Source organism: Macaca nemestrina, chromosome X, assembly GCF_043159975.1.
Source record: "Macaca nemestrina isolate mMacNem1 chromosome X, mMacNem.hap1, whole genome shotgun sequence".
Taxonomy (NCBI): domain Eukaryota; kingdom Metazoa; phylum Chordata; class Mammalia; order Primates; family Cercopithecidae; genus Macaca; species Macaca nemestrina.
In genome coordinates, this window is record NC_092145.1 from 119,164,699 (window position 1) to 119,234,886 (window position 70,188).

General features: G+C 45.5%; 1 protein-coding gene and 1 pseudogene across 6 annotated transcripts; one reads left to right on the forward strand and one right to left on the reverse strand.

Annotated features, from left to right (window-relative positions):
* Positions 1-9,104: 9,104 nt before the first annotated feature.
* Positions 9,105-45,240, reverse strand: LOC105463148 (DEAD-box helicase 3 X-linked). Of its 6 annotated transcripts, none has more exons than XR_011618322.1 (20): positions 44,366-45,239; positions 41,265-41,322; positions 39,200-39,247; positions 36,631-36,763; positions 35,599-35,757; positions 35,421-35,520; positions 34,909-35,044; positions 34,441-34,526; positions 34,132-34,230; positions 33,863-34,023; positions 32,970-33,114; positions 32,434-32,578; positions 31,246-31,427; positions 31,037-31,154; positions 30,650-30,803; positions 30,210-30,346; positions 29,747-30,022; positions 19,579-19,746; positions 17,382-17,428; positions 9,105-9,303 (listed from the first exon to the last, which is right to left on the reverse strand). XR_011618322.1 is itself a non-coding variant. In XM_011710126.3 (17 exons), exons 1-17 carry the CDS (start codon positions 44,408-44,410, stop codon positions 29,943-29,945), a joined length of 1,986 nt encoding a protein of 661 aa, XP_011708428.1. In that variant the 5' UTR covers positions 44,411-45,239; the 3' UTR covers positions 27,444-29,942. The 6 variants fall into 6 exon arrangements, 2 of the variants coding, with proteins under 2 accessions (XP_011708428.1, XP_011708414.1); XR_976177.2 differs by having other exon boundaries at positions 30,210-30,349; positions 44,366-45,238; XR_976188.2 differs by lacking the exon at positions 29,747-30,022 and having other exon boundaries at positions 44,366-45,240.
* Positions 45,241-45,396: 156 nt separating this feature from the next.
* On the forward strand, positions 45,397-56,934 carry LOC112423498 (protein shisa-5 pseudogene; annotated as a pseudogene).
* The last annotated feature ends 13,254 nt before the right edge of the window (positions 56,935-70,188 follow it).

A 70,188-nucleotide genomic window follows, 5' to 3' on the forward strand; every position in this document is an offset into this window, starting at 1 on the left:
TTCAGTTCTCCTAAGTTTGTTAAGGTTTGTTTTATGACACAAGATATGGTCTACTTTGGTAAACGTTTCATGTGCACTTCAAAACAACGTATATTCCGCTGTCGTTGGATGGACTGTTCTACATTCATTGATTAAATCCAGTTGGTTGATGGTGTTGCTCAATTCTTTTTTTTTTTTTCTTTGAGACGGAGTCTTGCTCTGTCGCCCAGGCTAGAGTGCAATGGTGCAATCTTGGCTCACTGCACCCACTGCCTTCCAGTTTCAAGCGATTCTCCTGCCTCAGCCTCCGGAGTAGAGTAGCTGGGATTACAGGCACCCACCACCATGCCCAGTTAATTTTTGTATTTTTAGTTGAGACGGGGTTTCACCATGTTGGCCAGGCTGGTCTGAAACTCCTGACCTCGTGATCTGCCCACCTCGGCCTCCCAAAGTCCTGGGATTACAGGCGTGAGCCACTGCGCTCCGCCCCAGCTCCATTCTTTTATATCCTTGCTGATTCTCCCTCTACTTGTTCTATTAGTTAATGACAGAGGAGTGTTAAAGTCTCTATAATTGTAGGTTCGTCCATTTCTCTTTTCAATTATCTCAGTTTTTGCTCCCTATATTTTGAATTTAGATACTTGTACACATTTAGGATTGTTCTGTCTCCTTGGTGGATTAGCCCTTTTATCATTTTGTAATGTCTCTTTTTAACCCTGGTATTTTCTTGCTCTGAAGTCTACTTTGATTTTTTTTTTTTTTTTTTTTTTTTTTGGAGACAGAGTATCTCTCTGTCGCCCAGGTTGGAGTGCAGTGGCACAATCTCAGCTCACTGCAATCTCCGCCTCCTAGGTTTAAGCGATTCTCCTGCCTCAGCCTCCCAAGTTGCTGGGACTACAGGTGTGCGCCATGATGCCTGGCTAATTTTTGTATTTTTATGAGAGATGGGCCGGGCGCTGTGGCTCACACCTGTATGTGGGAGGCCGAGGCAGGCGGGTCACTTGAGGACAGGAGTTCTAGACCAGCCTGGCCAACATGGCGAAACCCTGTCTCTCCTAAAAATACAAAATTAGCCAGGCGCAGTGGTGGGCGCCTATAATCCCAGCTACTCAGGAGACTGAGGCAGGAGAATCGCTTGAACCCGGGAGGCAAAGGTTGCAGTGAGCTGAGATAATGCCACTGCACTCCAGCCTGGGCAACAGGAGTGAAACTCTGTCTCAAAAAGGAAGGAAGGAAGGAAGGAAGGAAGGAAGGAAGGAAGGAAGGAAGGAAGGAAGGAAGGAAGGAAGGAAGGAAGGAAGGAAGGAAGGAAGGGAGGGAGGGAGGGAGGGAGGGAGGGAGGGAGGGAGGGAGGGAGGGAGGGAGGGAGGGAGGGAGGGAGGGAGGGAGGGAGGGAAAGGAAAATCAATGAAACTGAAAGCTAGTTTTTTGAAAAAAAAAAAAAATCAGTAAAATTGATAAACCTCTAACCAGACTGACAAAGAAACAAAGGAAGACACAAATTACCAATGTCAGGAATAAAATAATGGGTATCACAATAAATACCATAGATATTAAAAAGGTAAAGGCATACCATAAATAACTCTATTTACATAAATTTGACAACTTAGATTAAATGAACCAATTTCTTGAAAGCCATAACTACCCAAGAGGAAATACATAGTGGAATAGTCCCATGTCTAATAAAGAAATTGAATTTGTAGTTAAAAACCTTCCAACTGGCCGGGCGTGGTGGCTCACACCTGTAATCCCAGCACTTAGGGAGGCTAAGGCAGGAGGATTGCTTGAGCCCAGGAGTTCAAGACCAGCCTGGGCAACATGGTGAAACCCCATCTACAAAAAATACAAAAATTAGCTGACTGTGGTGGCGCACATCTGTAGTCCTGGCTACCTAGGAGGCTGAGGTGGGAGGATCACTTCAGCTGGGAGATCAAGGCTGCAGTGAACCATGATCACACCACTGCACTCCAGCCTGGGTGACAGAGCAAGACTCCATCTCAAAAAAAAAAAAAAAAAAAAAAAAGAGTTCTTAGACATGAGTCCAAAAGTTGATCCACACAAGATAAAATCAGTAAACTGGGCATCACCAAACTTAAAAATATTTTGGTCCTCAAAAGAGACTATTAGGGTCAGACACCGTGGCTTATGCCTGTAATCCCAGCATTTTGGGAGGCGGAGGTGGGAGGATCACTTGAGCCCAGGAGGTCGAAACCAGTCTGGGCAACATAGCGAGGCCTGTCTCTACAAAAAACTTTAAAATTAGCCAGGTGTGGTGCCACATGCATGTAGTCCCAGCTACTCAAGAGGCTGAGGTATGAGGATTGCTGGAGCCAGGGAGGCTGAGGCTACAGTAAGCTAAGATTACACCACTGCACTCCAGCCTAGGCAACAGAGCGAGACCCTGTCTCAAAAAACAACAGGCCAGGTGTGATGGCTCACGCCTGTAACCCCAGCACTTTGGGAGGCCGAGGCAGGCAGATCATGAGGTCAGGAGATCGAGACCAGCCTGGCTAACACAGTGAAACCCCATCTCTACTAAAAATACAAAAAATTAGCCGGGCATGGTGGCGGGCGCCTGTAGTCCCAGCTACTCGGGAGGCTGAGGCAGGAGAATGGCGTGAACCCGGGAGGCGGAGCTTGCAGTGGGCCGAGATCGCCACTGCACTCCAGCCTGGGCGACAGAGCGAGACTCTGTCTCAAAACAACAACAACAACAACAACAAAGACACAGTTAGGAGAATGGAAAGAAAAGCTCCAGAAAGGAAATATTTGCAAGTCACGTATCTGGCAAGGGACCTATATCCAGAATATATGAAGAACTCTCAATACTCAACAATAAGAAAACAAGCCAATTTTTTAAATGGGCAAAAGATTTGAATGGATAGTCCACCAAAATAATATGGATGGCAAATAAGCACATGAATAGATGCTCAACATCGTTGGCTGTTAGGGAAATGCAAAACAAAATCACAATGAGATATTAACTTAAGTGTTAGAATGGCTGGAATAAAAAACACCCTGACAACACCAGCTGGTGAGACAGAAGAGTCCCTGGAACTCTCATACACTGCTGGTGGGAGTTCAAACAGTTTGGGGACGGGCACAGTGGCTCATGCCTGTAATCCCAGCACTTCGGGAGGCCAAGGCAGGCAGATCACCTGAGGTTGGAAGTTCGAGACCAGCCTGGCCAACATGGTGAAACCCTGCCTCTACTAAAAATACAAAAATTAGCCAGGCGTGGTGGCAGGTGCCTATAATCCCAGCTACTTGGGAGGCTGAGGCAGGAGAATCGCTTAAACCTGAGAGGTGGAGGTTGCAGTGAGCCGAGATCGTGCCACTGCACTCTAGCCTGGGTGACAGAGTGAAACTCTGTCACAATAAATAAAAAATAAATAAACAAATAAATAAATAAAAACCAGTTTGGCAGTTTATTATAAAGTTAAATATCCACTTACCATGTGATCCAATAATCCTATTTGTAGGTATTTATCCCTACAGAAATAAAAACTATTTTCACAGAAAAACTTGTACATGAATGCTTGTGGCATCATTATTCATAATCACCAAAAACTGGAAGTCATCAAACTGTCCTTTGACATGTCAATGGTTAAACTAATTGTGGTACGTCAATTCAATGAAATACTGTATTTACTCCAAGATAAAAGGAAAGGTGTACTAATGCTCACAACGACATGGTTGAATCTCTAAGAATGCTGAGTGGGCCGGGCGCGGTGGCTCAAGCCTGTAATCCCAGCACTTTTGGAGGCCAAGACGGGCAGATCACGAGGTCAGAAGATTGAGACCATCCTGGCGAACACAGTGAAACCCCGTCTCTACTAAAAAAAAAAAAATACAAAAAACCAGCCGGGTGAGGTGGCGGGCGCCTGTAGTCCCATCTACTCAGGAGGCTGAGGCAGGAGAATGGCGTAAACCCGGGAGGCGGAGCTTGCAGTGAGCTGAGATCCGGCCACTGCGCTCCAGCCTGGGCGACAGAGCAAGACTCCGTCTCAAAAAAAAAAAAAAAAAAAAGGAATGCAGAGTGAAAGAAGCCAGTCCAAAAGGTTACATGTGATATGATTCCATTTATATGATACTCTGGAAAAGGCAAAACCACAGTGATGGAGAACAGATCATTGGTTGTCAGGGGAGGGTGTGATGGAAACAGCAAGAGGGAGATTTTAGAGATGATGGAGATGGTCTGTGTCCTGACTGTGGTGGTGATTACACAGTCTGTGTATGTGTTAAAATCAGAACTGCACATCCTCAAAAATTCAGTTTTACTCTATGTAAACTTTAAAAAATACAAGTAAAAAAAAAATCTTGCCAGGTGTGCTTCTGCTTTCTCTCAGGCCCCTGACTGATCCAGTCACTACAAAGAGATTTAAAGGAGAAAATAGGCAGAAGAAGGGGAAAGGAAAGCATGTCTTTGACAGAAATTGCATGTGCAGGCCAGGCACGGTGGCTCACGCCTGTAATCCCAGCACTGTGGGAGGCCCAGGTGGGCGGATCACCTGAGATCAGGAGTTCAAGACCAGCCTGGCCAACATGGTGAAACCCCATCTCTACTAAAACTACAAAAATTAGCCAGGTGTGGTAGCTCATGCCTGTAATCCCAGCTATTCAGGAGGCTGAGGCACAAGAATCACTTGAACCTGGGAGGCGGAGGTTGTGAGATCCCACCACTGCACTCCAGCCTGGGTGACAGAGCAAGACTCTGCCTCCAAAAAAAAAAAAGAAAAGAAAAAGAAAGAAACTGCATGTGCAAGTCAGGAAGTGAGAAAAACATCAGAAGAATAAACGTGGCTTAGTGTGACTAGAGTGAGAGTGTAAAGGAGGGAGCAGTTTAAAAAAAGGTAGGGGCTGGGCACGATGGCTCACACCTATAATCCGACTTTAGGAATAAAGGCCAAGGTAAGATCATTGCTTGAGCCCAGGAGTTTGAGACCAGCCTGGGCAATATGGCAAGACCCTGCCTCTAATAAATAAATAAATAAATAGGCCAAGTGCAGTGGCTCATGCCTTTAATCCCAGCACTTTGGGAGGCCGAGGTAGGCGGATCACCTGAGGTTAGGAGTTCAAGACAAGCCTGGTCAACATAGCAAAACCCCATCTCTACTGAAAATACAAAAATTAGCTGGGCATGGTGGCACGCACCTGTAGTCTCAGCTACTCGGGAGGCTGAGGCAGGAGAATCGCTTGAACCCGGGAGGCAGAGGTTGCAGTGAGCTGAGATCGTGCCATTGCACTCCAGCCTGGGTGACAGAGCTAGACTCTTTCATAAATAAATAAATAAATAAAATTAAATAAATAAATAAATAAAAGGCAGGCAAAACCGTAGGAAAGCTAAAGCGGGAGCCAGGCCATATCAGTCACATTAAAGAATAAGGGCAACAGGGAGCCACTGAAACAGTGATTCCTACCCAGAGGTGTGCCCCAAAGTCACATGGGGAATGCTTGCAAACTACACATTCCCAACCCACACGCCAAGCCAACAACTCAGAATCTCCAGAGATTGAGCTGGAGCCTATGTGTTTGGCAAAGGCACCTCCAGAGATTCTGATGTGCATCCCTCATTACAAACAATTGCATTGCAGTGTTAATTGTTGAAGCTGCAGACAGCGCTATGGGGGTTAATTGTGCCATTCCTTCTCTACTTTCGTGTCGATTTGAAAATTCTGTAACCCCCAATCTTACTTTGCAATTGTTCTCAGTAGCAAAATACTGGAAACAACTCAAATGTCCAGCAATAATAAAATGGATTAAACATATTGTGGTTGGCTGGCCACGGTGGCTCATGCCTGTAATCCCCAGCACTTTGGCAGGCCGAGGCAGGCGGCTCTCCTGAGGTCAGGAGTTTGAGATCAGCATGGCCAACAGGGTGAAACCCTGTCTCTACTAAGAATACAAAAATTAGCTGGGCATGGTGGCAGCTACCCAGGAGGCTGAGGCAGGAGAATCGCTTGAACCCGATTCAAGGCGGAGGTTGCAGTGAGCCGAGACTGCACCACTGCACTCCAGCCTGGGTGACAGAGCAAGACTCTGTCTCAAAAACAAACAAACAAACAAATAAATTGTGGTGTTCATGAAATGGAATATTATACAACAAAGAAAGCTCAAAAACAGGCAAAGCAAAATTTAGGGCTGTGTATCTGGGTGATTAAACTATAAAGCAAGGAAGGAGTATGGCTGCCCCTAGGAAGAAGGGGTTAAGATTAGAAAAGTGTATCTTTTTTTTTTTTTTTTTTTTTTTTTTTTTTTTTTTGAGATAGAGTCCCTCTCTGCAGCCCAGGCTAGACTGCAGTGGCCCGATCTCGGCTCACTGCAACCTCTGTCTCCCAGGTTCAGGAGGTTCTCCTGCCTCAGCCTCCCAAGTAGCTGGGATTACAGGCATGCATCACAACACCCAGCTAATTTTTGTATTTTAAGCAGAGATTGGGTTTCACCATGTTGCCCATGCTGGTCTCGAACTCCTGACCTCAAATGATCCACCTGCCTCGGCCTCCCAAAGTGGTGGGATTACAGGTGTTAGCCACCGTGTCCAGCCAGGAAAGTCTCGCTGATGGGCCTCTGGGATGCTGGCAAAGCTCTGCTTCTTGGCCTGGGAGACAGTTATTAATAGGCTGGCATTTGTGTTATAAGTTATATGATCGGCTTGGCACCTTGGCTGATGCCTGTAATCCCAGCACTTTGGGAGGCTGAGGCGGGAGGATCACTTGAGCCCAGGAGTTCAAAACTAGCCTGAACAACACAGCAAGACCTAGCTTCTATTAATACTAAAAATAAAAATAAAAAAATTAGCAGAGTGTGGTGGTGCACACCTGTAGTCCCAGCTACTTGGAAAGCTGAGGTGGGAGGATCACTTGAGCCTGGGAGATCGAGGCTGCAGTGAGCTAAGATGGCACCACTGCACTCCAGCCTGGGCAACAGAGCCAGACTCTGTCTCAAAAATTTTTTTTTTTTTTTTTTTTTTTTTTTTTTTTTTTTTTTTTTAGGCCAGGCGTGGTGGCTCACTCCTGTAATCCCAGCACTTTGAGAGGCCGAGGCAGGCGGATTGCCTGAGCTCAGGAGTTCGAGACCAGCCTGGGCAACATGGTGAAACCCCGTCTCTACTAAAAATACAAAAATTAGCCTGACGTGTTGGCGCGCACCTGTAGTCCCAGCTACTCAGAAGGCTGAGGCAGGAGAATTGCTTGAACCCTGGAGGCAGAGGTTGCAGTGAGCTGAGATCACGCCACTGCACTCCAGCCTGGCAACAGAGGGAGACTCTGTCTCAAAAAAATAATAATAATAAAATAAATTAAATTATGTGATATGCCTTTTTTCTGCATTTTTTAAAAAAACTGACACTGCAGGGTTTATTTTAGCAGAAGAATAATAAATCTGATTTGCCCTTTGGGAAGGTGGTTCTGACTTCTGGGTAGAGAACGGATGGAATATGAGAGCCCTCAGGACAGCTGGACCAATTCTGAGGCTGCTGCAGCAGTTAAGGTGAGGGCATCGATGGGGGCCTCGATCAGGGTGGCGGCAGGCAGTTTAGGAGAAGCAGGCATCTGAGGGGAGCTTGGACAATGGAGCCCATTGGAGTTAGCATTTTGGGGTGTTGATGAGGGTACAGGGGCCATGCAGGAAGTCAAGGGAGCCTGGGCTCAGCTTTTTTGAGCTGCGTAATCCTTTTCTTACTAACATCATCCTTTTCCTTTTGTGTCCTTTTAGTCTATGCAGGGGGCTGGAACCAACATACCTTTTACCTTCTTTTCAAATCATTTACATTAGGAGAAGACAAATGTGTTTCAGGAACCACAAACCATGGGGTTTAAGCAGATAGCAATTATGCACCATTAGCAGTGTGGAGAAGAACTGATCCAGGTCGGGCCAGGTGGCTCAGGCCTGTAATCCCAACACTTTGGAAGGCAAAGGTGGGAGGATCCCTTGAGCCCAGAAGTTTGAGACCAGCCTGGTCAACATAGTGAGACCCTGCCTCCACAAAAAATACAAAAATTAGCCAGGCATGGTGGTGGGCGCTTGTAGTCCCAGCTACTGAGGAGGCTGAGGGGAAAGGATTGCTTGAACCCAGGAGGTAAAGGTTGCAGTGAGCCAAGATCATGCCAGTGCACTCCAGCTTGGGTGACAGAGCGAGACACTGTCTCAAAAAAAAAAAAAAAAAAAAAGGCCGGGCATGGTGGCTCACACCTGTAACCCCAGCACTTTGGGAGGCCGAAGCAGGTGGATCACCTGAGGTCAGGAGTTCGAGACCAGCCTGACCAACATACAGTGAAACCCTGTCTCTACTAAAAAATACAAAAATTAGCTGGGCATGTTGGCACACACCTGTAGTCACAGCTACTTGGGAAGGTGAGACAGGAGAATCGCTTGAACCCCAGAGGCGGAGGTTGTAGTGAGCCAAGATCGAGCCACTGCACTGCAGCCTGGGTGATAGAACAAGACTCTGTCTCTCAAAAAAAAAAAAAAAAAGGCCGGGCGCGGTGGCTCAAGCCTGTAATCCCAGCACTTTGGGAGGCCGAGACGGGCGGATCACGAGGTCGGGAGATCGAGACCATCCTGGCTAACACGGTGAAACCCCATCTCTACAAAAAAAATACAAAAAACTAGCTGGGCGAGGTGGTGGGCGCCTGTAGTCCCAGCTACTCGGGAGGCTGAGGCAGGAGAATGGCGTGAACCCGGGAGGCGGAGCTTGCAGTGAGCTGAGATCCGGCCACTGCACTCCAGCCTGGGCGACAGAGCGAGACTCCGTCTCAAAAAAAAAAAAAAAAAAAAAGAATCAATTCATAACACAATGCCAAGCTCACAAGTGTTCGCACAACATGCTTGAGAATTTATCCAAAGAGAATATTTTTTTAAAGACTTACCAATTACCCAACTCCAACAACTGTCAACCATGATCAATCCTGCTTCATCTATACCCTGACCCACTTCCCCTCTATTTGGAAGCAAATCTCAGACATCATTCCATTTCATTGGTAACTCCTGGGCTCAAGCGATCCACCTGCCTCGGCCTCCCAAAGTGCTGGGATTACAGGCATGAGCCACTGCACCTGGCCCCAATTTTTAATTTAGAAAAAAATTTAAACCTGCCCCAAAGTTGCAAGAATAGACAGCCCAGGGGATGAAGCCAAAGTGCGTAGGGGTTTATTTTTCTCATGTAATAAGAGAGCCAGAAGAAAACAGCTCAGGCTGGGCACTGGTGTCACCGTGTCATCTGCATGTAGATTCACTGAAGTCTCCATTCCACCAATCTCAGCGTGCGGTTCTCATCTTTGTGGTCACAGACTGGTTCACACACTTTTGGGCATCACACTCCAAGTTCTAGGAGAGAAAAAAGAACAGAGCCAAAAGCCTCTTTTTGTGGGACTTTGTTTGGGAAGGGGCACCTGCCCCATGGACTCCCACCTACTCCCATTATTACATTGACCGGAACTGGGAGGCAAGTCTCTCCTGGGGTGCGAGGCTGAGGAGCCAAGTATTCTTAGAGAGGCACATTGCCATCCCGAACCAAATTGGGGTTCTGTTAGGAAGGAAGGAGTGGAAGGGAATATCTGTTACAGAAGGGTGAGAGAATGAAGGCGGAGGGGCAGCTGTTTCTGGGGTCTAGGCTGAAGCAAGCACGGAAGAGCAGCTGACACGAGCAGTGCTCAGAAACAATGAGGCAGCCTTAGGTCACTGACTAATAGAAAGAGGTGGTGAAATGAAGAGCAGTCAGGGTGGCTCTAAGCTTCCTCCCATGGGAGAGTAGTGGAAGGATTGGGGCAGGGTTTGGGTTTTTTGTTTGTTTTGTTTTGAGACAGAGTTTCTCTCCTGTTGCCCAGGCTGGAGTGCAATGGTGCGATCTCGGCTTACTGCAACCTTTGCCTCCCGGGTTCAAGTGATTCTCCTGCCTCAGCCTTCCAAGTAGCTGGGATTACAGGCATGTGCCACCACGCCTGGCTAATTTTGTATTTTTAGTAGAGACGGGGTTTCTCCATGTTGGTCAGGCTGGTCTCAAACTCCTGACCTCAAGTGATCTGCCCGCCTTGGCCTCAAAGTGTTGGGATTACAGGCTTGAGCCACCGCACCAGGCCAGGGTTATATTTTTTGTGACAGTCAACTATTATATGTCCATAGGAACCATGAAATCATCAACTCTTCTATTTTTTGTGAGATGGAGTCTCTCTCTGTCACCCGGGCTAGAGTGCAGTGGTGCAATCTCGGCTCACTGCAACCTCCACCTCCTGGGTTCAAGTGATTCTCCTGCCTTGGCCTCCCATGTAGCTGGGACTACAGGCGCCTGCCACCATGCCTGGCTAATTTTTGTATTTTTAGTAGAGACAAGGTTTCACCATGCTGGCCAGGCTGGTCTCAAACTCCTGACCTCAAGTGATCCACCCGCCTCGGCCTCCCAAAGTGCTAGGATTACAAGTGTGAGCCACTGCACTCGGTCATCAAGTGACTCTTTGAATAGATCACTTCTTTTTTTTTTTTTTTTTTTTTTTTTAAGACGGAGTGCAGGCCGGGCGCGGTGGCTCAAGCCTGTAATCCCAGCACTTTGGGAGGCCGAGGCGGGTGGATCACGAGGTCAGGAGATCGAGACTATCCTGGCTAACATGGTGAAACCCCGTCTCTACTAAAAATACAAAAAACTAGCCGGGCGTGGTGGCGGGCGCCTGTAGTCTCAGCTACTTGGGAGGCTGAGGTGGGAGAATGGCGTGAACCCGGGAGGCGGAGCTTGCAATGAGCCAAAATCACGCCACTGCACTCCAGCCTGGGAGACACAGCGAGACTCCGTCTCAAAAAAAAAAAAAAAAAAAAAAGACGGAGTGCAGTGGCGTGATCTCGGCTCACTGAGAACTCCACCTCCAGGGTTCACGCCATTATCCTGCCTCAGCCTCCTGAGTAGCCAGGACTACAGGTCACCCGCCACCGTGCCCGGCTAATTTTTTTTGTATTTTCAGTAGAGACGGCGTTTCACCATGTTAGCCAGGATGGTCTCGATCTCCTGACCTCGTGATCCACCCGCCTCGGCTTCCCAAAGTGCTGGGATCACAGGCGTGAGCCACCACACCCGGCCTGAATAGATCACTTCTTAATTGTATACGGCAAGTATGGTTCTTCTTACTTCATAGCAAAGAAAGCAATGCCCAGACATAAAGGCATTAACTGAAGGTCCCAGTCAGTGAGGTGGTAATCTCTTGCACATGAATAGAGAGCATTTTACTTTTAGAAAGTAAAAGTGCTTTCATGTTAGATCCTTTCAAGGCAGGAAGACAGCAGAGGAGGCTGTCTGATGAGCTCATAATATGGGAGCCAGGAATAACATGTCTACCTGGAGTGCGCTACATGTAGTGACCACGAGCCAGTGGAAGCACAGGCTGTCCTTGACCTGTCCCTCATCAGCTGGGAGTGAGGTGGCCAAAGAAGAATCATGAGCCTCAGCAGCTCCTGCCCCATCTCCCATAGGGAAGAGACTAGCCCAGAGCCCTGTCAGGGGACGGATGTCTTTTCTGTAGCGCTTCCTTGGAACTCTATAATTAGAGTAGTTAGCTAGAGATGTCAGGGAGAGTCTCTCTGGAGAAGTGACGCTTGAGTTGAGTCCTGAATGAGGAGGAGACAGCCATGTGAAGAAAGGAGGTTCCAGCAGAAAGGATGAACTTGGCGTGGTTAAGGATTGAAAGGTGGCTGGTATGATAGGAGCACAGTGGATGAGGGAAGGTTGGCAGGAGTCTTGTATAGTAAGTCATGATGGAGGCAGGGAGACCAGGTAAGCAGGCTGTTCCAGTAGCTCAGATGAGGAAAGAAGTTAACTTGGCTCGGCCGGGCGTGTTGGCTCACACCTGTAATCCCAGCACTTTGGGGGACCAAGGCGGGCCGATCACCTGAGGTCAGGAGTTTGAGACCAGTATGGCCAACATGGCAAAACCCCATCTCTACTAACAATGCAAAAATTAGCTGGGCGTGGTGGCACGCGCCTGTAATCCCAGCTACTCAGGAGGCTGAGGCAGGAGAATTGCTTAAATCCAGGAGGCGGAGGTTGCAGTGAGCCGAGATTGCGCCATTGCACTCCAGTCTGGGCAACAAGAGCAAAACTCTGTCTCAAAAAAAAAAAAAAAAAAAGAAGAAGTTAACTTGGCTCAGGATTTTAGCAGTGGTGATGATGCAGTGGGCAGGTGTGGAGATAGAACCTAGGAGATTCAATGACAAGTGGTATGATAAAGAAAAAAGGAATGACTTATGTCAGCTTTGACCTGAGTGACTAGGTGAAAGAAGATGACATTTAATGAGATGTGGGGGGACCCTGGAGAAGGCAGGGAAAGGGAGGGAGGAAGTACAAGTATCTCTTGCTATCCATCATCCATTCCATGCTTTTGTTCAGATGCTGAGGAATATTGCATTATTTGAACATTAGATAATCTATGAAAATACTTAAGTAGGCCGGGCATGGTGGCTCATGCCTGTAATCCCAGCATGTTGGGAGGCCGAGGTGGGCAGATCACCTGAGGTCAGGAGTTCAACACCAGCCTGGCCAACATGGTGAAACCCCATCTCTACTAAAAATAAAAAATTAGCTGGGTGTGGTGGCACACACCTGTAGTCCCAGCTACTCGGGAGGCTTAGGCAGGAGAATCACTTGAACCTGGAAGGCGGAGGTTGCAGTGAGCCGAGATCGCGCCACTGCACTCCAGCCTGGGCGACAGAGTAAGACTCTGTCTGAAAAAAAAGAAAAAAGAAAAAGAAAATACTTAAGTATATTAATAAATCTAGAAAGGAAAAAAATAAAACTATCTCCATAAAGACTGAAAGACATGTGACAAATTAAATTCCTATTATTTGTTTGCTTGCTTTTGCTTTGTTTTGTCTTGTTTTGAGACAGAGTCTCACTCTGTCACCCAGGCTGGAGTGCAGTGTCTGGATCTTGGCTCATAGCAGCCTCCACCTCCCGGGTTCAAGAGATCCTCCCACCTCAGCCTCCCAAGTAGCTGGGATTACAAGTGTGCACCACCACACCCGGCTAATTTTTATATTTTTAGTAGAGATAGGGTTTCACCATGTTAGCCAGGATTGCCTCAAACTCCTGACCTCAAGTGTTCTGCCCACCTTGGCCTTGAAAAGTGTTGGAATTACAGGCATGAGCTACTGGCCTAAATTCCATTTTTTTTTTTTTTTTTTTTTTTTTGCAATGGAATTTTGCTCTTGTTGCCCAGGCTAGAGTGCAATGGTGTGATCTTGGCTCACTGCTATCTCCGCCTCCCGGGTTCAAGCGATTCTCCTGGCTCAGACTCCCAAATAGCTGGGATTACAGGCATGCGCCACCATGCCTAGCTAATTTTGTATTTTTAGTAGAGACCAGGTTTCTCCATGTTGATGAGGCTGGTCTCGACCTCCCGACCTCAGGTGATCTGCCTCCCTCAGCTTCCCAAAGTGCTGGGATTACAGTCATGAGCCACCAAGCCCAGCCCAATTCCTATTCTTAATAAAAACTAAAAACATGAAGAGATACTCATAAGATTTTTTTTTTTGAGATGGAGTCTCTCTCTGTTGTCCTGGCTGGAGTGCAGTGACACGATTTTAGCTCACTGCAGCCTCCACCTCCTGGGTTCAAGAGATCTTCCCACCTCAGCCTCCCGAGTAACTGGGATTACAGGCGCAAGCCGCCATACCTGGCTAATTTTTGTAATTTTAGTAGAGACAGGGTTTCACCATGTTGGCTAGGCCTTGAACTCCTGACCTCAAGTGATCTGCCCACCTTGGCCTCCCAAAGTGCTGGGATTACAGGCATGAGCTACCTTGCCTGGCCTCCTCTTAACATTTTTAACATTATTCCAGCATCATGCCTAAATGGGGAAACACCAGAAGAATTCACCATTATTATTTAACATTGTACTGGTGATACTAACCAAAACAATCAGGTGAGAGAAAATAAAGTAGCAGTCTAAGAATTGAAGAGGAGTAAGTAAAACTATCATTATTTGCAGGTGATATAATTGTGAACCTGGAAAAGCCAAGAGAAGTAACTGAGAAACTACTATAAACAATATGAAAATTATTTATCTATTTATTTATTTATTTTTGAGACGGTGTCTCGCTCTGTTGCCCAGGCTGGAGTGTAGTGGCACGATCTTGGCTCACTGCAACCTCTGCCTCTGGGTTCAAGCAATTCTTCTGCCTCAGCCTCCTGAGTAGCTGGGACTACAGGTGTGCACCACCACGCCTGGCTAATTTTTGTATTTATTTTATTTTATTTTTTAGTAGAGATGGGGTTTCTTTTTTTCTTTTTTTTTTTTTTTTTTTGAGGCGGAGTTTCACTCTTGTTGCCCAGGCTGGAGTGCAATGGCACGATCTCGGCTCACCACAACCTCCGCCTCCCAGGCTCAAGCAATTCTCCTGCCTCAGCCTCCCCAGTAGCTGGGATTATAGGCATGCGCCACCACGCCCAGCTAATTTTGTATTTTTAGTAGAGACGAGGTTTCTCCATGTTGGTCAGGCTGGTCTCGAACTCCTGACCTCAGGTGATCCACCCGCCTCGGCCTCCCAAAGTGCTGGGATTACAGGCGTGAGCCACTGCGCCCAGCCAGAGATGGGGTTTCGCCATATTGGCCAGGCTGGTCTCGATCTCCTGACCTCGTGATCCACCTGCCTCAGCCTCCCAAAGTGCTGGGATTACAGGCATGAGCTACTACACCCGGCCTAATATGAAAATTCTTACAGTAAGGTAGCAAAAAATAAAATACACCAGAAATCAATTATTTTCATATATACAATTACCAGTTAGAAAATACAATGGAATATACTTCATTTATAATCACAATGAATAAGATAAAATACCTAGGAAAGGCCAGGCGCAGTAGCTCACGCCTGTAATCCCAGCACTTTGGGAGGCCGATGCGAGTGGATCACCTGAGGTCAGGAGTTCAAGACCAGCCTGACCAACATGGTGAAACCCCATCTCTACTAAAAATATAAAAGACCTAGCTGGGCATGGTGATGTGTGCCTGTAGTCCCAGCTACTCGGGAGGCTGAGACAGGAGAATCGCTTGAACCTGGGAGGTGGAGGTCGCAGTGAGCCAAGATCATGCCACTGTACTCCAGCCTGACAACAGAGCGAGACTCTGTCTCAAAAATAAAAATAAAAAATAAAATACCTAGGAATAAACTCCACATGAAATATGCATCTGGCCGGGTGTGATGGCTCATGCCTATAATCCCAACACTTTGGGAGCCTGAGGTGGGTGGATCACGAGGTCAGGAGTTCAAGACCAGCCTGGCTAACATGGTGAAATCCCATCTCTACTAAAAATACAAAATCAGCCGGGCATGGTGGCTCATGCCTGTAATCCCCACTACTCAGGAGGCTGAGGCAGGAGAATCTCTTGAACCTGGAAGGCGGAGGTTGCAGTGAGCCGAGATCTCACCACTGCACTCCAGCCTGGGCAACAGGGCAAGGCTCTGTTTCCAAAAAAAAAAAATTAAAAAAAATAAGAAAAGAAAAGAGACATTAAATCATTAAAAGAGATGATATCCAAAGCCACAAAGATGGGTGAAGGCACTTAGGGAGAGACTAGAGTCAGAGAGGCTGGTCAGTAACTGAACCCCGAGGGTCTCTAATATTTGTTTGTGATATATTGTCTAATATTTGGGTTGTGAGGAGGAAGAGGGCCAGGCATGAGAGGCCAAAGAGGAGGAGAACCAAGAAGTGTGCACGCATGGAAACCTAGGGACTAAAGCGTGTCCATGAGGATGTGCTAAGTGTACAGTGCTGCTGAAAGACCTAGTATAACGACAAAGAATAGGTGACTATGACTTTTTTTTATTTTATTTTTTTGAGACAGAATCTCACTCTGTTGCCAGGCTGGAGTGCAGTGGCACGATCTCAGCTCACCGCAACTCCACCTCCCGGGTTCAAGTGATTCTCCTGCCTCAGCCTCCCGAGTAGCTGGGATTATAGGTGCCAGCCACCAAGCCCAGTTAATTTTTTGTATTTTTAATAGAGACAGGGTTTCACCATGTTGGCCAGGATATTCTTGATCTCCTGACCTCGTGACCCACCCACGTTGGCCTCCCAAAGTGCTGGGATTACAGGCATGAGCCACCATGCCCAGCCGACTGTGACTTTAATAGGAGCCACTTCATTGGGATGACAAAAGCTGATTACAGTAGAATAAAAATAAGGCAAGGAAGTAGACACAGTGGATTTGAGGTCTTGCAGGAAGCAGGGGGCAGTACAAAAAAAAAAAACAGAGCAGCAAGCTGCAGAGGGACATGAGATCAAGAGGGCTTGATGGATGATATTGGGCCGAGCACCGTGGCTCATGCCTGTAATTCCAACAGTTTGGGAGGCTGAGGTGGGAGGATTGTTTGAGCCCAGGAGGTCAAGGCTACAGTGAGCCGTGATGGTGCTACCACACTCCAGCCTGGGTGACAGAGTGAGACTCTGTGCCTCAACTGTGCCCCCAACCAAAAAAAAGATGGGTGATATTAAGGGAGTGAGCCAGGAGAGTGGGAAATAGAGATGATGCGTGAATAGATGACAGACAAGCACAAGCGCTAGTTTCCTGAGAAACAAATAGAAGATTTGGCCTTAAACAGAGGCACTAGGCTGGGTGTGGTGGCTCATGCCTGTAATCTTAGCACTTTGGGAGGCCAAGGCAGGTAGATCGCTTGAGGCCAGGAGTGCAAGACCAGTCTGGCCAACATGGTGAAACCCCCGTCTCTACTAAAAATACAAAAATTAGCTGAGTGTGGTGGCGCATGCTTGTAATCCCAGCTACTTGGGAGGCTGCAGCAGGAGAATCACTTGAACTTGGGAGACAAAGGTTGCAGTGAGCTGAGATCATGCCACTGCAGGAACACTCCATACCTCCTCCACTAGGAAGAAACAGAAAGCTTCTTTTTTTTTTTTTTTTTTTGAGACAGTTTTACTCTGCCGCCCAGGCTGGAATACAATGGCATGGTCTCAGCTCACCGCAACCTCTGCCTTCCGGGTTCAAGCGATTCTCCTGCCTCAGCCTCCCAAGTAGCTGGGATTACAGGCATGCACCACCATGCCCAGCTAATTTTTGTATTTTCAGTAAAGACGGGGGTTTCACCATATTGGCCAGGCTGGTCTTGAACTCCGGACCTCAGGTGATCTGCCCACCTCGGCCTCCCAAAGTGTTGGGATTACAAGTGTGAGCCACCATACCCAGCTGAAAATTGAAAGCTTCTAAGGGAAGAAAAGGCACACATATGGCTGGAGTGACACTACTTCCTCTCTTGGGGTTTTAAACAGAGCTATTTCCAAAATACATACTTGTCTTCTAGTACTTAACACATCTTGCAACACCTTTATTTTGACTGCTTAATCATTAAGACATAGTAAGTCTATAGCTGTGTCCACTCTATTGACACTACTATTCATTAGTTATTTTATCTACCTTAGTAGAGAATACAGTCATAGGAACCATCCAGTCTTGATGCGCTTCTGTAAGGAAGATAAAACAATTGTTTCTAAAACAATTCCGAAAGATAAAACCCCACCTCCCTGTAGAATGAGATAAAACCTAAGAGTTGTATCCCAACTCCTCCGAAGCAGGAAATGAATAGGATGACCTGGGTTACTCTGCTGCCAAACTTTAGGTAAGACTCACCCTCCTCCCATTCTTCTTTTTATTATCACCATTAAATCTAAATTCTCCTGTCTCAAAATATTCCTTCTTGCTTGGTAAAAAACCAAAACAGTACACTTTTTCTTTCTTTCTTTTTTTTTTTTTTTTTTTTTGAGATAGAGTCTCAATTAGCCAGGCATGGTGGTGTGTGTCTGTAATCCCAGCTACTCAGGAGGCTGAGGCGGGAGAATCACTTGAACCCAGGAGGCAGAGGGTGCAGTGAGCCCAAATTGCGCCACTGCACTCCAGCCTGGGCAACAGAGTGAGACTCCGCCTCAAAAGAAAAAACAAAAAAGAGAGAGATGGAGACTCGCTGTGTCGCCCAGGTGCTCTGTCTTGATGGCATGATCTTGGCTCACTTTTTTTTTTTTTTTTTCTGAGACGGAGTCTTACTCTGTCGCCCAGGCTGAAGTGCAGTGGCACCATCTTGGCTCACTGCAACCTCTGCCTCCTGGGTTCAAGCAATTCTCCTGCCTCAGCTTCCCAAATAGCTGGAATTACAGGTGTGCACCACCAGGCCCGACTAATTTTTGTATTTTTGGTAGAGGTTTCTATCATGTTGGCCAGGCTGGTCTCAAGCTCCTGACCTCAGGTAATATGCCCACCTCCCAAAGTGCTGGGATTGCAGGCATGAGCCACCATGCTCGGCCTGGAGGTAACTTTCAGATGTCCATGCAAGAAAATGAAAAGCTTGGATAAAAGAAAATAAGTAAAAAAGATTCAACCATGGGTGTTGCTAATAAATGCAGTAAGACTTCATTCTTGTGGTGGGCAAAAGTGAAATCACATAGTTTTCCTAGTGTTGCTTCTAAGAAAACATGTTTCTTAGACGCAAAGCATATTTGTGACACTGATACCTGGGATAAATTTATACCACGGGTTCTGTTAACACTGTAGATTTCTTCAAAATTCCTGTATAGGCTGGGCACAGTTGCTCACGCCTGTAATCCTAGCACTTTGGAAGGCTGAGGTGGGTGTATTACTTGAGGTCAGTTCGAGACCATCCTGGCCAACATGGTGAAACCCCGTCTCTACAAAAATTAGCCAGGAGTGGTGTCGGGCACCTGTAATCCCAGCTACTTAGGAGGCTGAGGAAGGAGAATTGCTTGAACCTGGGAGGCGGAGGTTGCAGTGAGCCAAGATGGCGCCACTGTACTCCAGCCTAGGCGACAAGAGGGAAACTCCATCTCAAAAAAAAAAAAAAAAAAAAAAAAAAAATCCCTGTGCAATAAAGAGGACTGCAAATTGAGCATGGCAGCTGCTTCTGTGCTCCATATGAAAGGGAAGGCTCTGCCCAAGTGTGTTCCAATTAAAGAACTTCTACAGGAAGTCACAGCAGCAGCATTCAAGGACAAGGTTCCCTGATGAAAACTGACATGGAAATTTTAAGCGTTATTAAAATCCTGGGACATTAAGGTAATTAAGTTGAATGCATGCTGAGAATTAATATTCAAGTAACTCCAAAGTACTCTCAAAATGATGAGTTTTAAGAAGATGAAACCGGCCGGGCGCGGTGGCTCAAGCCTGTAATCCCAGCACTTTGGGAGGCCGAGGCGGGCGGATCACAAGGTCAGGAGATCGAGACCACAGTGAAACCCCGTCTCTACTAAAAAAAAAAATACAAAAAATTAGCCGGGCGCGGTGGCGGGCGCCTGTAGTCCCAGCTTCTCAGGAGGCTGAGGCAGGAGAATGGCGGGAACCCGGGAGGCGGACCTTGCAGTGAGCCGAGATCGCGCCACTGCACTCCAGCCTGGGCAACAGCGTGAGACTCCGTCTCAAAAAAAAAAAAAAAAAAAAAAAGATGAAACTGAAAAGGTAGAAAATTCCTTCCAAGTTTGGGATTAGCTGAATACTGCATTTTCTGCCCAGGCAGTTATTAACTTACTTAATTGACTACTAGAAAGCGTCTCTCTCTGTCCCAGATAGGAAACCTTCCAAAAGGTGCTTACAGACTAAGAATGCTTACAGACTCATGCCTGCATGAGTTATGGTTGTCGTCAGCAGGAGGGTCGGTCGTTCTCAAATACCTAAGGCTGCCATGACTACACACTGGACTCCTGAATATTCCTGCATGCACTTTCGTCACAAAATGTGGCTTTTCATAGAGGCACTTGCTCCACAGAGGAGCACGATCCTAGGATGAACAAATAGGAGAATCTCATGTTAGGAAGCACTAGGTAATCTTTACTGTTGGTTGGCTATTCTAAGTTCACAACATAAAAATAAGTTTAGGCTGGACGCAGTGGCTCATGCCCGTAATCCCAGCACTTTGGGCGGCTGAGGTTGTAGGATAGCCTGAGCTCAGGCATTGGAGACCAGCCTGGGCAACATAGCGAGACCTTGTCTCTGCTAAAAATAAAAATACAAAAATTAGCCAGGCGTGGTGTGTGCCTGTAGTCCCAGCTATGCAGGAGGCTAATGTAGGAGGATTGCTTGAGCCCAGTGACAGAGCAAGACTGGACCTTGTCTCAAAACTATAAAAATAAATAAAAAACAAAAAGTTTTGAACCCAACATAGTAAAGATGTCGATTCTCCTCAAAACTGATCTATAGGTTTAGCAGCATTACCATCAGAATCCCAGCAAGTTTTTTTGTAGAAAAAAAGCTTATTCTAAAATTTATGTGGAAAGGCAAAGGAACTAGAAGAGCTAAATTACTTTTGCAAAACTATAATAAAGTGAGAGGAATCACTCCTACCCAATTTTAAGACTTACTATATAGATAAAAATAATTGCGGCCAGACGCAGTGACTCATGCTTATAATCCCAGCACTTTGGGAGGCCGAGGTGGATGGATCACCTGAGGTCAGGGGTTCAAGACCAGCCTGGCCCACATGGCAAAACACTGTCTCTACTAAAAATACAAAAATTATCTGGGTGTGGTGGTGCACACCTGTAATCCAAGCTACTTGGGAGGCTGAGGCAGGGGAATCGCTTGAACCCAGGAGGTACAGGTTGCAGTGAGCCAAGATTGTGCCACTACAGAAATACTGGCCAGGCGAGGTGGCTCATTACATGCCTGTAATCCCAGCACTTTGGGAGGCCAAGGCAGGTGGATTACCTGAGGTCAGGAGTTTGAGACCAACCTGGTCAACATGGTGAAACCCCATCTCTACTAAAAATACAAAAATTAGCCATTAGCTGGGCGTGCTGGTGGGCACCTATAATCCCAGATACTTGGGAGGCTGAGGCACGAGAATGGCTTGAACCTGGGAGGCAGAGGTTGCAGTGAGCCAAGATCACACCACTGCACTTCAGCCTGGGTGACAGAATGAGACATTGTCTCAAAACAAACAAACAAACAAACAAAAAACTGACAAACTGGACTACATCAAACTTTTAAATGTTTGAGAGCAATTAAAAGACCTTGTTAAGATGAAAAGACAAGTTAGATTGAGAGAAAATATTTGCAAATTGACAAAGACTTGTACTTAGAATAAAGAACTCTCAAAACTCAACAGTAAAAAACTATCAATTTAAAAATGAGCAAAAGACATAGATATATATTTTACCAAAGAGAATACAAGGATGGCAAATAAGCATATGAAAAGATGTTCAACATCACCAGCCATTAGAGAAATGCAAATTAAGACAATGAGATATTACTTTATACCAATTAGAACGGCCAAAATTTAAAAATAATGACAGGCGGCCGGGCGCGGTGGCTCAAGCCTGTAATCCCAGCACTTTGGGAGGCCAAGACGGGCGGATCACGAGGTCAGGAGATCGAGACCATCCTGGCTGACACGGTGAAACCCCGTCTCTACTTTAAAAAATACAAAAAACTAGCCGGGTGAGGTGGCGGCGCCTGTAGTCCCAGCTACTCGGGAGGCTGAGGCAGGAGAATGGCGTGAACCCGGGAGGCGGAGCTTGCAGTGAGCTGAGATCCGGCCACTGCACTCCAGCCTGGGCGGCAGAGCGAGACTCCGTCTCAAAAAAAAAAAAAAAAATAATAATAATAATAATGACAGGCCTGGTATGGTGGCTCATACCTGTAATCCCAGCACTTTGAGAGTGCTGGGTGAGATGGGAGGATCACTTGAGCCCAGAAATTCAAGACTGGCCTGGGCAACATAGTGAGACCACATCTCTTAAAAAAAAAAAAAAAAAAAAATTAGCGGGGCATGTTGGTACACACCTGTGGTCCCAATTACTCAGGAGGCTGGGGTGGGAGGATGGCTTGAGCTTGGGATATCAAGGCTGCAGTGAGCCATGATAGGGCCACTGCACTCCAGCCTGGGCAACAGAGTGGGACCCTGTCTCAAAAAAAAATAATAATAATAATAATACAATACTAAATGCTGGTGAGCATGCAGAGAAATTGGATCTGCCCTGCATTGCTGGTAGGAATGTAAAATGGTACAGCCACTCTGAAAAATGGTTCGGCAGCATTTTAAACTAACACGTACTTAACAGAGGACCCAGCAATTGTACTCTTGGGCATTTATGCCAGATAAATGAAAACTTATGTCTACACGAAAACCTGTATATAGGTTCATATGTAGCTGAATGTTCATAGCAGCTTTATTTGTAAGTCACAAACTGGAAACAAGTCAAATATCCTTCAATGGCTGAAGGGATAAACTACGGAATATCTATACTATTCAGCAATAAAAAAGAACAAACTGGCCGGGCACGGTGGCTCACACCTATAATCCCAGCACTTTGGGAGGCCGAGGCGGACGGATCACCCGAGGTCAGGAGTTCGAGATCAGCCTGGCCAACATGGTGAAACCCTGCCTCTACTAAAAATACAAAAATTAGCTGGGTGTGGTGTCGTGCACCTGTAATCCCAGCTACTTGGGGAGAATTGCTTGAACCCTGGAGGTAGAGGTTGCAGCGAGCCGATATCGCGCCACTGCACTCCAGCCTGGGCAACAGAGTGAGACTCCATCTCAAAAAAAAATTTTTTTTTGATCAGAGTCAAAATAACCTAGTCTCAAAAGGTCACGTACTGCATTTATGTAACAATTTTTAAGTTACATTTTAGAGATGTTAAACAGACAAAGTTTTCAGGGGTTAGGGACAGGTTAGGGAAGCAGGAAGGGGGCTGATAGGATTTAAAAAGAGGTAGCAGGCTGGGCACTGTGGACGCATGTAATCCCAGCATTTTGGGAGGCCGAGGCAGGAGGATCACTTGAGGAGTTCAGTTCAAGACCAGCCTGGGCAACATAGTGGGATCCCATCTCTACAAATAATTTAAAAATTAGGCAGGGGTGGTGGCACATGCCTGTAGTCCCAGCTACTCAGGAGGCTGAGGTGGGAGGATTACTTGAGCCCGGAGGTCGAGGCTGCTGTGAGCCATGGTCACACCAGCCTGGGCAACCCTGTCTCAAAAAAAAAAAAAAAAGAAGTAGCACAAGGGAGATCATTGTCATGATGGAACCTTTCTGTGGAGGTTACACAAATCTACACATATGATAAAACTGCACAGAACTACATACACGAGTGCATACAAATGAGTAAAACTGGTGAAATTGGAACAGTGTCTGTGAATTGTACCAATGGCAATTTCCTGGTTTCATACTACAGTATGCCAGATGTTACCATTGGGGGAAACTGGGTGAAGGGTACAGTGGAACCTCTCTGTGCTGTTTTTGCAACTTCCTGTGAATCTATACCGTTTTATTAGAAAATAATTTTAATTGGCCGGGCGCGGTGGCTCAAGCCTGTAATCCCAGCAGTTTGGGAGGCCGAGACGGGCGGGTCACGAGGTCAGGAGATCAAGACCATCCTGGCTAACATGGTGAAACCCCGTCTCTACTAAAAAATACAAAAATCTACCCGGGCGAGGTGGCGGGCGCCTGTAGTCCCAGCTACTTGGGAGGCTGAGGCAGGAGAATGGCGTAAACCTGGGAGGCGGAGCTTGCAGTGAGCTGAGATCTGGCCACTGCACTCCAGCCTGCGCAACAGAGCAAGACTCCGTCTCAAAAAAAAAAAATAATAATAATTTTAATTGTATAAAATTTTCTCAGGAAAAGATAAAGCAGCAGAAAATCTTTATAATTTCAACCAGAAGCAAAAATTATTAATATTTTAGCAGGTTTCCTTCTGGTCTTCTATGTATTTTCAAAATACTTAAGATCATTCTACACACTGAGATGTAACCTACTTTTTTCTCTACCCACCAGAGCAAGTATGTTCTCCGTCACTAGTAATTGTAAATGGCAGCTTTATATATACATATATGTGTGTGTGTTTGTGTGTGTGTGTGTGTGTGTGTATAGAGACTTTTCTTTTTTTGAGATGGAACCTCACTCTGTTGCCCACACTGGAGTACAGTGGCACAAACTTGGCTCACTGCAACCTCCACATCCCAAGTTCAAGTGATTCTCCTGCCTCAGCCTCCCAAATAGCTGAGACTATAAGCGCTTGCCACCATGCCCAGCTAATTTTTTTTTGTATTTTTAGTAGAGACGGAGTTTCACCATGTTGGCCAGGCTGGTCTTGAACTCCTGACCTCAGGCAATCCACCCACCTCCCAAAGTGCTGGGGTCACAGGTGTGAGCCACCATGCCCAGCCAGCAGCTTAATATTCTGAATACAATATATAATATTTTAAAACATTAATTTAGCTCCAATTCTAGTTAAAAGGAACATGGTGAGCAAAAACTAAGGCAGAGGCAGAAGCACAGGATTTGTATAGACAGTAGCATGACATTCAGCTACAGGATAAGATCTGGGAAGCAAGTTAAAGCTGCAATGGTAGATTAGAACCACACCATAGGGGCCACGTAATAGAATGCCATTAATTTGTTTGCAGTGTTTTAATTTGGAATATAGAGATGCTTCCACCATGAAGAACCAGAAACATGATCACGGCAATGCTAAGTTTGAAACAGATGACAAAAAGAAGGGGAGAGAACAGTGGACTCCACACCTAAGCCTGCTGTATCAGAATTGCCTGGGGAGCTTTAGGAATAAAAACACAGGCAAAAACCAAAACTAAAACCACAGATTCCTGAGAAAACCCCAGAGGTGGAGGATCCTGTTAGGAGAGTTGCCCTAGAATCATTTCCCAGGTACTTTATGTTGCAACACCAAGTTGGAGAAACACAAAAGGAAAATGGCTAGGTTCCAAGAGAGGAAAGACTAATCTATATTAATCACTACATCTCCCAGTGCCAATACTCAGACACCAAATCAGGTTTTGATTGCACCCTAAGTCAACCCTCGCCTTGCACTAAAAGATCCCATCAGGTGATTGAGGTCTGGAGGAGAGGTTCAGGGACCATTCTGCACACCACTAATGTTGACTGTTAGGTAAATGAGATGGGCTGTTGTGAATAGAATGAGTGGAAAAGGAAGTGAATGGAGGATTTCCAGCGAAAGATAGGAGGCGCTTTACTTCTCTCAAAAAATGAAACATCTTCGATGTAACAAGGAAGACAGTAAATACCCAATAAACCATGATTTATCTGCTTCACACAGTAAAGGACAAAAACCAGAAATACAGCCACAGAATGCCTTAGAATATAGATGTGTCACGTACTGATAGCCTGCCTAATGATCCTTTGAAGAGGGGGAAGGCAATTGGAGATGTGGCTGGTCCCCTAGAGAGGAGATATTACCAGTGCCTCATTTTATGTATATATTTAGTTTGTCCATTTGCCAGTTGACGGACATTTTTGTTTCCACTTTTTGGTTACCATGAATAATGCTACAAAACATTCACATACTTAGCGTTTTCATTTTTCCTGGGTAGAATCCTCCTACGAGTGGAATTGCTGACTTTATCTCGTTTTGAGACACCTATTTCCTGCTCTTAAATCGTATTGGTCCGTTTTGTTTTCTCCCATAATAAACATCTTTCCAAGTCACAAAATACCCTTTCATAATATAACTAAACAGTGCTTTGTCAAGAAAGTCCTGTCTCAGAATTATCTTAAAGAAAACCCAGTCAGGTGTATGCAGAGAAAACTCAGAGGAAAAAGAAATCAATGAAGAATGAGAAAATTAGGCTGGACGCGGTGGCTCACGCCTGTAATCCCAGCACTTTGGGAGGCCAAGGTGGGCAGATCACGAGGTCAGATCGAGACCATCCTGGCTAAATCGATGAAACCCTGTCTCTACTAAAAATACAAAAAATTAGCCAGGTGTGGTGGCGGGCCCCTGTAGTCCCAGCTACTCGGGAGGCTGAGGCAGAAGAATGGCGGGAACCTGGGAGGCGGAGCTTGCAGTGAGCCAAGATCATGCCACTGCACTCCAGCCTGGGCAACAGAGCGAGACTCCATCTCAAAAAAAAAAAAAAAAAAAATTAAAGAGTAGTCATTATAGAAGGGACAGCCACATTAGAAACAATGACACTAAACATGCTGAAAAATAGATCATAAGCTGAAATGACACGAAGCAACAAAGCAGGTTTAAATATACCCATAATTGTATTAAAAATAGAATGGAACAGAAGAAAGCAAAACCCAAAGATAGTCTTATAACTTTCAATGCCCTGTACCTACAGTAAGTAGATACCTCTGTATTCTGGGAGTAGTGAAGCCCTATCAACAATGTATTAAGTCACTGAACTCCAAAGAGCAAGCCTGTGGCCATTCAAGCAGGTCACTTAGAGCATAGGAGCAAGGGAAACATTTTAAGCATGAAGGTTAGACATAGCTCCTATAAAGCCATTTTTAAAATATTGAAATTCAGCCAAGAATCCAGGAAACACAAACAGTGCACAGGAGTGACAACTGCATTTAAGTGTAATTAAACCAGATTAATGTAGTATATAAACGTACTGAATTTGTCACCATAATCCTAACCATGCTAGACTAGAAATAATCTCAAATTCTGGCAGTTCCCCCAAGCTGATTGTCATGTTCACTCCTCATCATTCACATGAAGGGGAACTTGAACTCTTCTTTAGCATCCAACTTCACTCCACGAGTCATTTTCAGCCATTGACTATTCAATCTAGCCATCCTAAACCTTTCCATGTTTGACTAAATTGAGACCGAAGTATGATCATCTTTTCTATCTTCAAAATACACACGGCCATGTTTCAAAATTCTGCTCCAAAAACTTAGGCTTGAGTTCATGACTGGACAAAGGTTAACTATCCAGAACCGTATTTCCTTACAGTGCAAAAAATTCTTAAATCATACTGCAAACCTTCAACTACAGTGAAACAAAAGCTGAATACACATATTCCTTAGAGGTTGAAACATACCAAACTGCTCGTACGACAATCTAATCAAACACCTATGCACTTGAGGTAGCAGCCTGTTGCAGCAGTGTGTATGGTAAGCATAGATGTCTATTACCTGTTTTTTTTCTTTTCTTTTTAGAGGTAAGGTCTTGCTATATGTTGCCCAGGCTGGACTTTAACTCCTGGGCTCAAGCAATCCTCCTGCCCCTCAGGTTCCGAGTAAGCTAGCACTCACCATAGGACCATGCAATCATCACACCTGGCCCAAATACATTCTTGATTCCTTCCCTAAGTACATACTTACCATTACTTGGACTACTGACACACTTGACTTTTATCCTGCTCATTCTTCCACTGTTCAACCATCCTTCATATCGGATACTTCAAAGAACGGTGAGACTCTCACCCATGTAAAATTGTTGGGAAGTATAAGCCAATTTCTAGTACATGCTGTACATCAGTAAGGGCCTTTTAGATTTCCATCTATTACAAAAATTGTTTCACTGTATTTCAAGCTAACATCTTCATCTTTCATTGCAAATACTTATGAGAGTCATTCTGTATCCAAAAGGCATCTCAAAAAACAGCACTGGATGACAACCAAAAAAATAACATTTTACAATTTTTCAGGCAAGAGCACTTTATTTTCACCTCTGAAAATAAACCACAATTGACAACAACAAAGGAGACTGTGCAGTTCAACTTTTTATTTTAATAAAATCAGAATATGCACAGCACATGCAGTGCTAGCATCTAAACTAATACAATAAGCAATTACTAAAGCTACAGTGACTTGAGGTTCAATCTTTACATTCAGCAAGTTTAAATCCTTACATGATTTTTGAAACCTTATTAACTGAAAATATTGCTTGCTGATAAAACTTGCTCAAATGCTATTGCTGAATGTACAAGTCACTGATTATGCCAATACAACAAAGATAACCACATGTTTGAGGATTGCAATGTGCCAGACATTCACTGAAAAAAAAACAAACAAAAAAACACACAACTAAACAAAATTCACACAACAAACATCTGAGATTCTGGACACTTCACATCAGTGTTTTGAAGTGTTTCATTAATATCTTAAGACAAGTTTATCAAAACCTTGGCATGATTTAATTTCAAGTCGCCAATTTTGTTTTTACTAACATCAGAAAGTTATGGCTACACTGCCAACGCCGGGTCTGCTTAATTTGACTTAAGAGTTTAATATGACTTAACATTAAAAGCTCACACTACCCCGAAATATATAATTTCACGCATACGGTGACATTCAACATTCAAGTGCCAGTGTTTTTGTACTGTCTTTTGGTCAAGTTTCTTTAAACTTTCAAAGAATCACTTTTAGGCTTACAAAAATAAATATTTGTCAAAATGTTCAATAAATATTACATAAAACTAGCAGCAAAAAGTATCTAGAAATCTGTCGTGTGCAAATAGTTTTCTTCTCAACTATCATTCCCATGGTCCCAAATAAATTTTAGAATCTAGTCCCATCCCCTTCCTAGACAAGCTGCGTTCAACAATCTCCAAGAGACAAAGTAAGATTGGAAGTTTAAGGACACGCACACAAGACATATATATAAAATTCTCTGAATGTGCAATAAAAGAAGTACTTTGTAAAAAGTTATGGGCAAAATGTACAAGGGCCTAAACCTAGACTAATTGAAATAGCACCATAACAAATGACCTCAATACTGTCAAGTGCACCTACTTAATAAAAGTTTTAGAACAAGGCACAATACACTTGAAAATCTATTGCACTTTAGGAAATTTTTGCCGTCTTCCTATGCCACTGTAAAAAGATGGAGCGTTTTCATCACTGCATTCTGGCCACAAAATTAGCACAGAATTCAAAGTGGCAGAGGCATTTTAGTGGTGGACAATGCTCATCTTTGGCCAGATTTAGCATAAACAGACTATAAATACAATGGAAACCTATGCAACTAAAACTGACTAAAACTGCACTGTAGAGCAGAATTGACACCTTGTGCAGTTATGTACATATTTCCAACCTGTGTGATCTCAAAGATTTCAGTTTGTTACTCTTCTGGAGCCATTTTACAAAGTCTATAGTAAGCCAGTTTAACATCTCAACGCAGCTTGAACAGAGTAATGTGAATCGGCATTTAAAATAAAGCCTGCTGCATTTAATTCTTCCTGTTCATACCCTCTTGACCAAAAAACATCAACACTAGCATGCGTTATTAGACCAAAAATCATCCAAGGCCCTAATGAGGGCTGGTCATTGCTGTGGTCAGCCATTCTACCATTTCAATTTCATTTATGGCAGGCATTTAAAAAGTCTAAGTAGATGAATTCTCCTAAAAACCTATTTCAAGTTATCAGACCTTTAAACTTTCCCTGTAATAGTATGCCCACATTTGGCTAGCTCATTAATTAATGATCTGCCTAAACGTTGAAAGAGGAATTGCTGTATTTACTTGCATTAACTTTGAAAACAGTGCTTTGAATGTATGCATGTATTCATACATCACCTTATCATGACTGGAATGGCTTAAAGACTATCAGGTTCTAAATACCTATCCAGGATAGAGTGAGCAAATCAGAACTTTAACTTAATACAGTTTGCCACATTAGAAACTAATTCCATTAATATGCTTCAAGACATTTGTTGTTTGTTTTCCCCCAATCTGCAAGTATCAAAAAGCCCTAATGCAGGCTACCGCATAAGTTTTTCCTTATATTATTTATGGATGAATCGATGATTCCTGTTAAGTTGTATCACACCTGTGTGCCAAGGTTTGATTTTAGCCCAAGTTCAGTAAATTTATTTTGTCAAAACAATTGATATCTTGAGCATTACTGAGCCAACAGGACATCAAAATAAAAAGTTGTCTAAAGTTAAAGGCACAGTACATTAACAAACAAATGATCCTCAGTCACAAAATTATAAATGCAGTTTGGGATGGGGGTAGGCGGGAGGGGAGTTAATCCAAACTACAGCAATGAAGTCTTCAAACCACCTTCTGAACAGGGCTGCTGATTGTTACTTTCATTTCTTCTTGTGACCTTGAGCTCCCTTAAAAAAAAAATTTCAGTGGAGAATCACAGCTGGTAATGTACTGCGAGTTCTTGAAGCTACACAAGGTATAGTCTGGCTAAGTTACATGTGGTTTCCATATTAGCTTGTTTGGCAGGGTGACCTACTGCAAAGCAGGCTCAGTTACCCCACCAGTCAACCCCCTGGGAGTTATAATTTCCTCCATATCCATCACTGTTGTAAAAGCCTCCATAGCCACCTAATGAGAGATTTAAAAGAGAGATAAATTAATGAAGTTATCCATCATTAAATACAATCCTTCCCTTAAGTACTTTGCCATCAAGTTTCTATAGTGCTGATCTTAAATGGTTTAATTAGACTTCGAAAAAGATGACTAAACGGAAAAAAACCCTTCCCAAAGCTATGAAGTTACAGATTAACACTACCTCCACCGAATCCTCTGCTGCTACCGTGGCCACCTCCGCCACTGCGGCTGCTGCTTGCACGGCTGCTGCTGAAGCTGGAACTGCTGGCACCACTACTTTGTCGGTAGTCTCTGGCACCAAACCCTCCACTAAATCTGCTACTATAAGAAAAAATTTGTTGGTTCACATGAAGATGAAATTCCACTGAAGTAACCTAACTCTTACATACTTCCCAATGACCAATTTCTATTTTTCCATTCAAACAATTCCCCATCCAGCCATATTTTCCCCAACATTAGAATGGAGTGTCATCCATTCTAATACAACCCCTTACCAAAGAATCTAGAAAGCCTAAGATGATTCAGCTTTTTAAATACTGTGAAGTTAACGCTGGACATTATGCATGCAGAGGAAACACTAGAAACTGTAAGTCAACACCTATTACACCATATATACCTCACCTCTTAGAACGTCCACGACTGCTACCCTTGTAGTGGTGTTCATAAGCCATGTTTTCTAACCAAGATGGCACTTCTTGTTTAGCTTCAACAAGAAGATCCAACAAATCCTTAGTAATATTTATGTTCCTCTCGTTAAAGAATGAGGTTGCCAGGCCTAAAAGAGTCCCCAAAAAACTATATAAACAAACGTCTTCCACGAAGTAACTTGCTACCCTTACTTTCCTATGCAGAAATATTTAAAATATTACAATCTATTATTTAAACAAGTGCTTTGAGCAAAATCTTTTGTCACTTTCATTGTTAAAAATGTATTTTAGATCCTAGCAAGTTCTTTGCTGCACGCATCACAGCTAAAAACATGAAATCATCAAGTAATCAAATACTTACCAAGGTTTCCTACACGTCCTGTACGACCAATGCGATGTACGTATTCTTCAATATCACTTGGCAAGTCAAAATTGATAACATGTTTCACATTTGAAATGTCCAGTCCTCTTGCTGCTACCTGAAAAATAACTTATATGAGATATGGCCCACTTAAAAGAAAAATACTTGAACATGCTCAACTTGAATCAAAGAAGGATGTTTATACATACTGCTGTAGCCACTAGAATTGGGCTTTTTCCTGAGCGGAACTGGTGAAGGGCCTCTTCCCTATCCCTCTGAGAACGGTCTCCATGGATACTGGTACATGCGTATCCTTCATGGTATAAGAAATCCTCCAGAGAATCTGCACCCTTTTTGGTCTCCACAAACACTAAGGTCAGTGAATCCTTGCCTGTCGTTGAAAAATTATAGGTTTTTGCCACTAATATGGCTTAGTTCTCTTTGCACTTATGTATGCACAATTTTCATGTGTCAATTAAAATACATACATATCTTAAAAATGGGCTTTTAACAGCATGTTTTGAATTGAGGAGGAAAAGTAATAAAGGTAATCCAAATACATTTAAGAGATGGGGGGTCTCACTATATTGCCCAGGCTGGGAGTAAACTGGCCATTCACAGGTGCAATCATGGCATACTACAGCCTCAGCCTGCCAAGTAGCTGGGACTACATGCATGTACCACTGCACCCAGCCCAAATGGATCACCACCAGAGCAATGAAAATTATTCATAATTTTAGATGGGTGCAGTGGTACGTGCCTGTAGGCCCAGCTACTCTGGAGGCTGAGGCAGGAGGATTGTCTAAGTCTACGAGTTCTGGGCTGTAGTGTACTATGCCTATCAGGTGTCCACACTAAGTTTGGGATCAACATGATAACCTCCCGGAAGCAAGGGAGCACCAGGTTGTCTAAGGAGGGGTGAACCAGCCCAGGTCAGAAACAGAGCAGGTCAAATACTCCCATGCTGATCAGTAATGGGATCGCGCCTGTGAATAACCCCTGCACTCCAGCCTGGGCAACACAGAGAAACCCCCATCTCTAAAAAAAAAATAAAAAATTCATAATGCTGGCTGGGCGCGGTGGCTCACGAGGCCTGTAATCCCAGCACTTTGGGAGCCCGAGACGGGCAGATCACGAGGTCAGGAGATCGAGACCATCCTGGCTAACATGGTGAAACCCCATCTCTACTAAAAATACAAAAAATTAGCCGGGTGCGGTAGCGGGCGCCTGTAGTCCCAGCTACATGGGAGCATGGGAGGCTGAAGCAGGAGAATGGCGTGAACCCAGGAGGCAGAGCTTGCAGTGAGCCGAGATCGCACCACTGCACTCCAGCCTGGGTAACAGAGCGAGACTCTGTCTCAAAAAAAAAAAAAAAAAAAAAAAAATCAAAATGTTACCTGTTGCATTTAGGAGGTCAAGCAGAAATGACCGTTTGTCTGATTCTTCCACCCAAACTACTTTCTGTGTGATGTTTTCAGAGGTAGAGCCAACTCTTCCTACAGCCAAGAAGATATATTCATCTAAGAAATCACGAGCCAGCATCTGAAAGAAAAAAAATATTTTTATTACCTGAGATAAACAAATTTCTAAATAAATAAAATTTGCGGGGCCAGGTACCGTGGCTCAAGCCTGTAATCCCAGCACTTTGGGAGGCTGAGACAGGCAGATCACGAGGTCAGGAGATCGAGACCATCCTGGCTAACACGGTGAAACCCTGTCTCTACTGACAAAAAAAAAAAAAAAACTAGCCAGGCGCGGTGGCGGGCACCTGTAGTCCCAGCTACCTGGAGGCTGAGGCAGAAGAATGGCGTAAACCCGGGAGGCGGAGCTTGCAGTGAGCTGAGCGCCACTGCACTCCTGGGCGACAGAGCGAGACTCCGTCTCAAAAAAATAAAATAAATAAATAAATAAAATTTGCAACATCCAACAGTACCTGTATTTCCTTAGGAAAAGTAGCACTAAACATCATAGTGTGGCGGACACCCTTTGGAGGCATAGTATCTTGTTCAACTATTCTACGAATCTGAGGCTCAAACCCCATATCCAACATCCGATCAGCTTCATCTAACACCAAGTATCTGTCATGTCATGAAAAAAACAAACCTGAGTTTAGAATGAGGAGAAATCAAGATGGTTTTAGTATGGCTGTTAGTATAATTGCAATTGTGTAAGTTACTACAATTATATATTCATTAAGGTGGTGCCTCACACTGCGTAATTTTACAGACCCAGCACAGGATCCTTGCCACTACATAAGTCATTCAAGATTACACAGCCAAATTAGCCCATCCTAGTTGACTGTCCCACGAGCTGATCATTCTAAGCCTCCACCAAGATGTTACTACTGATTTTTCAACATTAAAATTACCATGAACAAGATTTTGGTAAAAGTTAGATGTCTGAAATACATCACTTCTCAATCTTAAAATTTAGACAATGTTGCCACCACCACAAACCTAATGGCCAGTAACTTTAATACTGCATCCCATACATTTAAAAATTAACATAGCCAAGCGCCGATGGCTCACGCCTGTAATCCCAGCACTTTGGGAGGCCAAGGCAGGTGGATCACCTGAGGTTGGAAGTTCGTGACCAGCCTGACCAACACGGAGAAACCCCGTCTCTACTAAAAATACAAAAATTAGCTGGGCGTAGTGGCACATGCCTGTAATCCCAGCTACTTGGGAGGCTGAGGCAGGAGAGCCACTTGAACCCGGGAGGTGAGGTTGCAGTGAGCCGAGATCGTGCCATGGCACTCCAGCCTGGGCAACAAGAGTGAAACTCCGCCAAAAACAAAACAAAACAAAACAAAACAAAAAAACATACTTGCAAAAGTCTAATCCAATCTTTCCTCTTTCCATCATATCCACTAGACGTCCTGGAGTGGCTACTAGCAAATGGCATCCACGTTCCAAGTCTCGAATCTGCTGACCAATATCGGCACCACCATAAACCACGCAAGGACGAACTCTAGATCGGTATGAAAACTGTAAGCAAAAAAAGTTATGAACTTCAAGATCAAAATTTTTACATATTCATAAAACATTTAATTAGAATCAATGAAAAAGCTAATAATCACTGGAACTCATACTTACTTTTCTGGCTTCCTCATAGATCTGTACTGCCAACTCTCTCGTTGGTGCTAATACCAAGGAGATTGGGTACTGTTTGCGGCGCCCATACCTTCCATTTTCCTAAGAAATAAATCAATTTTTAAGTTAACTCTACCTACCCTGTTTGAAAAGTTCATCACAACATAATTCCCTTTTGTAATTTATAGATTACAGATTACACTTGAAAACTGCTTTTCATTCGACTTAAGTCTTAGCATCATTTAGAAAGCCCTCTCAATGGCCTCCTACGAAGTTCTACAATAATTTCCCATTTTATAAAGAAACATCTACCTTCATGGCCCTCAAAGCCTCGCCTGGACCATCTGAATAAATCTGACTCAAGATGGGCAAGAGAAATGCTGCAGTTTTTCCAGACCCTGTTCAAAAACAAACAAATCCTGCTCATTAATTTTAAACAGACATTGGTAGATGACAGTGTTTTTTAACTGCCCTATTACTAGTAATTAGTACTTTTAGTTTATGATTAAGTTTTCCAAAAAGTGGCTTCTTTGGTCCATCTCTGAGTCGTCAGCAAACTGAGACAACTATTTTTGTAAATAAAGCCTGCTATTTTTATAAATAAAGCTCTTACGGAATACAGCCATACCCAATAATTTATGTATCATCTATGGCTTCTCTCACAGTCCAATAGCAGCGCTGAGCAGCTGCAAAACTGCATGGCCCATAAAAAAATATTTTATTGTCTAGTCCTTTACAGAAAAAATATGATAATGTTTTACTCTTATGAGCTGAGCTTACCTGTTTGGGCACAAGCCATCAAGTCTCTTTTCTCTTTGATAATAGGAATAGCGTGCTTCTGCACTGGAGTTGGGCGAGTATAACGAGTAAGCTCAATGTTTCCCATGATAATTTCTCCCATCTCAACATCACTGAACTGTGAAGAAATTCAATGGGGTTAGAAATGCTATCTAAAGCTATTTCTGTTTTATACTAATAATGGAAACAACCAACAGCTGATTTGTAACTCAGCTTATAGTTTAAGAAAATTACCATATTATACTTTTGAGAAAAAACAACCCCCAGGCTTACTGCACATTGGAGAAGACTTTGGGTTGTTCCTATGTTTGACCCATTTTCTATTTTAGGTAATAAATTATTCATAATGGTGACACTGAACTCAACTTCTCCTTTTCCACAAATCTATGAAGCTGCTGGTCTACATGACTTTATGAAGCTCACCTCACATTCTAATGTACCATGAAAACATTTACACCTCCCTGTGTCTTTAAAAGTCAAGTAAAAATACTTACACTTTCAATATGTGGAGGACAGTTGTTGCCTGTTGCCTCAACTGGAATGTCATCATATTTCTCAAAATTAATCCCAGTGTTGCCTCCAGAAAAGAGTTCCCTCAAATCAAAAGATGGGTAAGTTCATTTGTTATACTATAATGCTTCATCACAAGTAACATACACTTCAAAAACTTACTGTTCCAAGCGTTCACTTGGTGGGAGTGGTTTTGACCAATCATCTTCATCTGATTTGTCACACCAGCGACTGTTTCCACCACGTTCAAATTTGCCAAAGCCACTTCTGTCACCACGGCTGCCAATGCCGTCATAATCACTCCGTCCACGATCATCAAACCTGAACAGCACAAGCAATTAATCAGAATCATATCATTTAACCATTATCAGATTCTTATCCCTACTCTAGAACTGTATCTGGAGACTTAAGTTATGGCTAACTATAAGGATGTCAACAATCCAATTCTGAGTTGACAAATAAGGCTCTCTAACCAGCATCATTTACATAACCTCATTTTCTAAAATCAGTAATCTTTATATTTCTATAAAGTCGTATAGCCTAAAAAGCCTCGCAGATGACAAAATTAAGAATAAAGATTTTACTTGAAACTGGCAAACAGCTCACAACCTTCATTTAAAGTGCTCATCCAAATATATTTAATGGTAGGGAAAAGAAGAAAATAGCACACCGAATATCAATTGTCCTAGTTATAATAGGATGTCACTTAAAGGACAATTCACCTGTGTGACTTTGGATAAAAGGTAGAAAATAATCCTTACCTGAACTAAGATGTTATTAGAGTTTTAGGCCTGTTTGCGAAAAATCAGGACACAGGACTAACAACAGCTATTAGGCACATGGGGTCAGTTCACCATACTTGTGTAACCAAAAATACAAGGTATTTAGAAATTGTTATAGAGTCCACAAAAATCCCAACCAAATTAGGCCATTCACTAGAGGAACTTACTCTTTTAAGTGGAACATACAAAACTCGAGAAATAGAATAACTCATTTCATTATGCCAATGAACATATTCCTACTTTCATCTAATTTCTAACTAAGAGGTTCAATTTAGTAAAAGCCTCTTACAGCTAAGAAAATACAATGACTAAACAGACATAATGCTTGACATCCAAATGGGTGGTCAGGATAAGAACTTACTAAACTGTTATTACACATACACATAAGGTGGTAAGACAAGAAATCACTTACCTTCCCCTTGATCCACTTCCACGATCACTGAAGAAGCTAGACTTCCCTCTTGAATCACTACGAGATCCAAAACTGCTATACGCATCCTTATCTTTGCTAGAACTCCACCCTGAACTGTCTTTGTCGTAGAAACCTTCGATTAAAAGAGCACAAATCCATTTTATTATTAATTAGAAATAGGAACCATGTTAAGGTATTATCAATCTTTCTGAATTTGAAGGCCTCCACTGACTATCTTATCTCTGTGGGCTCGAGGTTCAATCTCAAGATATTCCTACCATGGTCCTATAAGACAACCAAGATTTACAGCTGGTTTACACCAGGACAAAGTTTTTAATTCTCCCCACCAGAAAATATTGTCCACTGGCCAGGAACGGTGGCTCACGCCTGTAATCCCAGCACTTTGGGAGGCCAAGGCGGGCAGGTCACTTGAGGTCAGGAGTTCGAGACTAGCCTGACCAACGTGGAGAAATCCTGTCTCTCTAAAAATACAAAATTAGCCGGGGGTGGTGGCACATGTCTGCAATCCCAGCCACTCAGGAGGATGAGGTAGGAGAATCACTTGAACCTGGGAGGTAGAGGTTGCAGTGAGCCAAGATCGCGCCATTGCACTCCAGCACGGGAAACGAGTGAAACTCTTGTCTCAAAAAAAAAAAAAAAAAAAATTTTACTGTACACTAAATCAAGCAATCTGACTTGTTTTTGAATGAATACTACCTCTAAGTGGTCAACAGCTTTGCCTATAACACATTGATTATGATACTGTTGTATGATCATCACAATTTAATTTCCATTCATTTTATAGGTGTGAATGGGTTTACTAGGAAACAGTTACTATTGTTTCCATGTTTCTTGGAGGTGGTATTCATTTAGAACATTCTTAGACTGTCAGATTACTTGGTTTAATACAATATTTTTCAGTTTCAATAGTATAAAGCACAAGAATACTACTGTCAAATGGTACTATTATTTTAGTGGTTCGTCTACTATAAGCTTGATGACAATCAGGAATACCTGGAAAAAGAAAAACCCTCATCACTATATATTCTCAGTATAGACAAGGTTCCTGGGTACAGCTATAAATATCCAAGTAAGTGGATGACAAACATGTAAATTAGCCCAAAGACAGATAGAGGGTTTAAACACAAGTAGAGTGTTTAGCTTCAGCAACACCTTATTAGTCAGAAACAGCTTCTGAATTCAGTTACTTTCCTTCTGCCTTCTACCTCCTACTGTTAGGCCAGTCAGGTGACCAACAGCCTTTGCTAGCAAGAAATAGTTGAGTTAGAGTGCCAGATCTCTTCCAGCTCTAAAACCTCTATGATACTGCCATATACATGAGGGTCAATTCTAGCTAGTATACTCAGAATACTGAGAACATCCATGACGATAAAGACAAATTCCACAGCAACCTCCCCTTAAAAAGAATATAATGCCAGCCAGGCACGGGGGCTCACGCCTGTAATCCCAGCCCTTTGGGAGGCTGAGGCGGGCGGATCACTTGAGATCAGGAGTTCCACACAAGCCTGGGCAACAAGGCAAAACCCCTAAATACTAAAATACACAAAAACTAGCCAGGCGTGGTGGCGCATGCCTGTGATCCCAGCTACTTGGGAGGCTGAGGCAGGAGAATCACTTGAATCCAGGAGGTGGAGGTTGCAGTGAGGCTCTGCACTCCAGCCTGGGCAACAGAGCGAGGCTCTGTCTCAAAAATAAAAAAATAAAAATAAAAAAAGAATATAATGCCAAAGTGATCTTCCCATAGAAGTAATACAGATTTTATATACATGTATCGCTAGGACAGTGAAGGTAACACAGACTACATATGGAGAGGAACAGCAGCAAACCATGTGCTCCCCTGTGGACTCTCCACTCTTCCTATCTGCCTTCTTTATACAGTATCTTCCCTCCTCCTTATCTTTAGTTTTCCTGACTTTCCCTTTTCCTCCAAATTTTGAATGGTCTAATTTTACAGAATATAAAGCACCCGAACAGCTGTCTCATAATATGAAACATACACTAGCTGTTATCTATCGCTACATTACAATTGCAATGGGAAAGACGCCAGATAGTGTAATATATTTTGGACAAAACCCTTCAACAGCAGCAAGGCAAGGAGATGAAACCAGAGAATCACTCCCAACGCTGTAACTTGTTAACTATTCTATGATAAGCCCATCTTCATTTCTGGCAACTGTGCCAAGACAGAAATAACCAGGTTGTTATCATTATGCAGCTTGGTTGACACAGTAGGGGCACCCACCTCTTCCAAACTAAAACCATGCTGTGAATGATTACAAACAGATTCAGCACAAGACTAGCGAAACTGTACAAAACCATGCCCTTGGCGTCAGAACAGTTTGACACAGGAATGCCGAATTTCCCACTGTGTAACATTAGATAAGTTTTTCCAACGTTATTAAGCTCTAATATTTGAACCAAGGCTGACAGAAGCATAAAAGAACACTATGTTTAGACATCCCCCAAATGCCTCATTTTCCTTAAGGCTTTGACTAACTTCTAAAGGAGGCAAAAAAATAGACCAACGAAGTTACTTGTGGGGACCTACCTTTAGTAGCTTCTCGGTTCCTTAAATGAGGAGGAATATAGCGCCCTTCTAAAAAAAAATACATATATACATAATTAAATGCCAAAAAACCTTCCATTTAAATTTCTGTTACTAAAAAATGATTCCGGGAAATTAAAATCTCCAGCCTTCCCATCTGATTACTTACCTGGACATTGAGAGGGGGGAAAAAAAGAATCTAATTTTAAATGGGTTATTGCTTCATAAGGAGAACTTTGAAAGGAGTTTGATTTAAAAAAAAAAAAAGCTGATTTGGAACCTAATAGTTGAAATCCACAAATTGAGCACATTTAGCCACTAGTCGTCATTTAATGTGACTTTTTTTAAAGGCCTGCTAGATTTAAGAGAACTGTCATAAAAACTAAGAGGATCACTTACAGCATTAAGTATTACTGTAACAATTTAAGATTACTCATGTAATAAATCTCACAATCTTTTGTTTCTATGCCAGTAAGTTGCAAAACATACAATAAACATATAAGGAAAAGCTGCAAAGGGGAGTTAATTTCAAGGAATTGCAGGTTTTAATTTGGGGCTTGCTGAGTTTAAGTTGACGGCTGCTCTGTACGCAGGCAAGAATACAGCCTAAACTATGGATAAGCAAAAAAAAGCACATAATATAAACCCAAATAAAATCAATTTGCTTTATAACTAGTAAACATGTCATTTAACTTTCTTTTTCTAGACTGAATTAAACGTTTTTAAAAATCTCCATTAGGACAATCAGTTCCTAAAAGATTCTTAGCATGACAAATAAGGTGAAAGTTAAAGCAAACACCAATTTTGTGCCCAGTGAGCTGTTCTTGCCTAAAAATGAGGACACATCACAGCCCATACCCACTTGTTTTAATAAGTAGGAAGAGATCTGAGCTAAACATAAGGGTCTATTGCCTTATTACGTTATAATAAACCAGTAAGATCCCCTATCTTAACACTAACCTCTAACAAGTCTCTAAACAACCCCCCTTAAAAGAAAAAAAGCAACTTTTCTAATGCCTTTTTAAAAGAAATGACACATTTGAAAATCTAACCTAACCACCAATCCAAAATTCAGTATAGTCTTCTGTTCTTCAGGAGAAAGGAGCAGCTATAACCGATGAATATAGTCAGTTAACAGGGACACATCCCCATCACCTCTAAACTGGGCTCAGGATTTATAATGGACGAAAACTCTTCTAGCGATAATATGATATAATAAGGTTCCTTTCAATGGTTAACTGCTTTTACTCAAGAGAGCCAGCTAGAAAGGCAACGACGAAGGCCGGGCGCGGTGGCTCAAGCCTGTAATCCCAGCACTTTGGGAGGCCGAGGCGGGCGGATCACAAGGTCAGGAGATCGAGACCACAGTGAAACCCCGTCTCTACTAAAAATACAAAAAATTAGCCGGGCGCGGTGGCGGGCGCCTGTAGTCCTAGCTACTCAGGAGGCTGAGGCAGGAGAATGGCGTGAACCCAGGAGGTGGAGCTGGCAGTGAGCCGAGATCGCGCCACTGCACTCCAGCCTGGGCAACAGCGTGAGACTCCGTCTCAAAAAAAAAAAAAAAAAAAAGAAAGGCAACGACGACGCTCTCCAGGCGCGGTGGCTCATGCCTGTAATCCCAGCACTTTGGGAGGCCAAGGCAGGTAGATCACCTGAGGTAGGGAGTTCGAGACCAGCCTGACCAACATGGAGAAACCCCATCTCTACTAAAAATACAAAATGAGCCAGGTGTGGTGGTGCATGCCTGTAATCTCAGCTACTCGGGAGGCTGAGGCAGGAGAATCGCTTGAACCCGGAGGCAGAGACTGCAGTGAGCCGAGATCACACCACTGCACTTCAACCTGGGCAACAAGAGCAAAGCTCCATCTCAAAAAAAAAAAAAAAAAAAAAAAGGCAACAATGCTTTAGATTGACCACTAGGTACTACATAACCCTGTAACACAAAGACTACATAATTCTTTAAGCAGTAAAAATTGAAAGGCAAATTTCTTAAATTTTAAATAAGCCCAATGAAATCTTAAGACATTAAGCTCTAATATTCAATAAATCCATAAGATGTTTTACTTACTGCTGGCTGTACTTCCTCCACTCTGATTATCTGAAGAGTTCAGGTCTAGGCCAGCAAACTAGAAGAGAGTGAGATGGTTAGCACCCCATGTGCTCAAATACTGTATTAAGAGAAAACTAGTCGCGCCCTCTAGCATTTGCTAGCACTGCATTCAAGTAGTTGGCCAGTCCACCTCACAGGGCTGATACCAACTCTTAATGAGAAAGTGACTAAGAATGCTTTCAAATCTGTAACGCTCTAGGCAAATGCAAAATATTACTATTGTATATACTACAGAAGGCGGTACACCAAGATGCTTGTGCTATTCAGTAGAAACTGTCCAAATTTCATTCATTCATTCAAAACGAATTTTCACTGCAACATGTTCCATAGCACAGGCTCCCTAATCACCAAACTAAAGCTTACACTGAACCTCAAAATTATTCTTCAATGTCAAATAGATAAGGGATTCGTTTTAGTGCCAGTCATAAACATTTCCAACGCCAACTTTCTGTAGTACCTGGTATTTTAAACCTAAAAAGCACACCTGAAAAATGTCAGGACAAATTTTGAATTGGCCGTTCTTTAGTTCCTTCATCCCCAAATATTGCCTACGTATTTTTAGTCGGGTAGTACTCTTAAGAACAACAAAAAAAAGCAATATACCAACCACTTACACAAAACACTATGTTAAGCACAACTCTGAAGTAGTTTGACTGTTAATTCGTTTGTTTTTTTTTTTGAGACAGAGTCTCCCTCTGTCACCCAGGCTGGAATTCAGTGGTGTGATCTCGGCTCACTGCAATCTCCGCCTCCCCGAGTAGCTGGTATTACAGGGGTGCGCCACCACGCTAGGCTTTTTGTATTTTTAGTAGAGACGGGGTTTCGCCATGTTGGCCAGGCTGGCCTCCTGACCTCAGGTCAGGTGATCCACCTGCCTTGGCCTCCCAAAGCGCTGGGATTACAAGCATGAGCCCGGCTTGAAGTAGTTACCTGTTTATTACCCCATTGTAACAGAAGTTCAAAAATGACTTTGAATAAATGGTACAACTGGCATTCAATGCTCTTAGGGAGTAGGACGTTTTAGTGCCTTTCATCTATATTTCTACCCATCTCCCTTACACTGGTATCTCAAAAGCCTCAACATTCTTGAAAAGGGTTATATGCTACCTTCGTAACGTTGTATAACTAACCAGGAACTACTCACAAGTAGTTGGTGGAAAAAATTGTACATGCAAAGTGTTTCATTTTTCTCAAAAAAGCCACAAAAGACCAAGTTACACAGTACCGTTGCCAACCTGTTTGCAAAAGATACACTATATACCATGTTTATAAATCTTGTGTTTAAAGCTCAGTATGATACTGCCAAACTGCAGGCATCATCAATGGAGTCACTGAAAACTGGAAGCAGATGCTGAGTGTAAGACTTCAGGCACCTAATTTCCAGAATTTCTATGAGAAAAAACACCACCGCGCTTTCTCTTGCTACCGTTAATACTTTAAAGCACGGCAGAACCACAAACTTTCCTTTTGCACTTGTTATAGTACAATTTTGCTTTTTAAATAAGGTTCACTGCTGCCTAGAATCCTTAAAAGGACACTGTAGCTAAATGGAAAATGGTAAAACTGGGAATACTCTGTGCTGCTGGTAGATTGTTAAAATGTCTGTGTTCAATTCAACATATGAAGTGTCAACAATTAGAGGATTTAATATAATTGGTTCATTAACAGGGAGAAAATGCTCCCAAAGGAACAGATCAATTCCTAAAAAATATTACATATGACTACATTAAAATACGTATTCAATTAATTTGTGCCACTAAACTTAGTCCCAGGATTATTCCGGAGTTTGTGAAATCAACTCCTAATCAGAAGTGTATTTAAAGGCTCCGCATAACCCACACAAGAGCTTATCTGAAACGTGGTGCCACTGTTGCGGCGGGATGCAGTCTTCCTGCCACCAAAGCCCAAAACCTTCTCTCAGATCACACGTCCTCCTCTCCTCTGCCCCTAAATCCTTAGAAGAGGAGATTCTGTCTAAAAGACTGGGGGGGCCTCGGACCCATCGCGAGATTCTACTCCACAGGCAGCAACAAGTCAACAACAAAACTGTTTACTTCCCCCAAAAGCCGGGTGTTTTTCCAAAGGCGGATTCCTGGATCAAAGTCACTAACATGAAGACACTCCCACAACCCGCGATGACCCCTCCACTCCAGAAAAACGCGGGGCTCCCGGCTAACTCGCCACACAGGGACAACCTGGGCCAAGCAAGGAGGAGAAAGGGCCTCGCTGGCTAACCTCCCCGCCGCGTCTAACCTCTATCTTCAGAGCCCAGCGGCCCATTCCTGCCTCCCCTCCCCGCCCCCACTCCTCCCCAATCTTCTGCGTCACAAAACTTTCCACTCCGGAAACGCAGCCTCCCCGGCCGCGGCGCCGGGCCTGCGGACCCTGGGTTGAAGCGAAAAGGCCTGCGGAAGGAACCCGGGAAAAACAAGACGCCCATTCCATCCTCCTTTCCAGGCCCTCGCCCGCCCGGGACCCGCCGTCTCCCGGGAGTGAGCCACAGCGCCTCCCAGCACCACACAAAAGAGACCGCCGCCATTACCCCAAGCGAAGGCCACCCCCTCCCCGCCGCGCCGCCCCCTCCCACATTCCTGGGCCGCGTTCCACCCCTTGCTCGCAGGCACGCAAACACCGGATGCCGCCGGGTCCTACAGACGGTAATCCAGGCTGCGCCAGCCGTGAAGGCCGAAACCCTCCAGGCCAAAAGGGTCTCCAGTCGCGTCCCGCCGCGCTGCGCACTCCCGCAAACCACCCCCCGGTCACTAATCAGTCGGGGTTCGCGCATGCGCGTCCCCGCGAGAGCGCGCGCACTCCCTCCCCCCCTCCGCCCGCCTGCGCACGCACACACAAAAGCCGCCATTGTGCTCGTCCCGGGGACAATACAGCGGGCCGAGACCGGGCCCGGGCGACAGCCCCAACCAACGTTCCTGTCCCTCCATAGCCCCGGGGCACCCAGGAAATGAAAAGTAAGGGTCCCGGTTAGCGCTGCGCCATTAGCCAGGTTAGGTCAGAGGAGGGATTCACGCAGCAGCCAGCCCAGTGGGGTCCTTGCGGCTCACCTGCTGGTCCAGCCCGAGCGCATTTTCCACCGCCACATGACTCATCCCTGAAGAGTACCGAGAACTCGGAGTCTTCCGCTGCTAAGCGAGTGTGTCTGTTCCACCGCGAAGGCCCTCTCACGGGAGAACTGCGGCTCTGGAGCGCACCGCGCGGCCACGGATCTAATATACCCGCTTGAAAGCCCGCTACGTCAGCACGTACAACGTGTGCCCTCCCTCTCACACTGCAATCCCCTGTCGCGGCGACTAATGCCCGGCTACTGCGCGCTCCCTCAGGTCTAACCTCACGGGATTTCCTACTTAGTCCCGTCGCCCCTAGCAGTCCTGTCTTGGAGCTTGGAGCGCCAAATGCTGTCCCAGTTCTCCCGAGCTACACTTCCCGTGCTCTCCGCTAAAACCGTAGTCTCAGCCTCGGAGGTCTCGAGATCTCGCGAGAACTTGCGTTTCCCGTTTACCACCAGCTAAAAGGCCTGGAAATGTTAACCTAGGCCTCTTCGCTCCCCTTTCCAACCCTATGCACTCAGCTTTAGTTTTTCGGGGTTTTTTTCTTGGGTTTTTTTTGTTTTTCTTTTTTTTTTTTTTTTTTCCAACACTGGCCTTCACTCTTCTTCCTCTCTCAGTTCCCGGGCTTGGAGATGTGGTGGGATTTCTCCGGTCTAATCTGCCCTCGGTCTTCCGCGTGTAGCCTCCCCGAAGTCGGAGCTAGGCAGACAGTCCCGAAACCGAGAGGGCGGCAGGCCACGTGACCGCAGGTGTCGCGTGCGGTGGCCATTTTGTGAAGCAGGAAACGGTGGCTTGAATATAGAGTGCTCGGGACGGGGGGGCGGGGAAGAGGAGGAGAGAACAGAGGGAAGGGGAGGAGGGGGAGGAAAAAGAGGGGAGCGGAGGAAGGGGAAAGGAGGAGGGAGGAGGGTAGGATGGTGACGGGGCGGGAGTCGGGGGGAAATGGAGGGGAGCCGGCGGCGCGCTGGTGGCCGGACACCTCCCTGCGCTGTTGCCTAGGCAGCGGGGGCCCCGCCTAGAAACACACAATGGCCCCTCCCGGCCAACCCCCCGACGTGTGCGCGCGCGCCCCCACCCCCCGCGGTGAGGGAACAATGAGACAGTCACGCGCTGATCCAGAGCCGCCGCTGGCGCGCCCTCCCGGGACCCCTGCCCTCCGCAGGAATGCGGGCTACATTTGCCCCTAGCTGCTTCTCGCTGGGCACCCAGCTGCTTAGGGCAGGTGAACACCGGCGTTGCGGGGAGCCTGCGGGTGGCGAACGGCTCTTCTAGGGCCCAAGGGTGTCGGGAATGTTTGTGGTCGGTGCAACCTGGGCTTGCAGGAGGGGCTGCAGCGGGGTTACCGGCCTGGGCTCGGGGTGACCCTCAGGCCGCTGCGGTGTATGAGGAACGGGAGGAACCAGGTTTCTGCCGTCGGAGGAACCTCTTCCCGTGGCCCCCTCCCAGGCAGGCCACCCCAAGTCCCGGCTTCGGTGCCACAGGCCCTTAAATACAAGAAGATGTGTTTACTAGTGGATTCCCGGCTTTGAGCCGGCACACGCACATCCGTGGTTTCTTACGACCGCTTTCCCCTCTCCCTTCTGACCCTCAGCCCGACGGAATTAAATAAAACGCAGTTGTTTCCATCACCCTCCAAAGGGTCTTCTGCTGCCAAGATTCAAATAGTTCGTGCTCATCACATAATTTACCATACACAAAACTTCTCTCCCCAATTTTTAAAATCGAAATGGAAATTCGAACGAGATAGGGAGAGAATATCACACTGTCGGGGGCAAGTGGTTTAACGGCTTTGGGTCTCAATTTCCTCATCTATAAAAGGAGTCTGCTACATTCCATAACCCTGTGAAAGACCCAACTCCTTTTCATAACTAGTATTTTCTAACGCCCCTTTTACCTATACTGAAATAACAAATCATAGGTAATACTATGTAAACCTACAAACACAATTTCAAAAAAATGACCTATTAACAAACGGAAGCAAAATGATTATAATAAAACAACGTATTATAATATGTTAATGCCGCTGCACAGCTACGCTAACTGGTAGGAAGATACCTGCCCAGTAGAGCCACAAATGCGAACTGGAAAGGTGTTTTGATTTCACAACTCGAGTTCCATGTACAGCATTGCTACTAGGAACCTCATTTTCCACAATGTTGAACTATTAATAATGTTTAAATAAAACAGTAACAGTCTTCCTTCCGTTGAAATAGTAGTTGCATTTGTGGAAAATTCAGAATATATGGAAACTGGGCAAAGATACTTTGTGTTCATATGTAAAACAGTGTTAGTTCTAGGCTTAGATGATAATGAACTAGCTTTTCACCGACATCAGTGTCCAGTGGTTCAATTCTTCGCTCTATGGGAATGACCAGCATCACAGAACATCCTAGCATGCCTAGCTCCTGCCCACTAAATGCCAGTAGCCCTCGCCAGTCATTGTGACGACCAGAAATACACAGATTTCTACAATGCCCTTTGGAGAGTCACTAGGTTTAATGATATTAGGGTCCCTTCCTGCCCTGAGATTCGTGGATTCTCATGGAGTATTGGTGAAGGACCTCGGTTTTGTTTCAGTTTCGTTTTCCTATGAACCAGGGTAAACATGAGTCAGGTTCAAAAACTGTGAGTTCCGATAGCTCTTCAAAATGCATATAGCAACAATGGGATGCACTGACTACCCTGGTTCTGGGCTTTGTTTTACTTTTGAGTAGAGCCGAGTACAGGGTACCGCCATGGGAGTACCTAAAAGAATTAAAATATACAGCAGTTCCCTATTTTCAATTAACCCCTGCTCATAGGCATACTCAGTTCAAACCAACAGGGTATTTTGTTAATCAATATGTTATAATTGAAATATCCAATTGGAGAGGAAGCGGGAAAACATACAAAGCTTTGTCTTCAAACACATTCACTCTGAAAAAGAATGATGTGCACACTTGAGGCAGCTAAATAAATGAGCCAACTTTCACAGCACTCCGAATGACTTTTCCATTAAGCAACATTTGCATATTTTCTCCACATGGCACTTATTTGCAAATTTTATTTGAAGTGACCTAAAAAGGGTTAGAAATGGCTGAAACCAGGAAAATTTTTTTTTGCACGCTCCCTTTCTTAATGTTTCCAGGCATTTTAAGTGCCCATATTGAAGCAAATGAACTTCCTGCAACACCGCCCCTTCTCCCGCCGCCCCACTTCCACCCCCATTCCTGGAGGTAGCGCAGTGAACCAGAGCCTAGGAATTGCAACTCCTCTAACTAGCAGTTCAGCTCCCTGCTTACAGGCACCAGGCAACCGTGTTGACAGTGCCCCGGCTTCCTTATCTATAAAGTTGGAATACAAGTAGTCTCTGCCTCCAAGAGTGTTTGTGATTCAAGGACTTGTGCATGAATTGAAAGTGCTTTGCGAGGCAGGGCGTGGTGGATAATGCCTGTAATCCCAGCACTTTGGGAGGCCTAGGCACGCGGGATCACTTGAGTCCACGAGTTCCGGCGTGGTGGCGCGCGCCTGTAATCCCAGCTACTCCGGAGGCTGAGGTGGGAGAATGGCTTGAGCCCAGGAGGTGGAGTTTGCAGTGAGCTGAGATTGCGCCACTGCACGCCAGCCTGGGCGACAGAGTGAAACCCGTCTCAAGAAAAAAAAAAAAACGGGGGGTGGGGAGGAGAGGTAGTGTTTGTTTATTTATTTATTTATTTATTTTAGTGCTTTGCAGGAAGTAAGAGCTTGGTACCGAGTGGCTCTGGATCCACATACACGTGTCTAGCTCCCATCCTTTCAACTCCCCTAGTAGAGTAAGTTGCTCTGGGCACTGGACTCCCACCGTCTCCACTGTTCAAACCTCTATTGTAATTCCGTGTGGTACTGCAGCTGTGTGTGAGCCCACAAAGGACAGGAAGTTTGCCACACCTCTCTATGCAGAATGGAGACTGAGGTAGACTGAAATCACATTATCGCGATGCACATAAATAATGTGCCCAAGTAACCTCAAACCTGGGACAAAGATAATTAGACTATTCCGAAGCTAGAAGAAAAGGAGTTGTAGAAAGGATTCCAAGAGATAGGTACCCTAAAGCCTTTAGTGAATTTCATGATTGCCAGTCATTTTTCTGCAAGGTCCAGGGGAAGGGCCTCCTGGGTCCAGCTGATCCATACTTTTTTTTAGGGTGGATTTGGAATAAAGTTCAAAGACATGGACCTTCACTATAATAAGAAGGATAATTATATGTGTGGAGGTAAATGCAGTTCCCTACTTACTCTCTCTGGTTTGGTGGTTTTGTTTTTTTTTTTTTTGAGATGAAGTCTTGCTCTGTCACCCAGGCTGGAGTGCCATGGCGCGATCTCGGCTCACCACAATCTCCGCCTCCTGGGTTCAAGCAATTCTCCTGCCTCAGCCTCCCGAGTAGCTGGGATTACAGGCATGTGCCACCAGGCCCGGCTAATTTTGTATTTCTAGTAGAGATGGGGTTTCCCTCCATGTTGGTCAGGCTGGTCTGGAACTCCCGATCTCAGGTGATCTGCCCGCCTCGGCCTCCCAAAGTGCTGGGATTACAGGCATGAGCCACCACACCTGGCCTTAGGCAATTATTATACTCCCAAACAGCAGATCCAGCATGGAATCTGCTTACTTTCCACAAAGAAGACAAGATCAAAAACAAAATTGTATCAAAGGGCATCTTTTCTACCACTAAAATTGCTAAAAATATTTTCAAACAGCAAAGCTCAGTGCACTTCTGCCTTTGTTTATGCAAAGTGACCGAAGACTGAAGTCTTGGAAGTACAGTGAAGGGGGTTGGGTCATGTGCCCTCAGGAGGCCAAGCTGCCTCTTAGGCAGTAGGAGCATTTTTAGCAGTCACTCTCTCAGGCCATGCAGAACTTAAAGCCTAGCCATACCTCACAGATAGGGCTGCGGGCTGCATAGCAGTCCTGTGTTGGAATTATATATTTACTTCAAACCAATTTACTCTCCCCTACACCTTCCTACTTACAGATTATTGCTGTTATTGTGCTACAGACCTTTCTTGATGTCTATTAGATTTAATCTTTTTTTTTTTTTGAGATGGAGTTTCGCTCTTGTTGCCCAGGCTGGAATGCAATGGCACGATCTCGGCTCACTGCAACCTCTGCCTCCCAGGTTCAAGCAATTCTCCTGTCTCAGCCTCCCGACTAGCTGGGATTACAGGCATGTAATCCCACACCCGGCTAATTTTGTATTTTTTGTAGAGACGGGATTTCTCCATGTTGGTCAGGCTGGTCTCGAACTCCCGACCTCAGGTGATCCACCTGCCTCAGCCTCCCAAAGTGCTAGGATTATAGGCGTGAGCCACTGCGCCTAGCCTAGATTTAATCATTTTTAAAGCTTTTAAAACTTTTTCAAGGTTTTAACTTTGATTTATTTAATTTTTTTTTTTTTAAGAGACAGGATCGGGGGCTGGGCGCGGTGGCTCAAGCCTGTAATCCCAGCACTTTGGGAGGCCGAGACGGGCGGATCACGAGGTCAAGAGATCGAGACCATCCTGGCGAACACGGTGAAACCCCGTCTCTACTAAATAGTACAAAAAACTAGCTGGGCGAGGTGGCGGGCGCCTGTAGTCCCAGCTACTCGGGAGGCTGAGGCAGGAGAATGGCGTAAACCCGGGAGGCGGAGCTTGCAGTGAGCTGAGATCCGGCCACTGCACTCCAGCCTGGGCGACAGAGCGAGACTCCGTCTCAAAAAAAAAAAAAAAAAAAGAGACAGGATCTCCATCTGCTGTCCAGGCTGGACTGTAGTGCACTTATAGCTCTCTGCAGCCTCAAACTCCTGAGCTAAAGTGATCCTCCAGCCTCAGCCTCCTAAAGTGCTAGGATTACAGGCATGGGCCACCACACTCAGCCCTTTAAAGACATCTTTTTTTTTTTTTTTTTTTTGAGACGGAGTCTCACTCTGTTGCCCAGGCTGGAGTGCAGTGGCGCAATCTCGGCTCACTGCAACCTCCGCCTCCCAGGTTCAAGCGATTCTCCTGCCTCGGCCTCTCGAGTAGCTGGGTCTACAGGCACATGCTACCACACCCAGCTAATTTTTTGTATTTTTTAGTAGAGACGGGGTTTCACTGTGTTAGCCAGGATGGTCTCGATCTCCTGACCTCCTGATCCACCCGCCTTGGCCTCCCAAAGTGCTGGGATTACAGGCATGAGCCACCGCACCTGGCCCAAAGACATCTTGCTATAACTGTCCAACTCAGTGTCCTCTCAAGAAATACAAACTGATTGGCCGGGCAAGGTGGCTCATGCCTGTAATCCCAGCACTTTGGGAGGCCGAGCTGGGTGGATCATAAGGTCAGGAGTTCTAGACCAGCCTGGCCAACACGGTGAAACCCCCATCTCTACTAAAAATACAAAAATTAGCTGGGTGTGGTGGTGGGCTCCTGTAATCCCAGCTACTCAGGAGGCTGAGGCAGGAGAATCGCTTGAACCCGGGAGGCGGAGGTTGCAGTGAGCCAAGATTGTGCCATTGTACTCCAGCCTGGGCGACAGAGCAAGAATCTGCCTCAAAAAAAAAAAAAAGAAAAGAAAAGAAAAAAGAAATACAAACTGAGCACAGTGGCTCATGCCTATAGTCCTAGCTACTTGGGAGGCTGAGGCTGGAGGATGACTTAGCTCAGGAGTTTGAGGATGCAGAGAGCTATAAGTGCACTATAGTCCAGCCTGGACAGCAGATCGAGACCCCATCTCTTAAATAAAGAAAAATTTTTTAAAAAACAAAAAAGAAAGAAAGAAAGAAAGAAAGAAAGAAAGAAGAAAGAAAGAAAGAAAGAAAGAAAGAAAGAAAGAAAGAAAGAAAGAAAGAAAGAAAGAAAGAAAGAGAAAGAAAGAAAAAGAAAAACTGGGCCAGTCATGGTGGCTCACGCCTGTAATCGCAGCTTTGGGAGGCCAAGGTGGGAGGATCCATTGAATCTAGAAGTTTGAGACCAGCGTGGGCAACATAGCAAGCTGCCATCTCTACAAAAAATGAAAAATTAGCCAGGTGTAGTGGCATGCATCTGTAGTCCCAGCTACTCAGGAAGCTAAGGTGGGAGGACTGCTTGAGCTTGGGAGTGCAACACTGCAGTGAGGCGTGATCAGACACAGGGTGAGACCATGTCTCAAAAAAAAAAAAAAAAAAAAAGGCCAGGCGTGGTGGTTCACGCCTGTAATCCTAACACTTTGGGAGACTGAGGCGGGCAGCTCACCTGAGGTCAGGAGTTCAAGACCAGCCTGGCCAACATGGCGAAACCCCATCTCTACTAAAAACACACACACCCAAAAAAAAAAAAAAAAAAAATTAGCTGGGCATGTTGACGGGCGCCTGTAATCCCAGCTACTCGGGAGCCTGAGGCAGGAGAATCGCTTGGACCTGGGGGGCAGAGGTTGCAGTGAGCCGAGATCACACCACTGCACTCCAGCCTGGGCAACAAGAGCGAAATTCCCTCTCAAAAAACAAACAAACAAACAAACAAACAAAATGGATCATTTGTCCTGTAGAACTTTCCAATCTCTCCCCGCAACCTCACCCTTTGTGTGTCTACCAGAGTTTTCTTCTTGAACACAGTCCTATTGTGCCATTTTCCTGCTCGAAAACCTCTGACACCTCCCATGGCATTCAAGGTCATTGCGGACCTAGCACCCATCCAGTCAGGATGGCTCCTGTCCTCCACGGTTCCCCACCCCTCTTGTGCACTTTGCCCCCTTCTGCCACCCCACCCCAAGGCTGCACTTTTTGCTCCTCCACTGGACTTCTCACGATTCTTTGAGCGTGCTCAACATCTCTCCACCTCTGCACCTTTGTTCACCACGTCCCTCCCGGCACCTGTGCTTCCACCTTCTAATCCCTGCGTACACACTCAGCCAATGACGGTTAATTTTAATGTGTCAACTTGGCTAGGCCATGGTACCCAGATATTTGGCCAAATATCAGTCTAGATGTCACTGTAAAGGTATTATTTATTATTCATTATTTTTTATTTTTTGAGACGGAGTCTCGGTCTGTCGCCCAGGCTGGAGTGCAGTGGTGCAATCTTGGCTCACTGCAACCTCCACCTCCCGGGTAGAAGTGATTCTTCTGCCTCAGCCTCCCGAGTAGCTGGGATTACAAGTGTGCACCACCACACCGGCTAATTTTTTTTATTTTTAGTAGAGACGGGGTTTCACCATGTTGGCCAGGCTGGTCTCAAACTCCTGACCTCAGGTGATCCACCCGTCTCAACCTCCCAAAGTGCTGGGATTATGGGCGTAAGCCATCGTGCCCAGCTGTGTAAAGGTATTTTTTAGATGAGACTGATATTTGAATCAGTAGACTGAATAAAGTGGGTTAGCCTCCATATTGCAGGCAGTCCTCATCCAGTCAGTTGATGACTTTAAAACACTGAGGTCTCTCTAGGAAGAGGGAATTCTGCCTCCAGACTCCCTTCAGACTCAAGACTACAACATCAACTTTTCCTTGGGTCTCCAGCCTGTCAGCCAGCTTGTCCTAAAGATTTTGGATTGGCCGGGCGCGGTGGCTCAAGCCTGTAATCCCAGCACTTTGGGAGGCCGAGACGGGCGGATCACGAGGTCGGGAGATCGAGACCATCCTGGCTAACATGGTGAAACCCTGTCTCTACTAAAAAATACAAAAAACTAGCCGGGCGAGGTGGCGGGCGCCTGTAGTCCCAGCTACTGGGGAGGCTGAGGCAGGAGAATGGCGGGAACCCGGGAGGCGGAGCTTGCAGTGAGCTGAGATCCGGCCACTGCACTCCAGCCTGGGCGGCAAAGCGAGACTCCATCTCAAAAAAAAAAAAAAGATTTTGGACTTGCTAACCCCACTGTCATGTAAGCCGATTCCTTAAATACAAACATACTCTCTCTCCCCCCCCCCCCCAATATACACATACCCGTGCATCCTATTGGTTCTGTTTCTCTGGAAGACCTTGACTAATACAGTCTTTCCTGCTCTGCGCTCCCATAACCCTTATTGTATATCCATCTTTGCCTGTTTTGTATGATATGTAATCAGACACAGGTCGGTTTTTTTTTTTTTTTTTTTTTTTTTAGACAGTCTCACTCTGTCACCCAGGCTGGAGTGCAGTGGTGCGATCTTGGCTCACTGCAACCTCTGCCTGCCGGGTTCAAGCAATTCTCCTGCCTCAGCCTCCTGAGTAGCTGGGATTACAGGCCTGCACCACCACGCCCAGCTAATTTTTGTATTCTTGGTAGAGACTGGGTTTCACCATGTTGGCCAGGCAGATCTCAAACTCCTGGACCCTAGTGATCCTCCCACCTTGGCCTCCCAAAGTGCTGAGATCACAGGCATGAGCCACTGTGCCTGGTCCACAGGTCAGTTTCCTCCATAGCTACACATCCACTGAGGGCTGACCATTTCTCCTGGTCTGCACACTCCATGGAATCTCCGTGGTTTGTTTTTTTTTTGTTTTTTTTTTTTTTTTGAGAGACAGGGTCTCACTCTGTCACCCATACTGGAGTTGCAGTGGCATGATCATAGTTCATTGCAGCCTGGAACTCCTGGACTCAAGTGATTCTCCTGCCTCAGTCTCTTCAGTAGCTAGGACCACAGAGGTGTACCACTATGACTGGCTAGGTTTTAAATTTTTTTTTTTTGTAGAAACAGGGTCTCACTGTGTTGCTTAGGCTGGTCTTGAACTCCTGGGCTCAAGCGATCCTCCAATCTCAGCCCTTCAAAATGCTGGGATTATAGGCATGAGCCACCTTGCCTGGCCTCTTAAAGGTCCTGCTCCATCAAGAAAGGAGATGCCCCAAAACACAGGCAGGAGAACTAGAGAAAGGGAGAGCTTGAACAGCATCAAGGGAGAAGGAGCCAACCCAGAAAGGAAACCCATGGCAGGGGTTACCAACGCAGATGCCTCCAGGGCTAGACAGGTCATGTGGGTGGAGGAGGCAGCAGAGAACAGATGAGGGTGGGATGGGGTGATCGGCATGGGTGCCCCATGAAGGGCCAGCCCATTATTTCCCTATGGGAATATAGGCACAGTGATGCCAGCTTTTTCAAGAGAGGCTGGAAATCCAGATTTTTGTGTAAAATGTCCCAGTTTGTAACTGTTGGCAGCTAATTCTGATTATTTCAGTGCACTGTTTGTGTCTAGAAGGCTTCAGGGCTACTGGTACTGTTCTGTTTTTCAGGCCGGGTTGATGGGTACATGAGTGTTTGGTTTTCCTGTATTTTTCTTGCCTTATAGAAATATAAATATCGGCCGGGTGCAGTGGCTCACGCCTGTAATCCCAACACTCTGGGAGGCCAAGGTGGGTGAATCACCTGAGGTCAGGAGTTCAAGACCAGCCTGGCCAACATGGTGAAACCTCGTCTCTACTAAAAATACAAAAATTAACCACGTGTGGTGGTGCATGCCTGTAATCCCAGCTACTCAGGAGACTGAGGTAGGATAATTGCTTGAACCCCAGGGTGGGGGCAGAGGTTGCAGTGAGCCAAGTTTTCACCACTGCGCTCCAGCCTGGGTGAAAAAGCAAAACTCCATCTCAAAAAAAAAAAAAAAAAAAAAAAAGAATATTTTAAATATCATTTCATATGTATTCAAAATTAAATTGAGAACTCTCAAAACCTTTTCTGTGAGTTCAGTTTTGCCGGCAGACCACCCATTTGCATCCCCTGCTGGGTATTAGCTTGTTGCTTTGCAGTACTTGTCGATTAAATGAGGTGTGTGGCTATACACTTTCACTTGAATATTAATCAGTTAAGTGTTACTTTGTGCTGAAAATAGAAAAAGTCAGCAGTGCTGTTTCTTCTACAAGAATTGTTCTGTGAAAGGAAAAATGTTGCAGCTCACCAACTGCCGCCCACTCTTTCCTCTCTGGAATATTTTTGAACCTATCATGTGTTACCTTTCACACAACTTGATATTGAATATAAGAAGAAATATTAATCATTCTGCATAAACCAAAGTCTGACTTCAAACGTACTCATGATTTTGATAAAGTCTGTATGTGTGTATATGAAGGCACAATTTGCATCTCAGAATCTAAGAGACATCTAAATACTGGCACCAAGGATATATAGCTGTCTTTGGTTCCAAAGTTGTCCAGCACATATTTTGGATGAAGTAACTATGAGTCACTTGCAGCCTGGAACAAGTTACTTCACCATTCTGTGCCTCAATTTCCTCACTTACAAGTTTCTAGGCTGGGTGCGGTGGCTCACACCTATAATCGCAGCACTTTGGGAGGCTGAGGTGGGAGGATCACTTGAGCCTGGGAGTTCGAGACCAGTCTGGGCAACAAAGCGAGACCTCATCTCTATAAAAAAAAATAATAAAATAAATAAATAAAATACATTTCTACATATGTGTGATACATTATTTTATCTAGGTGGCAGAAGTAAACCACAGAGGAGGAAAGTACCAAATCAAATCAAATTATTTTACTCATTCAAGAGATGTTTATTGGACGAGTGCGGTGGTTCACGTCTGTAATCCCAGCACTTTGGGAGGCTGAAGCGGGTGGATCACCTGATGTCAGGAGTTCAAGACCAGCCTGGCCGACATGGTGAAACCCCGTCTCTACTAAAACTACAAAAAATATTAGCTGGGTGTGGTGGCATGCACCTGTAATCCCAGGTACTCGGGAGGATAAAACAGGGGAATCGCTTGAACCCGGGAGGTAGAGATAGCAGTGAGCCAAGATCGCGTCGCTGCACTCCAGCCTGGGTGACAGAGTAAGACTCCATCTAAAAAAAAAAAAAAAAAAAAAAAGGATATTTATTGAACACCATGCTAAGTAAGTAAGTAAGGGCTCTGGGGAAGACAAAAAAGTTTAGGACATGGCCTCTACTGTCATGGAATTGGAGAGACAAGACACACGCACAAAATATTATGACACAACATGAGGCAATATGTATTGCCGGCCATCTAGACTGTGAGCTCCTCTACGGTGGGGCCTGCATTATATTCGTCTTTGTAAATGTGGAGCAAATGAATGAATAGTACCAAAAGCACAGTAGCTATTCTAAGGAGGAAGATGCCATCGTGGACTTGAAAGTTCGTGAAGCGGTCCTTCCTGTGACTGACGTCATCGGGAGATTTGCTTTCCTTTTCTCTGAAAGAAGAGGAAATTGAAACTGAGTGGCCCATGATGGAAAGAGGGGAAGTCTAGGGGTACAGGAAGCCCCTGGGTGAAGTCAGAGGCTAACGTGGCCATCGGCCTGACCGTCTTTGTGCTTTCTGTCGTCACTATCATCATCTGCTTCACCTGCTCTTGCTGCTCCCTCTACAAGATGTGCCGCTGACCGCGTCCAGTTGTGACCACCACCATGTCCCCCACTGTGGTGCATGCCCCTTACCTTCAGCCTCCAAGTGTGCCACCTAGCTACCCTGGACTACCAGGGCTACCACCCCATGCCCCCCTCCCCCAGCCAGGAATGCCAGCAGCACCCTACCCAATGCAGTACCCATCACCTTACCTGGCCCAGCCCACGGGCCTGCCGGCCTACCTCGAGACCCTGGCTAGAGGAACAGCCACACCCTACCCCACCAGCCAGCCTCCTTCCAACCCGGCCTACATGGATGCCTCGAAGGCGGCCCCCTGAGCGTGCCCTGGCCTCTCTGGCTGCCACTTGTTCATGTCATGTGTATGTGAGTGGTGTGCAGGCATGGTTCCTTACACCCCGTGTGTGCTGCATGTGTCCTGTCTGTATATGTGGCTTCATCTGATGTCTACTAGGTGGGGAGTGATCCTTGCCAGAGTGGGCTGGGACCAGACTTTGTTCTCTTCCTCACCTGAAATTATGCTTCCTAGAATCTCAAGTCAAACTTGAAGAATGGGGTGGTGGGGGCACCCTGGGAGGTGGCCCCTGAGAGGTGGGGGACTCTCCAGGGCACATCTGGAGTTCTTTTCCAGCTTACCCTAGGGCGACAGAGTGCGGCCTGTCACACTAGGATGGTGCAGCTTTCTGTGAGTATTTTGCAGATGTGTCCTGATTTCAGCAGCATAGCCAGCTGCCACTTGAGGCCATAGCTTGTCCCCAGAGTTGGGGGTACCCTTTGCAGAGCCAGAGACATAATGCAGGTAAAGCTTGGGATCTGACCAAGTTGGGCTTTGATCCTTTGGGCCGATGTCCCATTGCTCCCTGGAGCCTGTGTCATGCCCACTGGGGGTCAGGCAGCCTCCTGAAGCCAGAACACCTCAGGCAGAGCCCTGCTCACCTGAGAGCTGTCTACCTGGACTGTTCCTGTCCCTGCATCCTCCCTGGGACCACCTGGAGGGCCACATCCACACCCAGCCTAGCTGCCCACGGGGAGCTCTCCTGCCCTTGCTGGCCCTGCCCTTCCCACAGGTGAGCAGGGCGGCCTGTCCACCAGCACACTCAAGCCTCTTCCCTGCAGTGTTTTCATTTGATTTTAGCCAAACGTTTTGCCTATTTTCTGGGTTTTCTTGTTTGTTTGTTTCTTTTTTTTTTTTTTGGAGACAGAGTCTGGCTCTGTTGCCCAGGCTAGAGAGAGGGCTATGGCACGATCTCGGCTCACCGCAACCTCTGCTTCCCAGGTTCAGGTGATCCTCCTGCCTCAGTCCCCCTAGTAGCTGGGATTACAGGCACGTGCCACCATGCCTGGCTAATTTTTTTTTTTTTAGTAGAGATGGGGTTCCGCCTTGATTGCCAAGCTGGTCTCGAACTCCTGACCTCAGGTGATCCACCTGCCTTGGCCTCCCAAAGTGCTGGGATTACAGGTGTGTCTTCTGTTTTAAAACATGATAGGTGGCCGGGCGCGGTGGCTCAAGCCTGTAATCCCAGCACTTTGGGAGGCTGAGACAGGTGGATCACGAGGTCAGGAGATCAAGACCATCCTGGCTAACATGGTGAAACCCCGTCTCTACTAAAAAAAAAATACAAAAAACTAGCTGGGCAAGGTGGCGGGCGCCTATAGTCCCAGCTACTTGGGAGGCTGAGGCAGGAGAATGGCGTAAATCCAGGAGGCGGAGCTTGCAGTGAGCTGAGATCTGGCCACTGCACTCCAGCCTGGGCGACAGAGCGAGACTCCGTCTCAAAAAAAAAAAAAAACAAAAACAAAACCATGATAGGTGATATGAGACTGAAACCCCTGGGTTGTGGAGGGAAATTGGCCCGGAGGAGAGGAATAACCTGGCTAATGTGAGAGTTTCTGCTTCCCCTGACACCGGCTTCATGGAATATGCAACTCCTATACCCCAGTCCATCCAGTGTGTTCTGGCAGCAGGGACACCTGGGCCAAGGGGCTGTCTGGACCAAAGGTGTGGTGTGGGGCCCTGGATGGCAGCTCTGGCCCAGACATGAATACCTCGGTGTTCCCCGTCCCTCTGTTACTGTTTCACCAGAGCTGTCTCGTGGAGGGAAAATCGGTAAGACAAGGTCCTAATTAGACATGGGGCTGAAATGCTTTCTCAGGTTTTGAGGCTCAAGTATTTATTGCAATGAAAATTTAAGGGCCAGGCATGGTGGCTCATGCCTGTAATTCCAGCACTTTGGAAGGCCGAGGCAGGAGGATCATATGAGGTCAAGAGTTCGAGACCAGCCTGACCAACATGGTGAAACCCCATCTCTACTAAAAATACAAAAATTAGCCGGACATGGTGGCAGGCGCCTGTAATTCCAGCTACTGGAGGGGCTGAGGAAGGAGAATTGCTTGAACCTGGGAGGCAGAGGTTGCAGTGAACTGAGATCGCACCATTGCACTCCAGCCTGGGCAACAAGAGCAAAATTTCATCTCAAAAAAAAAAAAAAAAAATTTAGTATGGGCACGGTGGCTCACGCCTGTAACCCCTGTCTCTAACTAAAAACACCAAAATTAGCCGGCCGTGGTGGCATGCACCTGTAGTGCCCGCTACTGGGGAGGCTGAGGCAGGAGAATCGCTTGAACCCAGGAGGCAGAGGTTGCATTGCTGGATATCGTACCACTGCACTCCAGCCTGGGCTGCAGAGTGAGACTCCAACTCAAAACAAACAAACAAACAAACAAAAAGAAAGACAAAAATTTAATCAGTCATATATAAGCAAGATCAGGCCTTACACTTAAAAAAATTCTTGGTGGAGAACTGCAGCCTAAAACCAAAGTTTCAATCCCCTTCTTACTGCTGGATCCCTTCCTTCCTCCCAAATGTGTCATTAGACACACTTTTCTAGTTACCTGGGTAGAGAGGATCCTTCTCTACTTGGAATATAGGCCACTGGATAATAAATCTTATCTTGCCTTCCTCAAAGAGTCAGTGCAAAAATGAGACAGCTTGTCATGTGAGGCAAGTCCTTTAAGCTTCTCAGATGAACGTTGCTATATTAGGACCAAGAACTGTTATGCAACAAGACCTATCTACACCTTTCCTTGATACCTGAGCTTCACAGCAAAGATCACTTGTTGAACTAACAGTTGTCATTGTATTTTTGAAAAACGATCACTTCTAGGGGTGCATCCTCCACAAATTTCACAAGATCTCAGTTTGGGGATTAGCCATTTTGGCATTTGGGAAAAGAATCTTGCAGAAAATGAACCAGTGGTAATCATGATGAAAATAATAGCTGGAAATGTTTTTATAGAATATACTATAACCTGTATATAGCAAGAATAACACTAAGATTTCAACTGGTTTATAACTGACAAGCAAGGAGTGGCCTTCCCCACTTCCCTGGCCAGAGCAGGTGCTCTGTCTTGAACTCCCACAGCCTGCTTTCCATCCCTTACCACACTTCCACGGAAGGCATGTGCTCGGAAGTCTCTGTCCCGGCCAGGTGCAGTGGCTCACACCTGCAATCCCACAACTTTGGGAGACCAAGTCAGGCGGATCACCTGAGGTCAGGAGTTCGAGACCAGCCTGGCCAACATGGTGAAACCCCATTTCTACTAAAAATACAAAAATTAGCCAGGTGTGGTGGTGGGGGCCTGTAGTTCCAGCTACTTGGAAGGCTGAGGCAGGAGAATGACTTGAACCTGGGAGACGGAGGTTGCAGTGGGCCGAAATTGTGCCACTGCACTCCAGCCTGTGTGACAGAGTGAGACTCTATCTAAAAAAAAAAAAAAGTCTCTGTCCCCACTAGACTATGAACACTTAAAGGCAACTGTATTATATTAATTTTCAGATCACTAGCACCTGGGACTGAACCTGGAACATAGTAAGTACTCAATAAACGTTGACTGAATGGGTAGATGAAATTTGTACATGCCGTTACTTGGCATGGATTAAAGGGCAAGCCAGGAGATGATAATGATTATTATTATTTTCATAATTTTAATTTTTATTGTTTTGACACAGGGTCTCGCTCTGTCACTCCAGGCTAGAGTGCAGTGGCATGATCGCAGCTCACTGCAGCCTCCAACTCCTGGCCTCAAGCGATCCTTCCACCCCACTCTCCCAAGTAGCTGGGACCACAGGCACATGCCACCACAGATGGCTAATTTTTTTTTTTTTTGTATTTTTGGTAGAGATGGGGTTTTGCCATGTTGCCCAAGCTGGTGTGGAACTCCTGGACTCAAGAAATCTACCTGCCTCAGCCTCCCAAAGTGCTGGGATTACAGGCCTGAGCCACTGAACCCGGCCTGAGATCATTATTATTTTTTAACTTTTAAGGAGAAACCACATCAAAATTAAAAATTACTCTGCCAAAGACCCTGTTAAGAGGATGAAAAGACAAAGACTGGGAGAAAATATTTGCAAATCACATATCTTACAAAGGACTAGTATCTGGAGTATATAAAGAACTCACAAAACTTATCAGTAATATTAGCCAGGCATGGTGGTGCATGCCTGTAATCCCAGCTACTTGGGAGACTGAGGCAGGAGAATCGCTTGAACCCAGGAGACAGAGGTTGCAGTGAGCTGAGATTGCACCATTACACTCCAGCCTGGGCAACAAGAGCAAAACTCTGTTTCAAAAAAAAAAAAAAAACTTATTGGTAATAAACAATCCAGTTAGAAAAAGGGCAAAAGACATGAACAGATGTTTCCCTGAAGAGGATATACAGATGGCAATTAAGCATGTGAAAAGATGCTCACTGTCATTAGTCATCAGGGAAATGCAAATTAAAACCACAATGAGATATCACCACACACCTATCAGAATGGCAAAAATAAAAAATAGTGACATCAAATGCTGGAGACACAGAGAAACTGGGTCACTTGTAGATTGCTGGTGGGAACGTAAAATGGTACAGCCATTCTGGAGATGGTTTGGCAGTTTATTTATTTATTTATTTATTTTTGAGATGGAGACTCACTCTGCCGCCCAGGCTGGAGTGCAGCGGCATGATCTTGGTTCACTGCAACTTCTGCCTCCCAGGTTCAAGCAATTCTCCTGCCTCAGCCTCCCTAGTAGCTGGAATTACAGGCATGTGCCACCACACCTGGCTAATTTTTGTATTTTTAATAGAGGCAGGGTTTCACCATGTTGGCCAGGCTAGTCTCGAACTCCCGACCTCAAGTGGTCTGTCTGCCTCGGCCTCCAAAAGTGCTGGGATTACAGGCATGAGCCACTGCGCCGGGCCTATTTATGTATGTATGTATGTATGTATGTATGTATCTATCTATCTATCTATCTATCTATCTATCTATCTATCTATCTACTGCTGTGTTGCCCAGGCTGCTCTTGAAGTCCTGGCCTAAAGCCATCCTCCTCCCAAAGTGCTAGGATTACAAGCATGAGCCATGGCAGTTCCTTTTAAAACTAAAAACGGGTTTACCATACAACCCAGCACTTGCATTTTTGGCCATTTATACCAGAGAAATGAAAGCTTATTTTTACACAGAAACTTCTACACGAATGCTCACAGCAGCTTTGTGATAGCCAAAGCCTAGAAACTGTCCAAATGTTGCTCAATGGATGAATGGTTAACCAAACTTTGATACAGCCATACCATGGAATACTACTCAGCAGTGAAAAAGAAATGAGCCATTGATACAAACAATAACATGGACAGATCCCCAGGGAATTATGTTGAGTGGGAAAAAAAACAACCTCAAAAGGGTACATGACACATTATTCCATTTATATCACATTCATTGAATAACATAATTCTAGAGATGGAGAACAGTTTAGTGTGGCCTGGGATTAGGGTGGGGGAGGGGGAGGGGAATGGATGTGGCTATGAAGGGACAGCCCGAGGGAGCCTTGTGGTGATGACAGAGTTAAGCACCTTGATGTGGTGCAACCTACATGTGATAAAATTGCATAGGGACACGCACACACACAGAAATGAGCTCCTGTAAAACTGGCAAAATCTGAATAAGTTCTGTGGATTGTACCAATGGCGATTTCCTGGTTTTGATTTTGTACTATAGTTATGCAACTTCCTGTGGATCTATAATTATTTCAAAATTAAAAGTTTAAAAAAGAAACTAGTCAGTATTTGTGACTCGCAACTTTTTTTTTTTTATGCACACTTTCTTTTTTTTTTTTTTTTTTAATTTTGAGACAGAGTCTCACTGTGTTGCCCAGACTGGAGTGCAATGGCGCAATCTTGGCTCACTGCAACCTCTGCCTCCTGGGTTCAAGCAATTCTCCTGCCTCAACTTCCCAAGTATCTGGGATTATAGGTGCCCACCACTGCGCCCAGCTAATTTTTGTATTTTTAAAAGAGACAGGGTTTCACCATGTTGGCCAGGCCGGTCTTGAACTCCTGACCTCAAGTGATCCACCCACCTCGGCCTCCCAAAGTGCTGGGATTACAGGGGTGAGCCACCGTGCCCAGCCCACACTGTCTCTCTCTCTCTCTTTTTTTTTTTTTTTGAGACAGAGTTTTGCTCTTATTACCCAAGCTGGAGTGCAATGGCACGATCTCGGCTCACAGCAACCTCGACCTCCTGGGTTCAAGCGATTCTCCTGCTTCAGCCTCCCGAGTAGCTGGGATTACAGGCATGCGCCACCATGTCAGGCTAATTTTGTATTTTTAGTAGGGAAGAGGTTTCTCCATGTTGGTCAGGCTGGTCTCGAACTCCCGACCTTGGGTGATCTGCTCGCCTCGGCCTCCCAAAGTGCTGGGATTACAGGCATGAGCCACTGCACCTGGCCACACTGTCTCTTTTAAAACTGTTTCTTACGTCATGATGTGTGAGAACTTCACAGCCAATAAACATATGTAGAGCTTCAAATGTGCCTTTAAAGTTTGAATCTTTTGTGATTGTTTCATGGTGGCAATAGTGGGAGCAGATTTCTTTTAAAGGCCCAATACAGGTTCCTTCCCCTTCCTTCCTGAGCATAGAAATCATCATTGCCTTCCTCCTTGGTAAAACTCTTCTGACAAATGTTGGAGTAAAGTGTTTTCTTTTTCTTTTTATTTTATTTTATTTTCTTTCTTTTTTTTTTTTTAAGTCTAGTCAAGTAAAGCAGTGGGAGCGGAGAAGGAACAAAGAAATCTGTAACTAGTTGTGATCAATTAGTTGTAAACACCACTGCACTGGGACCAGCCAGGGGTGAAGTGTTTTCTGAGGATCCTGGAAGATTATTATAGTGTCTAGAAACGTAAACCAGTTGACGTTGTACATGCTAGAACATTCTTTTTTGTTGTTGTTGTTGTTGAGACAAGTCTTGATCTGTCCCCCAGGCTGGAGTGCAGTGGTGCAATCACAGCTCTGTGCAGCCCCAACCTCCTAGACTCAAGCGATCCTCCTGCCTCAGCCTCCAGAGTAGCTAGGACTACAGGCATGAGCCACTGCACCCATGCTAGAGCATCCTTTTTACTGTTTTCCCCAAAGTTTTATTGGCCAATTGTGCTCTTTCATTAACCTATCTTTAATAGCAGGAAAGCCTCCTTACTTGGTAATTAACGATCACAACCTCCTTGTATTCTTTCATTTCTTTTTTTTTTTTTCTTTGAGATAGAGTCTTGCTTTATTGCCCAGGCTGGAGTGCAGTGGTACAATCTCGGCTCACTGCAACATCCATCTCCCAAGTTCAAGCGATTCTCCTGCCTCAGCATCCCTAGTAGCTGGGACCTCAGGTGTGCACCACCACGCTCAGCTAATTTTTGTTGTTGTTGTTGTTTTTGAGACTCACTGTTTCCCAGGCTGGAGTGCAGTGGCGCGATCTCAGCTCACTGCAACCTCTCCCTCCCAGGTTCAAGCAATTCTCTTGCCTCAGCCTCCAGAGCAGCTGGGACTACAGGCGTGTACCACCACGCCCAGCTAATTTTTGTATTTTTAGTAGAGACAAGGTTTCACCATATTGGCCAGGCTGGTCTTGAACTCCTGACGTCGTGATCCTCCAGCTTTGGCCTCCCAAAGTGCTGGGATTACAGGTGTGAGCCACCTTGCCTGGCCTAATTTTTTTTTTTTTTTTTTTTTTGTATTTTTAGTAGAGACGGGGTTTCACTATGTTGGCCAGGCTGGTCTTGAACTCGGAACCTCAGGTGATCCACCCACCTTGGCCTCCCAAAGTGCTGGAATTATAGGCATGAGCCACCGCACCTGGCCCTTGTATTATTTCTTGACCTCATCACAAGGACAAGTGACGAAGATTCTCCCAGGTCCTCCAATCTGAGGTGACCCTCTACTGGGTTGGCTGGGGAAGCTGAGAGAAAAGAAAGGCAAGTCCTGTTAGGGGAACTGTTTCTCCAGAAAGACCTGGGAGCCAGCGGCGTGGGGGTGGAATCAGGGCCCTCCTTGTTCTGTGGACCAGCCCCATGTCTGCTCCTGCCTTCCCTGTTGCCATTATTGCCTCTGGCCCTGCAGCCCAGCGCTGCTGGGGAAGGACTGGAATGAGGTGATCTGTTTCTCGCGCTGCTGCCCGCTGGCTTCTCTGGCTGTCACAGCTGGACTCCCAGTCACCTTTGTCACTTCTGAGTTCCTCCCTGTGGGAGGCCCCTGGGCAGCACTGACAAGAGAGTTTACACCATACAGGAATTTGCACAAAGCCTCAGAAAACCAAATGATTTGTCGCATCCTGTGAGACTAAGCCAGTCAAAGATCTGAAATGGTTGATGTTAACATACAGGGTGTCTGTGAACTCTTGAAATGCATATACCATTACTATATTTGTTGTTGTTTTTTGTTTTTGTTTTTTGAGACTGAGTGTTGCTCTGTTGCCCAGGCTGGAGTGCAGGGGCGCCACCCCTGCTCACTGCAAACTGCAAACTCTGCCTCCTGGGTTCAAACGATTCTCGTGCCTTAGCCTGCTGAAGTAGCTGGGATTACATGCGCCCGCCTCCATACCTGGCTAATTTTTGTATTTTTTGTAGAGACGGGGTTTCATCATGTTGGCCAGGCTGGACTCAAACTCCTGGCCTCAAGTGATTTCCCCACCTCGGCCTCCCAAATTGCTGGGATTACAGGTGCAAGCCACTGCACACGGCCCACTATTTATTTTCTGAAGATATTCTTGATGACATCCTATGTTTTTGCCTGTTTCCAGACTGCATGGACACCCTGTATAGTTAGCTAGGGTGTAACTCAATTACTGCATGAATGGAACTGTTTTCAGTCTTGCTATTTATAGGATCCCTGTGGGTTACCTGACTCCAAGCTACTCAGTTTCAGGACTTCTAAGTCATAGATTCATTCATTAGGCAGACATTTTTGAGTGCCATCTGCACCTCAAGACAGCATTGCAGGTAGGCAGAGGAAAGCAACTGCTGTTGATTATCAACCTCGTAGGGAGCACTGACCCCCAGACATATTCTGTGTCTTATTTTTATTCTTGCTGTTGTAATTTTCTTTTTTCTTTTTTTTTGAGACGGAGTTTCACTTTCGTTGCCCAGGCTGGAGTGCGATGCTGTAATCTCCAACCTCTGCCTCCCGGGTTCAAGTGATTCTGCTGCCTCAGCCTCCCAAGTAGCTGGGATTACAGGCATGCGCCACCACGCCCAGCTAATTTTTTTTTTTTTTTTTTTGTATTTTTAGTAGAGACGGAATTTCACCATGTTGGTCAGTTTGGTCTCGAACTTCTGACATCAAGAGATCCACCGGCCTCGGCCTCCTAAGGTGCTGGGATTACAGGCGTGAGCCATGAGCCACTGTGCCGGCCATTGTTGTTGTGTTTTTAAGACACAGGGTCTCTCTGTGTTGCCCAGGCTGGTCTTGAGCTCTCAGGTTCCAGGGACCCTCCTGCCTCAGCTTCCCAAGTAGCTGGGATTACAAACATGAGACACCTCCCCTGGCTTCAAACTCTGGGTCTTATCAGTTCGTCTAACATAATCACATGCTTCATTCTTCTGACAGGGAGGGATTAGTGAACCTCCATCACCTCAGTGGCTGTGTTACCCTGACTGACTGAATTTGTGTAATTGTTCAACCATGAGTCTACCAGCCTTGTCATAAGAAACAACAACAACCCACTGACAACTCATCTGGAAAACGACTTCTCTGTTCAAGTCATTTCCATAGCACAAGAAATCTCCGGCAATGTGCCCAGAAGGCCTTTTGTTACTCAATTCCTTAAACTAGTCTTTGAAAAACAAACAGACACCTGCACTGCTCTATGTCTCTGGAAGCAACTGGTTCTTAGAAGACACGATAGAGAGGCCGGGCGCGGTGGCTCACGCCTGTAATCCCAGCACTTTGGGAGGCCAAGGCGGGCGGATCATGAGGTCAGGAGAGAGAACATCTTGGCTAACATGGTGAAACCCCATCTCTACCAAAAATACAAAAAATTAGCAGGCTCGATGGCAGGCGCCTGTAGTCCCAGCTACTCGGGAGGCTGAGGCAGGAGAATGGCGTGAACCTGGGAGGCGGAGGTTGCAGTGAGCCGAGATCGTGCCACTGTACTCTAGCCTGGGTGAGAGAGCAAGACTCCGTCTCAAAAAAAAAAAAAAAAAAAGAAGAAGAAGAAGAAGACACGATAGAGACTGGGCACGGTGGCTCACGCCTGTAATCCCAGCACTTTGGGAGGCCAAGGCGAGCAGATCATTTGAGGTCAGGAGTTCAAAACCAGCCTGGCCAACATGGTGAAACCCCATCTCTACTAAAAATACAAAAAGTAGCTGGGTGTGGTGGTGGACACCTGTAATCCCAGCTACTCAGGATGTGGGGAGCCCGGGAGGTGGAGGGTGCAGTGAGCAGAGATCGCACCATTGTACTCCAGCCTGGGCAACAAAGTGAGACTCTGTCTCTCAAAAAAAAAAAAAAAAGACATGATACAGAAACATAAGAGATTTTCACTATAGAGACAGGAAACAATTTTTCAGTCAGCTCTGGATCATTGACCCAGAATTATCTCCAGGTTCCACCAAGGCTGCCCCACCAGACTGCTACAAATAGCTAATGTTACCTTGGTTACTTTCCAGGATGAACCTCACTCAAGAGCTCATGGTCTTTATTACTTATTTCTTTTTCTTAATTATAATCTTTAGACTTCTAACCTAGCAAAGGGCCTGTGAGTAAGATTTAAGGAGAAACTAATTGAGGTCTGAAGGCTGAGTGTGCTCAGAGATTCTTTTCTTTTTTTTTCTTGCTCTTTTCTTTTTTTTTTTTTTTTCTTGCTCTGTCACCCTGGCTGGAGTGCAATGGCAGGATTACATTTCACTGCAGCCTCAACCTCCCAGGCTCAGGTGATCCTCCCACCTCAGCCTCCTGAGTGGCTGGGACCACAGGTGCCTGCCACCATGCTCAGCTAATTTTAAAATTTTTTGTAGAGATAGGGTCTCCTTATGCTGCCCAGGGTGGTTTTGAACTCCTGGGCTCAAGTGATCCTCCCATTTGTGTGTCCCAAAGTGCTGGGATTACAGGTATGAGCCACTGCGTCTGGCATGCTGGGAGATTCCTGATGTTCCCTCCCACTAAGTAGATTGGGGTGGGTCAACACATCCTCATGGGAGTAGATGGAACTGAAATGTTGGTGAGCTTGGTAGGAAAGCAAGTTTAGGACTTAACCCGAGTTCCAGTTAGCTGCTGCTGTGTAAAAGCCACCTCCAAAATTCAGTGGCTTCGAATGACTATTTTATTTATTTATTTGTTTGTTTGTTTTTTATTTTTGAGACGGAGTCTTACTCTGTCGCCCAGGCTGGAGTGCAGTGATGCAATCTCAGCTCACTGCAACCTCTGCCTCCCGGGTTCCAGCGATTCTCCTGCCTCAGCCTTCCGAGTAGCTGGGACTACAGGCACGCACCACCAAGCCCCGCTAATTTTTGTAGTTTTTAGTAGACACAGGGTTTCACCATATTGCCCAGGCTGGTCTCGAACTCCTGACCTCGTGATCCACCTGCCTCAGCCTCCCAAAGTGCTGGGATTACAGGCATGAGCCACCACACCCAGCCTATGTATTATTCTTCACAGTTCTCGGGGATAACAGGCTCAACTGCAAAGTTCTTCCTTGAGCATCTGAATTTGGTTTTGGTTAGATGGTGGATAAAGCTGGACTTATCTGAATCTTCTTTCCTCACATGTCTGGAGTGGCTGGAGTGGCTGGAAAACAGCTTCCTCACAGCACAACCATCAGAGTAGTTGGGCTTCCCTATGCTGGCTTCCCCTAGAGCGAATGATGTTCCAGGAGATCTGGGTGGTAGCTATAAGACTTCTTAGGACCTAGCCTTAGAAGTCATGCAGTATCAGTCCAAGGGATTCTCTTAGCGAAAAAGCAAGTCCCAGGGTCAGCCAGCATCCAAAGGAATGAATAGCAGTGCATTGTGGGGTGGCCATCTTTAGAGATTAGCTCCTATAGTCTAGTACTACAGAGCAAGACACGCCCTAAGTTTCAAACACTAGCCATTAAAGCAGGTCTCAAATCTGAATGGCTGGATACACACAGTGCCTTCTAGCCCTTCCTCAACACTCCAGGTACGGCACCCAAGCTCTCAGGGGTGCTCATAGAACATTCTTCATGCTTAGGGTACTGGCGGGCCTGAGCCTTACTTACCTTCACCATTCTCTCTGCTCACCGCCATCTTTCACCACTCAGGGCACAGTAATTCACCTTAGACAGTCTTCTTTCTTTTTTTTTTTTTTTTTTTTTTTTTGAGACGGAGTCTCGCTCTGTCGCCCAGGCTGGAGTGCAGTGGCCGGATCTCAGCTCACTGCAAGCTCCGCCTCCCGGATTTACGCCATTCTCCTGCCTCAGCCTCCCGAGTAGCTGGGACTACAGGCGCCCACCACCTCGCCCGGCTAGTTTTTTGTATTTTTTAGTAGAGACGGGGTTTCACCGGGTTAGCCAGGATGGTCTCGATCTCCTGACCTCGTGATCCGCCCGTCTCGGCCTCCCAAAGTGCTGGGATTACAGGCTTGAGCCACCGCGCCCGGCCGACAGTCTTCTTTCATTCGTGTCCACCTTTGCCATTTTTTTTTTCTTTTTGAGACGGAGTCTCACTCTGTTGCCCAGGCTGAAGTACAATGGTGCGATCTCTGCTCACTGCAACCTCTGCCTCCTGGGTTCAAGCAATTCTCCTGCTTCAGCCTCCCAAGTAGCTGGGATTACAGGCGCCTGCCACCGTGCCCGGCTAACTTTTTTGTATTTTTAGTAGAGACGGAGTTCCACCATGTTGGCGAGGCTGGTCTCAAACTCCTGACCTCAGGTGATCTGCCTGCCTCTACCTTCCAAAATGCTGGGATTGTAGGCGTGAGTCACTGCACCCGACCACTTTCACCTTTTATCTTTATCTTCTATGGCTTCTTTCCAACCAGTACTTGGAAATTTTTTTTTTTTTTTTTTTTTTTTTTTTTTTTTTTTTTTTTGAGACGGAGTCTCGCTCTGCCGCCCAGGCTGGAGTGCAGTGGCCGGATCTCAGCTCACTGCAAGCTCCGCCTCCCGGGTTTACGCCATTCTCCTGCCTCAGCCTCCCGAGTAGCTGGGACTACAGGCGCCCGCCACCTTGCCCGGCTAGTTTTTTGTATTTTTTAGTAGAGACGGGGTTTCACCATGTTAGCCAGGATGGTCTCGATCTCCCGACCTCGTGATCCG

Bases quoted from the DNA above. Each gene is read 5' to 3' on its own strand.
- LOC105463148 (XM_011710112.3), bottom strand. From the start codon at position 44,410: ATGAGTCATGTGGCGGTGGAAAATGCGCTCGGGCTGGACCAGCAG. The intron at 35,758-36,630 runs GTAAGTGATTTC...TGTGCTGTTCAG, and splicing joins GGAAGTGGATCAAGGGGAAG to GTTTGATGATCGTGGACGGA. The intron at 30,350-30,649 runs GTGAGGTATATA...TTTTTCTTATAG, and splicing joins AGTCGTGGACGTTCTAAGAG to TAGCAGATTTAGTGGAGGGT.